Below are 72,089 nucleotides of genomic sequence, written 5' to 3' on the forward strand. Positions count from 1 at the left end.
GACAGGCCCTTCTCTTTCCAGGAGGTGAGCCGCATGGGGATTCCGGGTCGAAATTTGGGGGCCGCCACCCAGTTGGTGTTGCGCGGCTCGTTGATGTAGAACCACCCCGATTGCCACCCCTTTATGGTCTCCACATAGGAGCCTTCGAGCCAGGTGACGTTAGGCATTTTTCCCACCATGGCGCCTCCGCACTTCGCTTGCTGACCGACCACCACCTTCCGTTTAACATTGAAGGTCTTCAGTCACAGGCCGAAGTGGGGCTTGATGCTGAGGAAAGCCTCGCACACGACGATAAACGCCGATATGTTGAGGATGAAATTGGGGGCCAGATCGTGAAAATCCAGCCCGTAGTAGAACATGAGCCCGCAGACAAACGGGTGAAGGGGAAATCCCAGTCCGCGAACGAAGTGGGTGGGGAAAACCACCCTCTCATGGGGTTCTGGAGTAGGGACGATCTGCCCCGCATCTGGCAGCCGGTGTACGATATCCGCGGCCTGGTATCCTGCTCCCCGTAGCTTTGCAATGTGCTCCTCCGTAATGGAGGAGACCATCCACTTGCCTCCCGCTCCGGACATGCTTGGAGTGGTTTGAGGAGGAAATGTGAACTTGGGTGCTGGAGCTCGAGTGCGCAAGAATGGATGAGCAAGGAGGAACATGGCGTGGGTAAAAAGAGGAATCCATGTCCTTTATAAGGGTGGAGGAAACTATATGCCTCCCCACCTGCCTGGTAAACTCGCTTATTCCCCAAGCGCCGTAATTGATGGCGCGGTTGGGTTACCCACACCCGTATTGATGAGAATCCCGTGATAAGGGGACACGATCTCTGCTTCGATAAGACGTGCCAAGAAAACTGCCTCGCAATGTGTGCAGTAGCTGGTTGAGAAAAACGGTTCGAATAATGACCGGGCTGTGGTATGATGTCATGCTGCCGAATGTGTCAGCGGATTAGATTTGTGGAAATATTATTCTTTCTATGATGGTATGTGGAATTTGTTTTGCAGAGCCGGACACTATCCTTGTGTTCAAAATCTTCTATGGAGTATTCGGAGGAGGAACCCGCCTTGCAATGCCGAAGACAATCTGCGCGCCAGACTCATCGTCATTGAAGCCTGGTTCAGGGGCTACTGAGGGAGTCCTGGATTAGGGGGTCCTCGGACAGCCGGACTATATCCTTTGGCCGGAATGTTGGACTATAAAGATACAAGATTGAAGACTTCGTCCCGTGTCCGGATGGAACTCTCCTTGGCGTGGAAGGCAAGCTTGGCAATATAGATATGTAGATCTCCTCCCTTGTAACCGACTCTGTGTAACCCTAGCCCCCTCCGGTGTCTATATAAACCGGAGGGTTTAGTCTGTAGGACAACAACGATCATACCATAGGCTAGCTTCTAGGGTTTAGCCTCTATGATCTCGTGGTAGATCAACTCTTGTAATACTCATATCATCAAGATCAATCAAGCAGGAAGCAGGGTATTACCTCCATCGAGAGGGCCCGAACCTGGGTAAACATCGTGTCCCCCGCCTCCTGTTACCATCCGCCTTAGACGCACAGTTCGGGACCCCCTACCCGAGATCCGCCGGTTTTGACACCGACAGCTAGGGTTACACATAGTCGGTTACAAGGGAGGAGATCTACATATCCGTATTGCCAAGCTTGCCTTCCACGCCAAGGAGAGTCCCATCCGGACACGGGACGAAGTCTTCAATCTTGTATCTTCATAGTACAACAGTCCGGCTGTCCGAGGACCCCCTAATCCAGGACTCCCTCAGTCGTTGAAAGCGTCGTTGGGTGTGTCTATCATACACACGTCGTACCATGAAGTGGCAATCCCGCGTCTAGCGGGTAGTGAGTTCTGGCCTTGCCCCTCATCGTCGTCCATACCGTCGATGTCTTCGAGGCCGAGGTCAAGCATGTTTGTTGGGTCTTCGAAAGTGGTGATGAAGTGGGTGGCGGGTGGGAAGCAAAATTCTCCATCATCCGCCGCAAGTTCGAACCAAACATAGTTCGGTGGCGAGTCGCCTGCCAGAGATAGGTTTTTTAGTGAGTTTTGTACATCGCCCATGGGCGAGTGTTGGAAGACGTCTGCGGCGCTGAACTTGAAGATCGATAACCGATCGAGTTCGATATCAGCGGGCTCGCAGGGTTCGGAACCTGTCGCCGGGGACGAGTCTGGGGTTCCGCTGATGCGGGTTCCATCTACAGTGGAATCTGTGTGTGGCTCCAACCCCGCGGAATCGTTAGTCCCTCTGATGGGGTTGAGCTTCCCATCTTGGGATGACTTGGACTGCTCAGGATCTAAGGCCAGAGTTGCTGCAGGAGCTATCTCCTGGATGCGGCCCGATGACAGGTTTAAGCCATGTCCATCGGGGCGATGGGGAGCGATTGCCGCGGTCTCGAATCCATCGAAGATCAAGTCTCCACGGATGTCCGCAATGTAGTTCAAGCTTCCGAATCTGACCTGATGGCCAGGGGCATAGCTATCGATCTGCTCCAGATGGCCAAGCGAGTTGGCCCGCAGTATGAAGCCGCCGAACACGAAGATCTGTCCGGGGAGAAAGGTTTCTCCCTGGACAACGTCATCATCGATGATTGAAGGGGCCATCGAACCTTTTGTCGACGGCATAGTGGAACTCTCAATGAAAGCACCAATGTCGGTGTCAAAACCGGTGGATCTCGGGTAGGGGGTCCCGAACTGTGCGTCTAGGATCGATGGTAATAGGAGACGGGGGACACGATGTTTACCCGGGTTCAGGCCCTCTCTATGGAGGTAATACCCTACTTCTTGCTTGATTGATCTTGATGACTATGAGTATTACAAGAGTTGATCTACCACGAGATCGTAATGGCTAAACCCTAGAAGTCTAGCCTATATGAATATGGTAATGAATATATGTCCCCTATCCGGACTATGCTCTCTGGTTTATATAGACACCAGAGAGATCTAGGGTTACATGGGGTCGGTTACATCAGAGGGAATCTTCACAGCTGGTCGCCTAGCTTGCCTTCCACGTCAAGGAAAGTCCAATCCAGACACGGGTAGAGTCTTCGGCCTTCGTATCTTCACAGCCCATCAGTCCGGCCCAATGAATAACAGGCTGGACACCCGAGGACCCCTTAGTCCAGGACTCCCTCAGCGGAAAGTAAAACATTGCATATGAAGGTAAAGGGAAGGGTTTGGAGAGTGCAAATGCAATGGAGACACGGAGATTTTTGGCGTGGTTCCGATAGGTGGTGCTATTGTATGTTCACGTTGATGGAGACTTCAACCCGCGAAGGGTAACGGTTGCGCGAGTCCACGGGGGGCTCCACCCACGAAGGGTCCACAAAGAAGCAACCTTGTCTATCCCACCATGGCCATCGTCCACGAAGGACTTTCCTCACTCGGGTAGATCTTCACAAAGTAGACGATCTCCTTGCCCTTACAAACTTCTTAGTTCAACTCCACAATCTTGTCAGAGGCTCCCAAGCAACACCTAACCAATCTAGGAGACACCACTCTCCAAAAGGTAATATATGTTGTGTTGATGATGAACTCCTTGCTCTTGTGCTTCAAATGATAGTCTCCCCAACACTCAACTCTCTCAATACATGAGTAGGTTGTTATCTCTCAGAATATGTATGCTGGAAGTGTAGGCACATTCTGATGGCTCTCACATATGGAGAAGGGGGTGGAGGGGTATATACAGCCTCCACACAAAATCAAACCGTTACACACATTTGACCCAACTCGGTCAGACCGGATAGAAGAACTCGGTGAGACCGATTTAGTTCAAAATGTGAACGTTAGGAATCTCGGTGGGACCGACTGGAACAACTCGGTGGGACCGATGTGCTAGGGCTTAGGGCAAACATTAACTCGGTGGCACCGATTGCATCAACTCGGTTAGACCGAAGTGAAGCAATAAGGCAACAGAGCAAATGTCAAGCAAACTCGGTGGGACCGATTGCATGATTCGGTGAGACCAAAATAGTGCAACAAGTCACAGAGCATTTGCAAGGCCATCTCGGTGAGACCGAGATCCATATCGGTATGACCGAACTGTCTAGGGTTTCTGGAAGTGGCTATGTCATATGAACTCGGTGGCATCGGATAGAAAGATTCGGTGGGGCCAAGTTTGACTTTGGGTTTTGGACATATTTGGAATGAGAAAGTGGTTGAGGGCTTTGGAGCAATATCACTAAGCATTTTGAGCAAGCAAGCCATTAAGCAACACCTCATCCCCTTTTAATAGTATTGGCTTTCCTATGGACTCAATATGATCTTGGATCACTAAAATATAAATGAAGAGTTTTGAGCTTTTGCCAATATGTGCCCTTAGCATTTTTAGGGGTCCACATCTCTTGTCCATGCCATGCCATTCATTGAACTTTCTGAAATATTAAGCTTGAATGGATATTAGTTCAATGAGCTATATGTTGTTATAAATTACCAAAACCACCCAGGGATTAGTTGCACTTTCAATTTATGTTTTGCAGTCTCAGAAATGGCTAGCGAGATATCATGTTATCATATTATATCATGATTGTTTTGACAAACTGTTGTCATTTGGGATATGTTATTATTACTTGATAGTTGATTATGCCATTGATATGAGTGAATATAATTTCTAACTGTTATCATTTACATGGTTAGTTCATGATCTTTGCTGAAAACTTGGGTACTATTTAAGCTTATATACGGATACAAGAACAAAAGAGTTCATAAATGTTTTTTCTTTACCACTTTCAGTTTGTCAACTGAATTGCTTGAGGACAAGCAATGAGTTAAGCATGGGGGAGTTGATACGTCTCCGTCGTATCTACTTTTCCAAACACTTCTGCTCTTTTTTTGAACTCTAATTTGCATGATTTGAAATTTTGAATGAAACTAACCTGGACTGGCGTTGTTTTCAGCAGAACTACCATGTTGTTGTTTTTGTGTAGAAATAAAAGTTTTCAGAATTGGACGAAACTTTTTGGAGATTTTTTATTGAAAATATAAAACATACTGGAGCGAAGAGAGGGGGCCGACCTATTGCCCACAAGGCACCAGGGCGAGGCCACCCCTGGGTGTGCCCTGTGATGCTTCCATTTTGCATCATGTTTTCCTACTGTTATTTATGATGTTTTTATGCATAATAATTCTTTTTGGAGTAATTCTAATGCCTTTTCTCTCATAATATGCAAGGTACACACAAAGGGAGAATTCTGGCAGTTGGAAATCTGGACCTGGAAAAACTATGTCATGCTACCTATTCTGCACAACTCCAAACAAGCTGAAACTTTACTGAGAATTTTTATGGAATAAATGAGGAATATTGGAGAAAATAAGTGCCGGAGGGGGCCAACCTGGTGAGCACAAGACACCAGGGCACGCCTGGGCCCCAGGCACGCCCTGGTGGGTTGTGCTCGCCCACCTCCGGTGCCCTTCTTCTGGTATATAAGTCATTTTGACCTAGAAAAAATAATGAGAGGACTTTCGGGACGGAGCGCTGCCGTCTCGAGGCGGAACTTGGGCAGGAGCACTTTTGCCCTCCGGCGGAGCGATTCCGCCGGGGGAACTTCCCTCCCGAAGGGGGAAATCATCGTCATCATTATCACCAACAACTCTCCCATCTTGGGGAGGGCAATCTTCATCAACATCTTCAACAGCACCATCTCATCTGAAACCCTAGTTCATCTCTTGTGTTCCATCTTTGTACTGGAACTATAGATTGGTGCTTGTGGGTGACTAGTAGTGTTGATTACATCTTGTAGTTGATTACTATATGGTTTATTTGGCGGAAGATTATATGTTCAGATCCATTATGCTATTTAATACCCCTCTAATATTGAGCATGTTTATCATTTGTGAGTAGTTACTTTTGTTCTTGAGGTCACAGGAGAAATCATGTTGCAAGTAATCATGTGAATTTGATATGTGTTCGATAGTTTGATAGTATGTATGTTGTGATTCCCTTAGTGGTGTCATGTGAACATCGACTACATGACACTTCACCATATTTGGGCCTAAGGGAATGCATTGTGGAGTAGTTATTAGATGATGGTTTGCGAGAGTGATAGAAGCTTAAACCCTAGTTTATGCGCTATTCCGTAAGGGACCGATTGGATCCCAAAGTTTAATGCTAGGGTTAGAATTTATTCTTAATAATTTTCTCGTAGTTGTGGATGCTTGCGAGGGGGTTAATCATAAGTAGGAGGTTTGTTCAAGTAAGAACTTCACCTAACCACCGGTCCACCTACATATCAAATTATCAAAGTAGCGAACACAAATCGAACCAACATGATGAAAGTGACCAGATGAAATTCCCGTGTACCCTCAAGAACGCTTTGCTTATTATAAGAGACCGTTTTGGCCTGTCCTTTGCCTCAAAAGGATTGGGCTACCTTGCTGCACTTTTGTTACTACTATCATTACTTGCTCGTTACAAATTATCTCGCTATCAAACTATCCTGTTACACACAATTTCAGCACTTGCAGACATTACCTTGCTGAAAACCACTTGTCATTTACTTCTGCTCCTCGTTGGGTTCGACACTCTTACTTATCGAAAAGAGCTACAATTGATCCCCTATACTTGTGGGTCATCACCCTGGTACCTTGTGGGGCCCACGAGGCTCTGCTGACCCTAATCTCAAGAATATAAATTCCTTTTCCCCGAGAAAAAATTGAAGAAGTTCCATCGCGTTTTATGATACAGAGCTGCTGCCACCTCATGTTCTTCATCGGGAGGGCTGATTTGGAGTCAGTTCGGGGCTCCGGGGAGGGGGATTCATTGCCATCATCATCACCAACCCTTCTTCATTGAAGTAATTCCTTGTAGGCTTGCTAGACGGTGATGGGATTGGACGAGATTTATCATGTAATCGAGTCAATTTGTTAGGGCTTGATCCCTAGTATCCACTATGTTCCGAGATTGATGTTGTTATGACCTGGCTATGCTTAATGCTTGTCACTAGGGCCCGAGTGCCATGATTTCAGATCTGAACCCTCTATGATTTCATGAATATATTTGAGTTCTTGATCCTACCTGCTAGTCATATGAACTTGTTATTATTCTGATCCGTAGACCCCATCGTGACAATGGTGTGGGATACTCTCCGGGGATGAGTGTAATTCGAGGAGTTCATCTATTCACCATGTGTTAATGCTTTGTTCTGGTTCACTATTAAAAGGAGGCCTTAATATCCCTTAGTTTCCTTATGGACCCCGTTGCCATGGGAGGGTAGGACAAAATATGTCATGCAAGTTCTTATTATAAGCACATATGACTATATACGGAATACATGCCTACACTATATTGATGAATTGGAGCTATGTGTATCGCTCTAGGTTTTGACTGTTACATGATGAATGTCATCCGACATAATTATCCATCACTAATCCAATGCGTATGCTTTTCGCATATTGATCTTTGCTAAGTTACTACTGCTGCTGCTGCTATTACAATCACTATAAAACCACTATTGTTACTGTTACCGTTACTATTGCTACTATTACCAGTGCTATCAAACTATCATACTATTGTGCTACTGATTACTCTACTGTAGATATTTAGTTCTTCAGGTGTGGTTGAATTGACAACTCAACTGCTAATACTTGCATATATTCTTTGGCTCCCCTTGTGTCAAATCAGTAAATTTGGTTTGAATACTCTACCCTCGAAAACTGTTGCAATCCCCTATATATACTTGTGGGTTATCACAAGGCCACGTGACGATGCTCTTGGCCACGCAGGTGGTAGCAAGGTCTCCATCGGTCTCATTCCCCTCCCTCTCCTCCATTGTCGGAGTAAATGACCACGGGTAGCCTAACCGACTCACCTGGCTCTTCAAAAATTATCGGGCCGATCGAGCCTTCAAGCACCCAAAGCACAGGGCCGCCTTCCCCTGGCCGGCTATCTCACAGGCTGACTACTGGAAGGCGGCCCGACCCTGAGACCCTCCCGAAGAAAGCCACAAGAAGGCCGACTCCAAGAAGCCGGTCACAAGAAGACCGACTCCACGATGCCGGCCACAAGAGGGCCGGCTCCCGGCAAGCGGCCAAGATTGCACCCTCAAGGACTACACCCACATAACGGTGACGATACGGGGCATGGCTACAGTAAAGCCTGCCACCCCCGAATCCCGGAGCACGCATGGCCACAATGCGCCGTACGGTCGGCCATCCCCCGTCCGGCGCGACACTGTTGCCATGTTGACCATGACGCCACCCACGACAGGATGTCAGTACGGCCCGTGGGCGGCGGGCCCCTTCAGCCAGAGAGACGCTCGAAGGCGGCCAAGCCCCCCAGTCGGCCTGGGGTGTAGCCGGCTCCCAATAGCCGGCTACCTCACTCCCTCGAAGTATGTGCATCATTAAGGAGATAAGACGAGGTAAGACTACAGTGAGAGCCCGCCAGACGGCGGCACTGTAGCCATGCTTACCTCGGCAAAGCCCTCGTCATCAGGGGCGAGGCTACAGTAACCAGCCGCCGGCAATACCCCCAGGCGGTGGGGCCGGCCTGTCGGCCAAGAGGCCGGCAGCCGACGGGACCCACCAATCGGCGGGCCCCAGCGGCCGGCGGAGAAGCCGGCGGGTACAGACACTGACGGCCTGGACCCGCATCCAGCCGGATTACCATTGTACCCCTGGGGGTAGGCCTATATAAACCCCCCAGGGCACCCATGCAAAGGGTTGATCTCTTAGAGTTTTAGACACCACATAGAGAGAAGAGGAGAGCTAGCCTTGCCCTTCTTCTTCCTCTAGCCGAACAGCTCAAGGAGCCACTTGTAGCCACTTGTGTTGATCTAGTGATCATGCGGAGACCCCGCAGAGCAGGACTAGGGGTGTTATCTCCACGGAGAGCCCCGAACCTGGGTAAGAGTCGCCGGCATGCATGTCTTCGCCTTATCCCGTTTCCAGGCACCGGCGATGTCTTACTGGCTCCCACAATGATAAGCCACCCGTTGGCATATGTCGCACCTACCACCCGACATCCATTATGGCAGACTATGCTCGGTGCCCATGACCATTTCGGCGGTGGAGGTGGTATTGGTGATGGCGACATGGTTTTCATCTCAAATCTGAATCTACAACCACAACCACACGATAGTGTCAGATATGCCCAGATGCTTAGAAAATTTACCGTTTGGGGTTTAGGATTTTTATAGTTTAAATTTATATTCGAATTTGCGGGTTTCCACATACGAATTCCCGGATGAGCATGCCGCCTACATCGTCTTTACAAGCCAAACTGAAGACAGACGCAGTCGGCGCCGACAACAGCAAGAAGTCAACGCGGTCGCCTCTAACAACCCAGAGTTTATGCATTGGTCTGAGAAGCCTATCAGCTGGAGCCGGGCCGATCACCCAGAGGTGATGCCGTCTCCCGGCTCTTATGCATTGGTGTTGGACGCCACCCTCGCGACAGAATGCCCATTTCTCCCGAGTACTGATTGACGGTGGGAGCAGCATCAACATACTGTACCGTGACACCATGGAGAAGCTGAACATCAAGATGAAGCAACTCATGCCAAGCCGGACTGTGTTCCATGGCATCGTACCCGGCCTGTCCTGCTCACCAATCGGCAAGATCAAGATAGATGTTCTCTTCGGAGACAAGGATCACTTCCGCCGAGAAGCAGTCTGGTTTGAAGTGGTGGATCTAGAGAGCCCTTACCATGCGTTGCTTGGCCGACCTGCCCTGGCCAAGTTCATGGCTATGCCCCACTACGCCTACCTCAAGATGAAGATGCCTAGTTCAAAGGGGATCATCACCATAGCCGGAGACTACAAGAAATCCTCTGAGTGTGCTACAGCCAGCAGTCGGCTGGCCAAGTCCCTCGTGATTGCCGAAGAAAAAAAGATGCTGGACCGAGTCGTGGCCATGGCCGGCAAGCAGCCGGCCCTGTCCCCTGACCCCAAGGAATATGATGCTCAAGGCTCCTTCCAACCGGCCAAGGAAACAAAGAAGATACCTCTGGACCCAGAGAACCCGGAGAGGTTTGCCGTCATTGGAGCAAACCTGGACAGCAAATAGGAAGGTGAGCTCGTCGATTTCCTCCGTGAGAATCGGGACATCTTTGCATGGTCCCCAAAGGACATGCCGGGTGTTCCGAAGGATTTCGCCGAGCACAAGCTACACGTCCGAGCAGATGCAAAACCAGTCAAACAACCTCTCCGCCGACTGTCGGAGGAGAAGAGAAGGATTGTAGGAGAAGAGATAGCCCAGCTTCTGGCAGCCGGCTTCATTATGGAGGTGTTTTTTCCAGAATGGCTTGCCAACCCGGTCCTTGTATTGAAGAAAAACAATAAATGGCGCATGTGTATAGATTATACCAGCCTCAACAAAGCCTGCCCCAAAGATCTGTTTGCCTTACCTCGAATCGATCAAGTGATAGACTCCACAGCCGGATGCGAGCTGTTGAGTTTCTTGGATGCTTACTCAGGCTACCATCAGATCAAGTTGGATCCAGCCGATCGCCCGAAGACCGCCTTCATCACACCATTCGGAGCTTTCCACTACCTGACTATGACATTCGGCTTGAGAAATGCCGGTGCCAATTTTCAGCGTTGCATGCAGAAGTGCCTCCTCAAGCAACTCGGCAGAAATGCCCACGTCTATGTAGACGATATTGTGGTAAAGACGGAGAAGCGCGGCACCCTGCTGGAAGACCTCAGAGAAACATTCGACAACTTGCGCCGGTTTCAGATCAAGCTCAACCCTGAGAAATGCGTGTTCGGAGTACCAGCCGACCAGCTTCTAGGCTTCTTGGTCACCGAACGCGGCATCGAGTGCAACCCAGTGAAGATCAAGGCCATAGAGAGAATGGAGATTCCTACCAAGCTGCGAGACGTCCAAAAGTTCACCGGGTGCCTGGCCTCCCTGAACCGCTTCATCAGCCGGCTAGGAGAGAAGGCTCTCCCCCTGTACCGACTCATGAAAAAGTCCACCCACTTCGAGTGGAACGACCAAGCAGATCAAGCTTTTCACGAGTTGAAGAAGATGCTGACCACGCCACCTGTCTTGGCGGCGCCAACTGAGAAAGAGCCCATGCTCCTTTACATTGCCACGACTAGCCGAGTGGTCAGCACAGTTATTGTGGTCCAACGCCCAGAAGATGGTCGGGCTCAGTTAGTCCAGAGGCCGGTGTATTATTTGAGCGAAGTACTGTCCACCTCGAAGCAAAACTACCCGCACTACCAGAAGATGTGCTATGGAGTATACTTCGCCGCCAAGAAGATGAAGCCCTACTTTCAAGAGCACCCCATCACGGTCGTATGTACTGCCTCGCTTGCCGAGATCATAGGCAGCCGGGATGCATCCGGCCAGGTGGCCAAGTGGGCCATTGCGCTGGCTCCTTACACGATCTTCTACCAGCCTCGCACCGCCATCAAGTCCCAAGCATTCGCCGACTTCCTTGTCGACTGGGCCGAGACCCAGTACCTACCGCCGGCTCCCGACTCCACTCATTGGCGGATGCACTTCGATGGATCCAAGATGCGCACCGGCTTGGGAGCAGGCATCGTCCTCACCTCTCCCAAGGGCGACAAACTCAGATACACATTGCAAATTCATTTGCCGCCTCCAACAACATGGCCGAGTACGAGGCGCTCATACATGGGCTCCAGCTATCCAAAGAGTTCGGCATCCGCCGGATCCTGTGCTATGGCGACTCGGATTTGGTAGTCCAACAATCATCTGGCGACTAGGACACCAAGGACGCAAACATGGCGAGCTACCGATTCCTCGTTCAGCAAATCAGCGGATACTTTGAAGGATGCGAGTTCCTCCACGTGCCATGGGCCGACAACGAGCAAGCAGATGCCCTGGCACGAATCGGTTCCACCCGACAAGCTATCCCAACCGGCGTCTCTCTCCAACGCCTCCTCAAACAGTCTGTCAAGCCGTCTCCAGAATCAGACTCCATCTTTGTACCGCCTGACCCTGATGCAGTCGGATCCGACTTGGGGAACCCAGCAGGTGGCTCGGGGACTTCGACAGGCAGCTCGGGGACTGCCATAGTCGCACCCGGCTCGGGGACTTCAGAACCCGGCCCGGGGACTGCAACGACACAACAGGCGGTGGCCGACTCCAACTCTTTACCACCCAACCCACCCACCCTTGTTGCAGTAGCCGTATTGGCAATAGAAGAAGTCACAGCTCCATCATGGACCCAACCCATCCTCAACTTCCTGGTAAACAGAGAGCTGCCGACTAACGCGATCTCGGCAAGACAAGTTCAACGCCGAGCCGGAGCATACACAATAGTAAACAAAGAACTCGTTAGGCGCAGCGTCACTGGAGTCTTCCAGCGCTGCGTCGAGCCAGAGAAGGGCATAGCAATCCTCAAGGACATCCACCAAGGCGAATGCGGCCACCACGCGGCCTCAAGATCACTTGTTGCCAAAGCTTTCCGCCATGGGTTCTTCTGGCCGACTGCTTTGGAAGACGCCAAGGAATTAGTCAAATCCTGCAAAGGGTGCCAAGTCTTCAGCTCCAAGCAACACCTGCCGGCTTCTGCACTCAAGACCATCCCCCTCACCTGGCCCTTTGCCGTCTGGGGACTGGACATGGTGGGCCCATTCAAGACGACGCGCGCCGGCATGACACATCTGCTTGTCGCCGTGGACAAATTCACCAAGTGGATTGAATCGAAGCCAATCAAGAAGCTGAATGGGCCGACTGCCGTGACATTCATCGCAGATATCACCACCCGGTATGGCGTACCACACAGCATCATCACCGACAATGGCACGAATTTTGCCAAAGGAGCACTGGCACGTTTCTGTGCGACACAGAGCATCCGACTAGACTTAGCGTCCGTAGCCCACCCGCAGTCAAACGGCCAAGTCGAGCGAGCAAACGGCCTCATCCTCTCCGGCATCAAGCCCCGACTGGTCGTACCATTGGAGTGTTCGGCCGGCTGCTGGCTCGACGAGCTGCCCGCCGTCCTCTGGAGTCTGCGTACTACCCCGAACAAGTCAACCGGCTTCACCCCTTTCTTCCTTGTATATGGTGCCGAGGCTGTCATCCCAACTGACATTGAGTTCGACCCACCTCGGGTCACCATGTACACGGAGGCGGAGGCCAAGGAAGCACGAGAAGACGGCATTGACCTGCTAGAAGAGGGCCGGCTGTTAGCACTCAGCCGGTCCGCCATCTACCAGTAGGGTTTGCGTCATTACCACAACCGGAAGGTCAAGCCAAGATCCTTCCAAGAAGGCGATCTTGTGCTCCGGCTGATCCAGCGAACAGCCGGCCAACACAAGCTCTCGGCCCCTTGGGAAGGCCCCTTCGTCATTAGCAAGGCCTTAGGCAACGACTCCTACTACCTGATCGACGCACAGAAGCCGAAGGCACGCAAGAGAGATGATTCTGGCAAGGACTCGGAACGACCATGGAACGCCAATCTCCTCCGAAGAATTTACAGCTAAATGCAGTATGTACCACGCTACCTTTTGTATTAAGTACAAGACAACGGGCCCCCCGAGGAGCACTCGGGGACTACCCTCTTTTATCTATGTATGATGAGTGTCATACCTATGAATGTATTACTACATTTGTTTTCATGTCCGGCACCGGGTTCGATTAGTCGGCCTGGGGACTTGCCGCCTTGAGTTATATTAAAGTTCTACCTGCAGTCAGACAAGTAGTGTGCCGGCACCCAAGCCCTCTCTTGTTGAAAGTCGCAGCTCAAAGAATCGACTATCCGACTGGCAAGAGTCAAAGGCAGGAAAGGATGCCCACACGAAAAATGGCTAAGGACTAACGAACTTATATAACACAAGCCGGCCTCCCACCCCGCCAACCGGCTGTCAGAACAGCCGGCTGGCCGGCTTCCGATTCACCTTGCTACAATCTAAAAAAGCTAGAGTACTTGCCCTCCCAAACGGCCAAGCCCTTCCCCAGCCACAGACTGCAGAGCAGCTGTCCGGCTGGGAAGGCGGCGACCAAGGGAGGGCGGCAAAGGAAACAGCCAAAAGGATGAAAAGCAAATACAATCAGAAGCCAAGCACATGCATGATTATATTTACACAAAAGGCCTTCGAAAGGCCGGCATTCAACATAGTTTGAATACACCCCCAGTGGGTGGAACTGCGCAAACCTAACAAATATTGTTCAAAGAGTAATAAACAGGAAAGCAAAGGTGGCGGATCAGGCCAAAGGTGCAACAGGCGAGCCAGAAAGGTCAGGGGAGACGGCAGTGCTGGCTGGAGGAGTGGCCGGCTGGTGAGTCTCGGCTTGATCATCACCGGCTGCAGGCGGCGCGCTCGCACACGCCTCGTTGCTGGAGGCACGATCAAGCTAAGGCTGGCCGGTTGCTCCACCGTCTGGCACGGCGTCTTCACCATCCTCTCCCTCCTCCTCTTCGCCCTCGTCACTAGAGCGATCTCCTTCGCCGAGTCTTCACCATCCGCTGGGTTCAGCCCAAACCACTCCTCCGGCTGAGCAACGCCATCATCATTCACCTCAGGGGCAAAGGCACTGGTGTCGGTATAGTCGGCGATCGTCGAGGCGTGCTGGATGATAGCCGGCCGCACCGCCTCCAGCTCCTCGTTGGCCTCCTGCCACTAGGTGGTCAGCTGGGCCAAATCCAGCCCAGGATACCAAGCTCGGACGAACTCCAGCGCCCGCCTGGCGCCTGACCGAGCTACAGAAGCCTTCCAGGCCTCGAAGCGGCCAACCGCTACCTCCAGCCAATCGGCAGTCCGACTGGGGGTATGGGGAACCACCTCGCCAGGCCAGAGGGCGGCCAGCACTTGCGCCCCAACGCGCTGAAGACGGCGGAGCATGCAGTGAGCCGGCTGGAGGCGGGCTCGGATCGCCAGAAGCTGCTCCTCAAGCGACCGGCGAGCATCCGGCGCGATCTCAGCCCCAGCCTGCCTTTGCGCGTCGCGGCGGGCCTCGATGACTTGGTTGGCGGCAATGGAGTAACCAGGGAAGTACTCTGCGCAAGTAAAAAAACAACAAAACAAGGTCAGAAAATGGACCAAATGGCAGGCGGCAAGCAAAGGGACGAAGAAGAAGGCGGCCTACCGTCAACCAAATCTTTGATCTGGCCATAGCCGTCGCTCAGCGCTTGCCTTGCCTCAGCCCAGCTCGCCGCCTCGGTCTCGTATTCGGCTTGGAGGGCAGCCTCGCTGTCCTGCGCCGCCTTCAGGGCCACCTTATGGCTCTCCTCCTGGTCGGCCAGCTTCTTGACCAAGCGGTCACGCTCCTGAGCCAAGGCGTTGCACTCGGCTTCCTTGGCGCGAAGGGCGGTCAGGGCCCCACCCAACTGGTCCCTCAGGTCAACATTGTCCTCCGCAGATATGGTAAAGAAAAAAAGGCAATAAGAAAGAAGTCGCCAGGAAAGATCCGGCCCGACTGCTCAGCAGTCGGCCTGAATCTCGGGGACTACACCCAGTGGGTGCGCTGACGCGCCCCCACGTGAGATAAAAGATGAAGCACTTACTCCGGCTCTCGGTCAGATCAATGGTCTTCTGGTTCAGCTCCCGGGCCTGGGAGTTGAAGGTAGCCGCGCGGAGGTTGTGATAGTCCTGCAAATAGGACAGAGGAGCAAATAAGAACAAGATAGCAATCGAAGTCTACTAATAAGTTCCAAGCCGCCTGCTCAGCAGCCGACTCGGAACTCGGGGACTACACCCAGTGGGTGCGCTGACGCGCCCCCACGGAAGAAATCAAGAACAAGAAACAAAAAAAGCGGGAAGACTCACCCGAATGGCCGTCCGCGTCGCGAGGAACTCTTGAGTACACTGCTTCAGCATGGTGGCTTGGGATTGAAGCCGGTTCTGGACTTCTTGCGCCGCCACGTTCAACACGGCCGTTCCACCACCCGGCGTCCACCCCGGCGAGCTGGCGCTGGCCGTCTCCAGATCCTGGGCCGACGAGCTAGAGCTCGCGGCCTTCTACGGGTCCGGCGCCGAAGTCGCCTTCCCTGCGCGCTGGCGCGATGGCGACCGGACCACAAGGTCTGCCCTCGCAGCCGGCTCGCCTCCAGCCGGTTGCACAGGAGGCGCGCTAGGCCGACTGCCTTGGTCCGCCCCAGTCGGCGATGGCGGTGCCGCCACCCTCTCCGGGACGACGACGTCACCCTCCTTCCTCTCCACCGCCAGCTGGTCGCCATCGGCTTCCTCCGATGGGAGCACCGGGATCTCAGGCGCCACAGCGCGAAGGGGGACGACAAGCTGCGGAGGCCGGTTACGCAGGGCCTCCGCCGCCCTCACTGCGGCTGCAGCCTCTGCCTGAGCCTTGGCCGCTGCGTTGGCTTGTGCCTCCGCCAACCTCTCCGTCGTCTCCTGCGCCGCCGTGGCAGCGGCCGCCCTCAGCTCCTCCGCCTCCCGCTCCTCCCATGCCTCCCACGCATTCCGCTCCGTCGCCGCTTGAAGCTCGGCACGGGGGTCCACGCGGCGGGCGCTTCCAGATCCTCCCGCCGCTCCAACCACGGAGGCGGCAGCGGTCCGCTCAAGAGAAAGCGGAGCCCTGTTTTTTTTAAGTCAAGACAAGGACTCAGAAGAATATCAACAAAAAAGAAGAAGGAATACGTGAGAGAATTGACACTTACGCCGATACCATTTGTGGCTGCTTCACCACCTTGCGGAAGCGGGCAGCCTTCGCGGCCGCCTCGTCCCGCTTGGTCGACGCCGCCGTGCTCTTGGGCTTCTTCGACCGACTGCCGAATAGGCTCGGCGCGGCCCGGCGCTTCTGTGCGCCGCCTCGGACAGCCGGCGCGGCAGATGAACCCGAGCCATGATGATCGGATGCCGGCTGGCGGCACGGGACGACCTCCGCCTCGTCATCATCCGGCCAGTCGTCGAAGCTGGCTCCAAGCCCGGAGCCGCCTGCCTCGCCGCCTCCCCCCACGATGTCGTCGTCCAGAGCGGCCGCCCCCAAGTCGGGGTCGTCCAAGTCGTGCGTCGTCCGGTCGGGGAGATATTGGCGCTCCACCCCCGCTGCCCCGGCTGCCGGTCGAAGGAGGGGGCTCTGTCAAGATAAACCGACTGGTCAGAGTCGGCCAAGAGAAACTTGGTGACAAAAGTAAAGAAGAGAAGAAAAAGAAAGCTTACCATAGGCGGGGGATTGGCACGGGATCAGTACGGCTCCTTTCCAAACTGTCACTCGTCGGCGAGCTTGCAGTTCGCAAGGTAGTTCACTATGTGAGCTACCTCTGCATGAAGCATCTCCTTGGTACACAGCCGACTCGGATCGAGTTGGCCGCTCATTTGACAAATCATATGAGGGCGGCCTTGGAGCGGGAGCACCCGGCGCGCCACGAAGGCGGCCAGCAAGTCGGGCCCGGTCAGGCCCTCCGACTGGACCAATACCCGGAGTCGCGCGACGGCGGCGGCTCCAGCAGGCGACAGTGTTCTGGCCCGATAGGACCATTGGGGCCGCCTTCCAGCTGGCGGGCTGGCTACATAAGCCGGCAAGTTGACGAAGTCGCCTTGCGGAGCGACGTTCTTCACATAGAAGTAGGATTGCTGCCAGAGCTTCACCGACTAGATCAGTGTGATGGGAGGAAAAGGGTTGTCGGCTACCGGCCTCCGCATCGCGATGAAGGCACCGCTCTGAGCCGGCACGCCCCTCATGGCGGTACCGAGCTTGGACTGGAAGAATCCCCCCCAGAGCTCGAGGGTGGGAAGGACGCCGAGGAAGCCCTCGCACAAAGTGACGAAGGTGGACAGCAGTACCACCGTGTTTGGAGTGAGGTGGTGCGGCTGGAGCTGGTAGAACTCGAGGAAGGAACGGAAGAAGCCGCTCGCAGGCAGGCCGAGGCCGCGCAGGCAGTGCGAGCGGAAGATTACCCGCTCGCCCTCCTCCGGCGCCGGCGAGATCTCCCTCTCCGGCGCAAGATGGACCCGCACATGATCCTTGCCGGGAAACCGCCACGTCTTGCGAAGGAAGTCGATGTGGTCCTCGTGGACGTTGGAGCCGTCCCAGTCTCCGCCACGTGACATGAGGGCAAGAAGCCGATGAAAAAGGCGCGGCGACGGCGAAAGCACGGCCCCGCGGCGGCGAAGCTGCGGGGTAGTGCGATGACTGGAGGGACGGTGCGGCAGCGAGGGGCTAAAGCGATGGAGAGGAAGAAGAAGAAGAAGATGGCGGAGCGAGGGCGAGCGTGCGAGCGTCTGCCGCTCCTCCGCCTCCCCCTATTTATAGCCTCGTGCGGTGAAGCCGAGGAGGCGAGGCGTAGGGGGGCGTGGGATTAACTGCGCCCACTCCCCCACGTCCCGCGATTATTGCGCCCTAACGGCATGCGGAAACTGCCGTTGGAAGGCGAATGGCCCGTTTTGGGCCACAGGAGATCCACACCTAGGCCGAGGCATGGAAGTGGCGGGCCCCGGCCTGCGGCGGCGTCCCATCACGCGCGTGGGCTGGCAGGCTCTCCCAGCCGGAGGGCGCCACATGGCGTGCAGGCGGCAAGCGGCCGGCCCGCAACCTGGCGTGCGCGCCAGCTGGTTCCCGCCTTCAGATTTCAAAGCCTCACCAAGACGGCGCACCAGATCAAAGCCGGCTCCTAGCTGCTGGCTCCTCAAGATAGGAAGCTGATTAAGCTTCTCGTCCTCCTTTTAGCCGCGAAGCCCAACCAGCTTCGGGGACTACTGTCGGAGTAAATGACCACGGGTAGCCTAACCGACTCCCCATGGCTCTTCAAAAATTATCGGGCCGATCGGGCCTTCAAGCACCCAAAGCACAGGGCCACCTTCCCCTGGCCGGCTATCTCACAGGCCGACTACTGGAAGGCGGCCCGACCCTGAAACAATCCCGAAGAAAGCCACAAGAAGGCCGACTCCAAGAAGCCGGCCACAAGAAGACCGACTCCACGATGTCGGCCACAAGAGGGCCGGCTCCCGGCAAGCGGCCAAGATTGCACCCTCAAGGACTGCACCCACATAACGGTGACGAGACGGGGCATGGCTACAGTAAAGCCTGCCACCCCCGAATCCCGGAGCACGCATGGCCACAGTGCGCCGTACGGATCGGCCATCCCCCGTCCGGCGCGGCACTGTTGCCATGTTGACCATGACGCCACCCACGACAGGCTGTCAGTACGGCCCGCGGGCGGCGGGCCCCTTCAGCCAGAGAGACGCTCAAAGGTGGCCAAGCCCCCCCAGTCGGCCTGGGGTGTAGCCGGCTACCTCACTCCCTCGAAGTATGTGCATCATTAAGGAGATAAGACGAGGTAAGACTACAGTCAGAGCCCGCCAGACGGCGGCACTGTAGCCATGCTTACCTCGGCAAAGCCCTCGTCATTAGGGGCGAGGCTACAGTAACCAGCTGCCGGCAATACCCTCAGGCGGTGGGGTCGGCCTATCGGCCAAGAGGCCGGCAGCCGGCGGGACCCACCAGTCGGCGGGCCCCAGCGGCCGGCGGAGAAGCCGGCGGGTACAGATACTGACGGCCTGGACCCGCATCCAGCCGGATTACCATTGTACCCCTGGGGGGTAGGCCTATATAAACCCCCCAGGGCACCCATGCAAAGGGTTGATCTCTTAGAGTTTTAGACACCACATAGAGAGAAGAGGAGAGCTAGCCTTGCCCTTCTTCTTCCTCTAGCCGAACAGCTCAAGGAGCCACTTGTAGCCACTTGTGTTGATCTAGTGATCATGCGGAGACCCCGCAGAGCAGGACTAGGGGTGTTATCTCCACGGAGAGCCCCGAACCTGGGTAAGATTCGCCGGCGTGCATGTCTTCGCCTTATCCCGTTTCCAGGCACCGGCGATGTCTTACTGGCTCCCACAATGATAAGCCACCCGTTGGCATATGTCGCACCTACCACCCGACATCCATTATGGCAGACTTTGCTCGGTGCCCATGACCATTTCGGCAGTGGAGGTGGTATTGGTGATGGCGACATGGTTTTCATCTCATATCTGAATCTACAACCACAACCACACGGTAGTGTCAGATATGCCCAGATGCTTAGAAAATTTACCGTTTGGGGTTTAGGATTTTTATAGTTTAAATTTATATTCGAATTTGCGGGTTTCCACATACGGATGTACTTGAAATTATACTAATAGAGCGATGCATCTACAATTATATTACATTGAACTAATAATCTTGCAATCTACACTACTCATATAACCTTAATTTTAGTGTGTCGATTGCTACCTCTTGAGCACTGCGTTGGTTTTCCTTTGAAGAGGAAAGGGTGATGCAGCAAAGTAGCATAAGTATTTCCCTCAGTTTTTGAGAACCAAGGTATCAATCCAGTAGGAGGCTACGCGCGAGTCCCTCGTACCTACACAAAACAAATAAATCCTCGCAACCAACGCGATAAGGGGTTGTCAATCCCTTCACGGTCACTTACGAGAGTGAGATCTGATAGATATGATAGGATAATATTTTTGGTATTTTTATGATAAGATGCAAAGTAAAATAAAAGCAAAGTAAAAAAGCAAAGGAAATAACTAAGTGTTGGAAGATTAATATGATGAAGACAGACCCGGGGGCCATAGATTTCACTAGTGGCTTCTCTCAAGAGCATAAGTATTTTAAGGTGGGTGAACGAATTACTGTTGAGCAATTGACAGAATTGAGCATAGTTATGAGAATATCTAGGTATGATCATGTATATAGGCATCACGTCCGAGACAAGTAGACCGACTCCTGCCTGCATCTACTAATATTACTCCACTCATCGACCGCTATCCAGCATGCATCTAGAGTATTAAGTTCATGAAAACAGAGTAACGCCTTAAGCAAGATGACATGATGTAGAGGGATAAATTCATGCAATATGATAAAAAAACATCTTGTTATCCTCGATGGCAACAATACAATACGTGCCTTGCTGCCCCTACTGTCACTGGGAAAGGACACCGCAAGATTGAACCCAAAGCTAAGCACTTCTCCCATTGCAAGAAAGATCAATCTAGTAGGCCAAACCAAACTGATAATTCGAAGAGACTTGCAAAGATAACCAATCATACATAAAAGAATTAAGAGAAGATTCAAATATTGTTCATAGATAATCTTGATCATAAACCCACAATTCATCGGTCTCAACAAACACACCGCAAAAAGAAGATTACATCGAATAGATCTCCATGAGAGAGGGGGAGAACATTGTATTGAGATCCAAAAAGAGAGAAGAAGCCATCTAGCTACTAACTATGGACCCGAAGGTCTGAAGTAAACTACTCACACTTCATCGGAGAGGCTATGGTGTTGATGTAGAAGCCCTCCGTGATGGATGCCCTCTCCGGCGGAGCTCCGGAACAGGCCCCAAGATGGGATCTCGTGGGTACAGAAGGTTGCGGCGGTGGAATTAGGTTTTTGGCTCCGTATCTGATTGTTTGGGGGTACGTAGGTATATATAGGAGGAAGGAGTATGTCGGTGGAGCAACAGGGGGCCCACGAGGGTGGAGGGCGCGCCCTGGGGGTAGGCGCGCCCCCCTACCTCGTGGCCTCCTCTTTTGTTTCTTGACGTAGGGTCAAAGTCTCCCGGATCATAATCTTCCTAAAAATCACGTTCCCGAAGGTTTCATTCCGTTTGGACTCCGTTTGATATTCCTTTTCTGTGAAACTCTGAAATAGGCAAAAACAGCAATTCTGGGACTGGACCTCCGGTTAATAGGTTAGTCCCAAAAATAATATAAAAGTGAATAATAAAGCCCAATAATGTCCAAAATAGTAGATAATATAGCATGGAGCAATCAAAAATTATAGATACGTTGGAGACGTATCATCGATGCAAGTATAGTTTGGCACCAATCCACACATATGATTTAATTTTTAACCTCTACTTCTATTTTATGAACAACCCGATAGTATATTACCTTTCCTTAGCATGATCTTAATATGGTTCCTCGTAATTTTTGTTTTAAATATAACATTCATTTTTAATTTAATTATTTATTCAAACCTTATACATACAAAATAACCGCAAGCTTTTGTGCTAACACAATGTACATTTTCCAAGTTAACAAAGTTGAGCACATTACATAACCAGTTCAAATAAGTAACAAATTACTTGAAATGTCTAATAGTTAACATATGACCACAATTTATAATTTACTTCCTATATAACTCGCATGCCCTACACATCTACCTCCAGCATTAGGAAGTACATGATCAACTTATTATTCTCTTTCACCACATTCACTTCAATGATAGATCTAATTGAAATTGGAAATCTTGGAAGAAACTCCTTCCAGCCATATGTCAAACCAAGACAACCATCATCAGCAGAAATGGAGTATGCACCTTGCACTTTAACATCACCTCTGCGATTGATAAGTGTAACTTCACCTTCTCTTGGCAAGCATAGTTCTTCAGTAATAGACCTGTAAGTGTCTGCAAATGCAAATTTCAGAATGATACATGGTGCATAGTTGGGGACACGTTATATGAACTAGTTACGTACTTAGTTAATATACTTGGTACTGTTCCAGAAGAACGTCACTTACAAGCATGCAATTGATGTCAGTGCTACTCATCTCCATTTTGAAAGAACGGACAAGCCCTTTCATGTAAGTTGGTTGAACTTCATTTGTAGCTACAAATTGCAACAAAAACTCATTAAATAAAGAACAACTAGTAGTACACATGCATAATTGATACAAGCTAAAAATCTTACCAAGAACCTTCTTTCCATCATGCCATACAAGCTTATCTCGGTAAACAAATGCAATCATAGTCACCAAGTCTTCTTTGAAGTGGAAACAAACTCGATCACCATCATCAATATCATGAGTAATCACAAATTCTTGCCACCCACTTCCACACACAAACGTCATTGCAGAAGCTTTTACAAGTTTAACTTTGTAATTACTTTGATACATATCTTCAATATTTATCGTATCTTCACCCATCTCGTTAACCTTTTCATGAAGATTGCAAGGTATTGTCTAGGACACATTTGTAAAAAATAATTTAGAAAAATAAACATATGTCGCATTCAAGATACACGGAAGTGTTGTTATCTATCTTACATACCAAAAATTCTCTATGTAAAGATACCATTGGAAGGCTGAAAAATTGTTTGTCTCTCTTCATTGGCATGCAGGGACCTCGTGGTTTCCCACAAGCATAACACGCATCAGAAAGAAAGTACCCCATTTGATGGGCGGTAACATGGTACTGCTTTCCAAACAAAAGTTAATGAGATTAAATATTTTATAAATTAAAACCTAAAGCAAATAAGAAAGTATACAACCTCGTATTTTGGCGTCACATTTTTGAATCTCGGTGGATAGTTTAAAGGAGGAACATCTGTATTGTCCTTCTTCATGCATTATGAACACAAAATGACATTGTAATTGATAGGATACTTTTACATGTAAATTGCATTCAAAAATATCGATTGAGAATATTGGTTAGATTTTGTAGTACTAGTTGTCTTCTATTACAAAGCACACAACTTACCTGACTTCCAAAATTTAGCGTTGCTTCCGTCCTCTTCTTATTTTTGTGCCCACGAGTTATATTATACTACAAAATGTCGATTTTTTAGGTTATGTGTCACCAATTTGCCAATCAAAGGTACTAATAGGAATAAAACTTCCATCATGCATGTCCATGCTATCTGAATGTCATATCCAACAATCAGGAAACCTAATTTAAATTGATTACAATTATTGAACCATATCATATGTAAAATATGTAAATTATTGAACCATATCATATGTAATCTACATTCATATCATATGTAAAATACTTAGAGCCTAAGTAACATATTGAACCATTATTTCTTATAATATGCAAATTCTTCATATAATTGGGCACAATATTCCCAAAGCTCAATTCAATTGCAATCACTTGAGAAGAAAAATAAATATAATAAATTCATCTCCTTATCTTAAATATGTTACTTAACTTTGTGAAATTATTTTGAATGTTAACATATAGTACACAAAAAAATATTTTATGTACACAACTTATATATAATGCTTCCAAATAGAAGTATACCTTGCACTTGGTAATCCATTTTTCTTGAATGGAACTACTTTGGATGGTTGGACTCCTCACTACATTGTTTCTGTTCATGCGCTCATTGTTCCTTCCATCATGTCGATTCAGCTGACACAAAAAATTTACGACTATCCACAAAATGAACATGACAAATAAAATATACAACTAAACTTGTAATTGGCGAACACATATCTAGCACAATATAAAAAATATTAAATATAATATCGTTTTTGTATGTAATAAGCACATAATAAGTAATGAAGAACTTTAGATTTAAAATTGAACATTCTTATATATAAATTTGAAGGTTGGATTTCAAGATATTCACTAGATTAAAACCTAGAAAAACACTTCACAAATATTATTTCTAAGTTTTCTAATTACATGTGAACTATGAGTTGATCTTTGTTTCTTTATCTTCATATCTCCCGTGACTTCGGTTGAATCTCATGTGTAGTGATGAACCAAGCATTGTGGGGCAAAAAATCACCCTATTAGCATTTTCATTAAACATGTTTGGAAAAAGATACTAGTAAACGAGTCACGTTACAGCATAGCAACAACTTACTATAGCTAGCAATAATTCCTTTGGCGATAGCTATAAGTGCCAATTTTATTAGAATCTTTGGGGTAATAGATTAGACAAGACATGAATTCTTCTAAATTTTAATATTACTCAATTGCCAATATTTATCACAAATACTAGTGTACATAACAGGGAAGATTATATAGATAGATATTTTGCAAGTTATAAATAGAAATAAACAATTGTTTCATATTCAAAACCAAGCAATATACATAAAAAGTTCTTACAATTATACATGTACCTTTCTTTTGCTCGAACTACTAGGTACATCAGAAGTACTCTTAAATCTTGCACTCCTCAAGTCATACCTCCTATGAACATTCTCATCTCTCACTCTATCAATATGATCAACCGCCTAAATAATTGGACACGCAATAACATATATTAAGAAACACAATCCAGAGGACTTAATCGATTTCATCATTAGTATAGAAAAAAAACAGTAGCACAATACATCATAGGACAATGTGTTGCATTGTACAATATATATGCAACTGATACTCATACATTAATAATATTTCCTTGTTTTGTACATGTAATAAGGCAATGGATACACAACACAACTAATATTCAGACGTTTACCTTCATATTGTCAGAGTTGGTCACTACATCACAACCATTTTTCAGATTTGAAGATCTCACGTCATGTTGTCCATCCATGTGCTGCAAGTATAAATATTAAATACGCAAGAAAAAAATTACAACAAAATTAACAAGATTATATACAAATTAGATTTTGTATAGAAATGAAAGCCATTAATAGAACAGATAGTTCCACACAACTTCCTTCGTACAGGCAAACAATTTCGTGAACATTAATTCTAAATGCAAATACCAGTGAAACTAATGACCATTATTACTTATGGCTCATCAGTATATTGTACATAGTAGACCAAAGTCAACTTCACACACTAACCATATAGCTTAATTTCCAAAAGTTATCAGAAATGGTACCATATCTTAGAAAAGATTCAATATAAGAATGAATTTGGATTGGTCAAATTTAATAAAGGTGGGGTTCATGTTCAGAACGTAGTAACAAATTTGTAGAGCTTTGAACTAGATAGGTACCTCACTTATGCTAGAACTGCTTCGCAAATAACCACGGATCTTGACGCTTGAACTCCTCAAGTCATAGCGTCGATTCAACTTCTCATTATTACTTGCATCCTTGCAATCCACCTCCTAGAAATATCATCACCCAAGAACAAATATTTAGAACGAAAATGTAGCACCTTCAATCGGATATGCTATTTGTAGAGAAAACCAGAAAAGACAATAAAACAGATAGTTAAACATTCTATGTAGCATAAGAACTAAGCAAATCCAGTGCCTAGATGAATATATGAAAAAGAAATTTCAACATTTCAATATTTACCGTCCGTAATTTGAAAAATCAAATACAAATCCAAGATTTGGGAGGAAGAAAACCAGGCAGCAAGACGAAGGAAGAAGAAGTGGTGGTTGAGTGAGAGGTAGTGGGTATGCTCACATAAGCGACACCATCCTCTCGGGTCCCATAAAACTGTTGTTGTAAAAAACCCTTCCCCAATCGTCCCATTTTTCTTCTCATGTTGCCACCACATCATCATCTAGAAATGAGCAGTATCTACACTTTTCATCCACTACCTACCACTGAAGGTTGCATATTCGCGCGCACAATGCAAAACTACTTCCAAGATCAAGAGGAGCGACAACGATTCATCTATAGTTTAAGAATTCAGTTGTTTTCACCACTTGATGACACCAGTTAAGTTTTCTATCTTTGATTAGTATCTTATTCTATACTTACGCCTTTTCACATTTCACAGTTTCAGCTTCATCCATGATGAAGTATAGATCCATTTGCTACTATGGTCATAACCTACTGAAAATCCTCATGTTCTACATATTCAACTACCACATATATAGATCCATTATAGAGAAATTAATACTTGATACTCAAATTGTTGTGCATGTTACTTTGTGCTATAGTCAGCCCTTACCTTTATCACAGATTTTTAATTAACATTACAATCTTCAAATACAGACATTTATCACAATTTTTATTTATACAAGCTAATTAAATAGCAGGAGTGAGAATTTATCAATTTGAATAGACGTTCTCAAGTTTTTAGCTACATTTGATGGTTTTCAAATAAACAATATTTGCAAAGTTTATATATTAAGTATCTATAAAATACAAAATATAACTCCTCTGTTGATCACTTACAAACGATTCTGACAATTTCAAATCCATTCTAATTTAGTAGAAACATGTCAACGTCATGTCATGAAAGTATTAGTAGCTTGAATGAAGACCATATACTTATGAAAGCCATAACGAGGAAACTAAAGAAGACAATGTGTCCGACCTAAAGCAAGACATTGAAGATAGCAGATTCAAATACACAAGGTGGTTAAAATCGATTTAAGAAATTACATTTTGAATTCAAATAGTTGTACTGATATGCACAAACTAATATTGTTGCATAGTTGAACATGTATGACATGTGTTCTTTCTGATGAGAGGCGCAACAAAAAACTTCAATCAACTAAGCACACACCAAAATAATTAATGTTAGGTCTTGTTGACAAAACAAATAGGTTTGGTGTAATAAAACAACTACCAAGGAGATTTTCATTGGTAATGTTATTAAATTGTAAACATATCTTCAATTTTATGCGATTTCACCTCATCAGAAACCTGACATGGTTATGTATACATGTCATAGGCCTTGATTATGATGCTTCAAAGTTCAATCTTGTGTTATGAAAGGAACTTTGGCAATAGCATAATACTAATTAAGTTTTATATTACTCATGGATATGGTCTTGCTGAGGATATCATATAAGAAGTCTAAGTTGTCCTATCTATGGAATTAGAGGAGGTTGTGTATAAAAGTATTATGAGGGCATATCTTGTTGCCTGTCAGCTCCTTGGGAAATACCACACCCAAAAGGTCAAAACTATGTTGTTAAGATGCATCATGTTGAGGCATGCTACACAACAGCATTGCTTGTTAAACATCCTCATTTAACTTTGTTGGACAATGTATCAAAACTCAACGTATGAAGAACATTTGAGTGCAGGTGTGAAATCATTCCATCCTGAGTGGGTTACCAGTGAGGTAGTGACTTGGGAAGCCCACATCACTAGTAGGTTGGTTACCAGTGGTGTGCCACGGCCACACCACTAGTAACCACTTACTAGTCGCATGATACTAGTGGTGTGCTGCTTACATCCCACTAGTGACAATTTTGGCACGCTACTAGTAGGCTTTGCTGTACTAGTGGTTGTGTTGCAAGAATAATCATATTTATGCATGGGTCCATGTGACCTTTTTCTATAATTAGAAAGAAAATCTTGTTTCGGCATTTAAATGTGCGAAACCATGGAAAATGGAAGCATGCCAACATGAATTTTGCTATATAAATAGGATTTTCTAACAGTTGTAAAAATCAGAAGATGAAATATGCAAGATAAGTTACATAATATGTAATGTATCTTATTTTTGGTAATTTAACCACATCTAAAAAATCTTTGTATTACCAATTTCACATGAACAAGTTTCTACCCATTATATTCTTGTTTTTAATCATTTTGTAAGTTGTAAATGTGATCATTAATTACCATGTACAAACTAAGAAATTGTATGAACCTAAGTTCACATAATAAAAGGAAAGAACATGGAAGATCAACTCTCAAAATAGAGAAATAAGCTAATGAACAAAGAGTATCACTTACATCCTTCACTAGTCAAGGCGAGACAAGGAAAATGTTTAGTGAAACAAAATTGCATTGATTAGTATAATGCACATGTGCATTATGACGATGACAAAAGAAGATCAGAGTTTTGAACATGTGTGATAGCTTCTCTACCATTCAGGTATTTGGAAAATCGCTTCCATCACAGGAAACTCCTTAATAAAGAATGGAAGAGGATGGAGGATCGCTTCAAAAAGAAACTTAACAATTGGAAAGGAAAGCTTTTGTTCCATGGGGACATGATAATCCTTGTCAATGTGATACTCACTATCCTACCGATGTGTATGATTTTATTATTTGAGATACCAAAAGAGGTACGAAAAACAATGGAATATTACAGATCCATATTTTTCTGGAAATGTGATTAATAGAAAAGAAAGTATCAGTTGGTCATGTGGACTGTTATATGCAAGTAAAAAATACCAAGGTGGACTAGTCATCGAGGATCCCATTATAATGCTTACCTCCTCACATGTGGTTGTACAAATTACTTAACAAGGACAATGTTTGGCAGGAATTCCTATGGAATAAGTACCTCCACTCAAAACCACTACACGCGTGACATCAAAGCACTAGGATTCTCCTTGTTGGAAAGGTATAATGGGAGTCGCTATTTTCCACAAGAATTCTTTTGGACATTCAATCTGTCTTTGAAGATCAAGATCTTCAACTGGTAATTGCATCTAGGGGGGATCTTAACTAAGGATAATCTAGCCAAAATACGACGAAAGGGAAACAAGAAACATTACCTTTGTATTGGCGACAAATTAAACTGTGTCCTAATATGTGTCCGGTGCTGCTTGTGCCACGCAGCCGTGCGACCAAAGACGTGGGCGGTGTGAGAGAGAAAGAGAGGGGGAGTAGGTGGTGGTGGTGAGGTTAGGGGCGGCCGGGAGAAGAGAAGGGGCGAGCGGAGGAAGGCGAGAGATTGGGAGAGGGAAAGCAGATCTGGAGAGGGGAATGGTGGCGGCTGAGGTTGGGAGATGTTCGGGGAGAGAAAAAATTTAGTTTAGGGTTAGGTTAGGTCGTGTGGTTTTTTTTGGCTCATTTCAATCCCCCCCTAATTTGCGCCCACTCTCATCTTTACCCCTAAAAACAAATCATGTGCTCAACTTTGCACCTCTTTCGTCAACTTCGCTTATGGAAATACCCCTCTGAGCCGTTTCTGTCCGGTCAATGGCCTTTGACCATCTAAGGGATGTTTCCTCGGCATTTTTGCCCCTCTGTGGATATGTCCCTTATGGGTGGGACCCACTGAGGGAGTCCTGGACTAAGGGGTCCTCGGGCGTCCGACCTATAATCCATGGGCCGGACTGACGGGCTGTGAAGACACGAAGACCGAAGACTATACATGTGTCCGGATTGGACTCTACTTGGTGTGGAAGGCAAGCTAGGCGGCCGATTATGAAGATTCCCTCTTATGTAACCGACCTCATGTAACCCTAGATCTCTCCGGTGTCTATATAAACCGGAGAGCATAGTCCGGATAGGACAGGTTCATTACCATATACTCATAGGCTAGACTTCTAGGGTTTAGCCATTACGATCTCGTGGTAGATCAACTCTTGTAATACTCATATTCATCGAGATCAATCAAGCAGGAAGTAGGGTATTACCTCCATAGAGAGGGCCCGAACCTGGGTAAACATCGTGTCCCCCGTCTCCTATTACCATCGATCCTAGACGCACAGTTCGGGACTCCCTACCCGAGATCCGCCGGTTTTGACACTGACATTGGTGCTTTCATTGAGAGTTCCACTGTGCCGTCGACGAAAGGTTTCATGTCCCCTTCAATCGTCAGTAATGGCGTGGTCCAGGGAGAAACCTTTCTCCCTGGACAGATATTTGTATTCGGCGGCTTCGTACTGCGGGCCAACTCGCTCGGCCATCTGGAGCAGATCGATAGCTACGCCCCTGGACATCAGGTCAGATTCGGAAGCCTGAACTACGTCGTGGACATCCGTGGAGACTTGATCATCGACGGATTCGAGACCGGAGCAACCGCTCCCCTTCGCCCCGATGAACATGGCTCAAGCCTGTCATCGGGCCACATCCAGGAGATAGCTCCTGTAACAACTCTGGCCCTAGATCCGGAGCAGATCAAGTCGTCCGAAGATGGGAAACTCAACCCCATCAAGGGGGCTACCAATTTGGCGGCGTTGGAGCCGCATGCAGATCCCAGTTCATACGATACTTGCATCAACGGAACCCCGGACTTGTCTCCGGCATGGAGTTCCGAACCCTGCGAACCCGCGGATACCGAACTTGATCGGCTATCGATCTTCAAGTTCAGCGCCGTGGATATCTTCCAACACTCGCCCATGGGCAACCTGCTAAACTCACTAGACAACCTATCCCTGGCAGACGGCTCGTTGCCGAACTATGTTCGGTTCGACCTTACAGCGGATGATGGAGAATTTTGCTTCCCACCCGCCACCCACTTCATAGCTAACGTCGAGGACCCAATCAACACGCCCGACCAGTGCTCCGAAGACATCGCCGGTCTGGACGACGATGGGGGGCAAAGCCAAAGCTTACTATCCGCTAGACACGGGGCAACCACTTCCTGGTATGACGTGTGTATGGTAGACACACCCAACGACGATCTCGACGAGGACAAGGCGGATCTAGTCGAGGATAGACCTCCTGGTACATAGTCCGCCGGAGGTGCTTCACAGTGTGGCCCAACATAGAGGAGCCGCACACCCTCTCTGCTTCACCAACTAGGTAATGGAGCATGAATTTCCAGACGGGTTTAAACCCATCAACATTGAATCATATGATGGAACAACAGATCCCACAGTATGGATTGAGGACTTCCGCCTCCATATCCACTTGGCTCGTGGAGACGACCTTCATGCCATTAAATACCTGCCTCTCAAGCTTAAAGGGCCAGCACGGTACTGGCTAAACAGTTTGCCAGAAAATTCTATTGGCGGCTAGGAAGATCTGGAAGACGCCTTTCGTTACAACTTCCAAGGAGCATATGTCCGGCCACCAGATGCCGATGACTTCAGTCATATTGTCTAGCAGCCCGGCGAGTCAGCCAGGGAGCTCTGGACTAGGTTCCTAGTCAAAAAGAATCAAATCATCGACTGTCCGGACGCGGAAGCCCTCGCGGCCTTCAAACATAGCGTCCGGGATGAATGGCTAGCACGTCACCTCGGCCAGGAAGGACCTAAATCCATGACAGCCCTTACCGCTCTAATGACTCGCTTTTGTGCGGGAGAAGACAACTGGCTCGCTCGCAAAAGCAACAATGCCAGCGACCCGGGCACTTCCGAAATCCGAGACGGCAACGGCAAGCCACGACTTAATAAGCATAACAGTCGCAGCAACAACGAAAGATTGCAGGACATAGCGGTCAACGCCGGATTTCACAATCCGAAACCTGGTCAACGGAAGAAGCCATTTAAGGCCAAACAGGACGGACCATCCGCCCTTGACAGGATATTAGACCGACCCTGTCAGATTCACGGCCACCCTGATAAGCCAGCCAATCATACCAACAGAAATTGTTGGGTCTTCAAGCAGCCAGGCAAGCTTAATGCCGAATACAAAGGGAGAAGGCCACCAAGCGATAAAGACGACGGCAAGGCGCACCAGCCGAACACCGGGGGCCGGAAGCAGTTTCCCTCTGACGTTCGATCAATACCGGAGCGGAAATAGCAGTTCGGCTTCCGCCACCCACCCACTATGATGGCAGGATTTACACCACGCGTACATCACTACGCGCTCAAGATACCATGGGCATCGGCGGAAGCACAATATGGACAACCCCGCAAGCATTCCCGTAACATTTTTCTTGTCCATTTTCTTTATTTTTCTTTATTATAAACAGGTGACCGACAGGACTGGATATACAACGGACTCTGTCGGAGTTCGGATCTGCACACTCACCTAAGGGGTTACTTCATGTTAAGGAATCCCCTCCCAGAGGACGGGCGGCGCAGACGTGCGACAAGAGGTCCAAAATAGCTTTTTGTAGACCGCACTCTTTATTCTGAGCCTGTACTATGCCTTTTTCCTCCGTACCCGATCCCGAGCATGTCAAATAGCCGGGTTGTGGTTTTTCTCTTCTTTATATATATATGAATTTATCATTGGCTTATTGCTCCACTCCCAATGAAACTCATCCGAACTAACCTTCTATACTCATTTTTACAATGAGTACGGCCGTAACGGCGGTGTTACAAGACGCACCTCGGCATAATATGCCAGGGGCTCGGTATGGGAACAAATGAGTCGCCAATAAAAGTCCGAACAACTCTCTAGCGTACTTCGGCGTCGCAAGTTTGGCCTTATATGCATCAGCTCCGAATCATTGTCTTTGGTCAATAGTTGGGTTGCCCGGCTTCTATGCTTGCTACCCTACGTTCCGTTCTATCGGCTAGGGTAGTAAAGGGAGCACTACTGCGATTGTGCCCTGGCTTTGACCGGATGAGCACCTCAGTAGAGAAAGCCGAAAACTGACTGTCATGATGCGGCGAGAGCTAGTCAACCACTTGACGACTTATTCGAATCTTTAGCGATTCTCCATGTCACACGAAGGGTCTTTTTCAGATCAAAACATGTAAGGCACAATATTACGATACGCCGCATACATACCAGGGGCTATGTCGTAGCCCCACCATAAAACTCCTATGGCTAAGTGAAAGTGTTAACGCCCTATAGTCTGATTGCTTGGTTCACCGCATTATCACCTCCTTTATGGACCAAGACGTTGGATAAAGAGTGATTCAATGCTTTTCCGAACGCCCCCGTATTTCCTATGAGGGGGCTGAAGCCGACGACTGGAAAACTTTCAAATTACATTAAAACGGCCGCACAGGAGGAATACAAGCTTTCGAGCACAAAAATAGGTTAACTATAAAGTTGTCTGTTACAACCCTTGTACACATCACTCGAATAGTATGTCTTTCGAGCACTGACCCTCTATCAAGCGGGCGGCCTCTAGGACGTCTCCAAAATAATGCTCCGGTTCCGGACGGCCTTGCCTTCGGGTGGACTCTTCGTCGCAATATTGATGGCCTTCATCTTCCCCCAGAATGTCTTGACTCGGGCGAAGGCCATCCGTGCACCTTCAATGCACGCCGGCCGCTTCACAACGTCGATACGTGGCACCGCGTCAGCAAGCCGCTGCACCAGGCCGAAGTAACTACTCGGAACAGGTTCAGTCGGCCACAAATGGACTACGACGTTCTTCATGGCAGCGTTGGATATCCTATGCAGCTCGGTCCACTGGGACATCTGTTCATTGAGCAACAGCGGGCGCCTCGACGCGCCAAATTGCGACCAGAAAAGCTTGCGCCTGATAAAACTGTGCCGCATCAGAAGAACTCTTCGGCAAGTCTAAAAAATTGTCCGGAGAACTCCATACTTGGTTAAGCTGAGCATAGTTCGGATCGCGGAACTTAGCCTGTAGCAGAAAGGGCTTGCCAGCCATAATCTCCCCAGCTTGCCAGATCTCCTCACGGGCAGCTCTGGATTCAGACCGCGCTTCTCTCGCCTCTCGTAAGGCCTTGTCAAGTTCAGCCGTTTTTGCTTCATTTTCCTTCTCAAGAAGTTTACAGTGGCTAGCCGCACTTTCTAACTCGCACGCCATGGTGGACATGGCCTCCTTGTCCTGGCGCCGCACGGCTTGTTCGGCCTTCAAGTCAGTCAATGCCTTTTCGGCAGCCGCATTACTCAACCGGGCCTGCTCCTTGGCCTAGGCTAGCTTCGCCCGAAGGACTTCCACGGCGGCAGCACCATCTGCATTGATGCACATTTTATGTCAAACTCTCTTCAGAGTCAAGCTTACATTATGAGCACATTGGTGTAAGGAATGCTCGAAATATATACCTTGCGAGTCGTCAAGACGCCTGTTGATCAAAGCAATGTCATCCTCTGCAATATCCAGCTTTAGCTGCAGTTCGATTACCCCCGAATTTCGGGCAGCGGCAGGAGGGGAGACAGCCTGCATTCCAAATTCAACCAAGGTTAGTACTTGAAAATATCTTTTTCGATCCTCCGATCACTACCTTTGGAAGGCGATCCGAGTCTCAGGGGCTACTGCATACACAACAGGTGCATTCTGTCAATTGGCAACATTACATCACAAACCTCAAAACCTCTCAGAAGGCTCATAAATGCCTCGTTCAACCCGCTCTTCGCAGATACAACCTTTTCGACAACCATATCCATTAAGGCACGGTGCTCCTCTGAAACGGACGCTTGTCACAGCATGTCCGTCAGCATCTCCGGCACTTCTGGGTCTTCGGACACCGCTGCCGGAGCACGACATTCCTTTGAAGGAATCCGCTTACCTGCCTCCAGCATTGTCTCCGGCTGTAAACTAGACAGTTCGGGGTCGTCATCCTTGACCCTCGAACCACGAGTGACAGAGGCACCACCTTCGGGTAGCTCCTTCCTCGTTTCCCGCGCTACTCGCCGGTCGGGAGGAGCCCTCCGGGACGACACCTCAAGATCATCCGCCCTATTGGGCGAGGAGACCGGAGAAGGCGTGTCACTCTCCATCATCTCTGGAAGAAGGTCCGCCGAGGAGGAGGACGATTGAGAAACACCAGGCGTTAACCTGCGAGGATGCACATATGCCGGAGGGTTCTTTCAGTAATAAGAAAGGAATGAGGTGAAAGCACAAGTGCTCCCTGGGTGGTTTTGGTAATTAATGTCAACATATCTCTTGTTGGACTAATGCTTCTATCTAGTATGTTTCAGATGAGTTCAAAAATGGAGTGGCATGCACTAGAGGATGTGGAACCCCTTCAAGATGCTGAGGACGAAGGATTGGCTCAAGCTCAAAGCTCAGGACCCTACATTTCTATTTTAGTGGTCCAAGATCACATTGAGTCCATAGGAAAGCCAATACTATTAAGAGGGGATGAGATGTTGCTTAATGGCTTGCTTGCTCAAAGTGCTTAGTGATATACTCCAAAGCCCTCAACCACTTTCTCATATCCATATATGTCCCAAACCTAAAAGTCAAACTCGGACCCACCGATTCTTTCTATCCGGCGCCACCGAGTTATCTTGACATAGCCACTGCCAGAAACCCTAATCAGTTCGGTCTCACCGATGGGATCTCGGTCTCACCGAGATGGGCATGCAAACTCTCTGTTGTCTGTCGCAATAATTTCGGTCCCACCGAGAATTGCAACCGGCCCCACCGAGTTTGCTTGGCCAACATTCTGTTTCACTTAGTACCCAAATCGGTCCCACCGAGTTTGTGTAATCGGTCAAACCGAGTTTTGGATTTACCCTAACCCTAGCACATCGATCCCACCGAGTTGATCCAGTCGGTCCCACCGAAACACCTAACGGTCACATTATGAACCAAATCGGTCTGACCGAGTTCTTTGAATCGGTCCCACCGAGTTTGGTGATTTGTGTGTAACGGTTAGATTTTGTGTGGAGGCTATATATACCACTCCACCCACTCTTCATTCCTGGAGAGAGCCATCAGAACATGCCTACACTTCCAATACATATTTTCTGAGAGAGAACCACCTACACTTGTGTTGAGGTAAAGATATTCCATTCCAACCACATAAATCTTGATCTCTAGCCTTCCCCAAGTTGCTTTCCACTCAAATCTTCTTTCTACCAAATCCAATCCTATGAGAGAGAGTTGAGTGTTGGGGAGACTATCATTTGAAGCACAAGAGCAATGAGTTCATCATCAACACACCATTTGTTACTTCTTAGAGAGTGGTGTCTCCTAGATTGGCTAGGTGTCACTTGGGAGCCTCCGACAAGATTGTGGAGTTGAACCAAGGAGTTTGTAAGGGCAAGGAGATCGCCTACTTCGTGAAGATCTACCCTAGTGAGGCAAGTCCTTCGTGGGCGACGGCCATGGTGGGATAGACAAGGTTGCTTCTTCATGGACCCTTCATGGGTGGAGCCCTCCGTGGACTCGTGCAACCGTTACCCTTCGTGGGTTGAAGTCTCCATCAACGTGGATGTACGATAGCACCACCTATCGGAACCACGGATAAAAAATCTCCATGTCTCCAAATTGCGTTTGCACACTCCAATCCCTTCTCTTTACATTCTTGCAACTTGCATGCTTTACTTTCCGCTGCTCATATACTCTTGTATGCTTGCATGCTTGCTTGATATGTATTGTGAATATTTAAACTTGTGCCAAAACTCCACCTCAACTTAAGAGAAATTAAAAACTGCAACTTTTCTTGATTAGAGTCTATTCACCCCCCCCCCCCCTCTAGACACCTCTTCTCGATCCTTTCATGAGGTATGGTTGAAGTACCCCGCTTCACTTACGGCCTGGCCAGAGGTTCGTCCTCATCATCAAGCTCTACATCAACATCGCTTGCCCGGTCCAAACTGACCGACGATGGCATTTTTCCTTTCTTGGAAGGTTTCCCCTCCTGGCCTCCAGAAGCAGCCCGCTTTTTGCCGTGGCAGACATCTCCTTTGGGCTCCCCGCTCTCGCCTCCCTGTGTAGACAACGGGTATGGAGTTGGGATCAACATCCACGTCAGTAGGGAAGATGCAGGGTCTTCGGGAAGGGGTGCCGGACACTAGATTAACACCGCTTTCTTTATCCAGTCCTGTATAAGGGCAGGTTGTTTAGTGTCTTGTCAAGAGATGCTTGAATGAAGGGTATGCGGGGATCGAATACTTACCGGAGTATCCGGATGATTGCAGTCGAGGCCGACGTCTTCGGTGGTGTCCGGCCATTGCTCTCGCTCCCCGAAATATAACTTCCACATTCCTTCGTGTGTAGTACCGAAGAAGTGCTGAAGAGTCCGCCGCCCTTCTGGACTGAACTTCCACATGCGGAGAGGCCGCCGTTGACACGGCAGGATTCGGCGGACCAGCATTACCTGAATGACGTTCACAAGATCGATGCCCTTCTCGGTAAGGCTTCAGAGGCGACCTTGCAGAGTCTGTACCTCATTAGCGGATTCCTAGTCCAACCCCTTGTTAATCCATGAAGCAAGCTGGGTCGGAGGGCCGGGTCGAAACGCAGGCGTAGCCGCCCACTTGGAGCCCCGTGGCTCGTTGACATAAAACCACCTCTGCTGCCATAGTTCGGAAGACTCGACGAAGGATCCTTCAAACCAAACCGCGCTGGCCAGCTTGTTTATTACAACGCTATCGCACTCTGCCTGCTCCCCCTCTATCACCCGCGGCCTCACATCGAAAGTCTTGAGCCACAAAGCAAAGTGCGGAGGAGTCCGGAGGAAGGCCTCACACGTGACGATAAATGTCGAGATGATGAGAACGGAGTCTGGGGCCAGATCGTGGAAATCTAGCCCACAGTAGAACATGAGCCCCCGGACGAAGGGGTTAAGCGCGAACCCTAACCCATGGAGGAAGTGGGACACAAATACTACCCTCTCGCCGGATTTGGGGATGGGAATAATATGCCCCTCGGCAGGAAGCCGATGAAGGATTTATGGGGTCAGGTACCTCGCTATGCGGAGCTTCGCAATATCCTCCTCCGTGACGGAAGAGGCCACCCACCGGCCTGAACGGCTGGACCCGGACATGATTGGGGCTGGTGTAAATTAGGGCTCGAGGGCTAGAACTTGAGGTGGCTGGGGTTGAGGAAGAAGCAAGCGCGGAGGAAAAGGACAAGTCCAGGTCCCTATATAAAGGCCCAGAATGTCGACCGTCCCCTCCTGGGTCGTTAAACTAACCTATCCTCAAAAGAGTTCTACCAGGGGACGGTTGGGATACCCATACCAATATTATTGAAAGTCCCGTGAACGAGGGGACACGATCTCTGCTTTGACAAGACGTGCCAGTAAAACCGCTTCCCGAGACGTGGGGCGATGGGTTAGCCGACAATTGGAAATAATAACCGGGCAGGCGTGATACAGTGTCATAAACAATTGTCTGCAGATTGGACTCATGGAGTATTATATTTTCTGCAATTATATACGCAGGTCCGGATACAATCATCATCTCCGAAGACTATATTGGAGTTCGGAAGAAGGGGAACCCACCTTGCAATGCCGAAGACAATCTACACGTCGCACTCCTTGTCATTGAAGCCAGGTTAAGGGGCTACTGAGGGGGTCCTGGACTAAGGGGTCCTCGGGCATCCGGCCTATAATCCATGGGCCGGACTGATGGGCTGTGAAGACACGAAGACCGAAGACTATACCCGTGTCCGGATTGGACTCTACTTGGCGTGGAAGGCAAGCTAGGCGGCCGATTATGAAGATTCCCTCTTATGTAACCGACCTCATGTAACCCTAGATCTCTCCGGTGTCTATATAAACCAGAGAGCATAGTCCGGATAGGACAGATTCATTACCATATACTCATAGGCTAGACTTCTAGGGTTTAGCCATTACGATCTCGTGGTAGATCAACTCTTGTAATACTCATATTCATCAAGATCAATCAAGCAGAAAGTAGGGTATTACCTCCATAGAGAGGGCCCGAACCTGGGTAAACATCGTGTCCCCCATCTCGTGTTACCATCGATCCTAGACGCACAGTTCGGGACCCCCTACCCGAGATCCACCGGTTTTGACACCGACACCCACCTTCATGAAAAATCTCTTTCTTTCACTTACATGTGGGCCTAACAATAAAAAAGAAATAAAGAAATAGAAGGAAAAACTCTCTCTCTCCCTACCACACAACACTAGTTCAACTTCGGCGAACCTGACGCCCCAACCCTGCGCTGCTGCCACCGCGAGCTCCACACACATCTCCGCACTCTCCTTCTCCTCCCCTCTCCATCTCTCTCTATATCACCCTCATTATCTCTCTCACCCTCTCCCGCAAGAACACCCAAGAGCGTCCGGTCGCCGTCGTCAGGCAGGCACACGTCCAGCGGTAACCCCAACTGCCACAACCTTGCTAGGAAGCTTTGCGGAGATGTTGACAACCTCTGAGCCGGAAAATTTAAGCAGAGAAAGCCATGACAGGGTGTCACAATGTCATCTTCCCCACCTTCACCCTCGGACTGCCGCTGTTAATTTTGATGTCGTTGAAGCACACCAGCTAATACCCGCCGCGCTTTGAGGATCCTGAGGTGCCACATTGATATCGTCCACTACAAGACCATAAACTAGGGTCGTCTTCCTTGTGAGCTCCAAGCCCTTCCATGTCCGTCGCCATCGATTTCCTCACTCCGGTATTTCCAGAGGCCCAACGGTGTGCCATCGTGCTCCAGTTGAGCTCCTTAAGCTATCGCACCATTTTACCCCTCTTCATCTCGCACGATAGCCGGCTCTCCGACTTCGCCGCCCACAGCCGGCATGGGATTGGTCGCTGCCATTCACGCCAGCGACCATTTAGTCCAAAGCCACCATCGCTGGATGCGGGACAACCAAGGCTATTGCATGATGCCATCGGTCGGCCTCCCTGCGGCTTCCCGGCGTGCCTTCGCCAAAGGATTTGGTCGCCGTCGGCAAAATTCGGCCCAAACCCTTCGTTTCGTTTTCCCCTTTTTTCTTTTTTAGTTGGCCTCACATGTAAGTGAAACAAAAGAGAGACGAGAGAGAGTTTTTGTAAAAAAAATCCATAGGTATGAAATGGTCCCATATGTGAGTGACATACGCAGCTAGGGTAAAACTGTCCAGAGAACGTCCCGTAGATGGTCAAAGGCCTTTGACCGAACGGAAATGGCACAGACGGGTATTTCCATAAGCGCACTTGATGGAAGAGGGGCAAAGTTGAGCACATGATTTTTTAGGGGTAAAGATGAGAGTGGGTCCAAGTTAGGGAAAAATGGAATTGTCCCTTTCCTTTTTTGTTCCTTTCTTTTCTACTATTTAGTAAACCTTATCATTTTTGGAAATACCAAAATAATCATCTGAAATTATCCATGATTGTTCTACATGGAAGATAACACAGTCCTGTTGGGTTTCACTCCTAGGTCAAAAGGTCCCCAACTCCTTAGCTGATAACCAATAACGAGCTTCTTCGTAGAAAGACCGGAGCCGGCGATCATTCGACTTGCTAAGCTTATGGCTTTGTTTGCTAGGGGAACAATTCGTGGTAGTATGGAGTTAATGATAGATCGAACCAATATTTTTACACTATGTGGGAAACCAACTTCTCCTTCTCAACTCCGCGTAGTTAGGCCGTTTGGCCCAATTCTGACCGTGGAGTTGGAAGAGCTAGTAGCTAAAGAGATACCAAAATGGCCTACATTACATAATAATATGCCTTCATTTTACTTATGTTTATGTAATAATTTGGATCTCATACTTTTGAAATGGCACATTAAGAAATCATGTGAAGCAGGTCCAAAGATTACTGACCCAGAAGGATCCAAAAAATTCCACATTCAACACACACCAGTACATCTTCCATGTCAAAATATGGCATTTTTCAGTGTTCATGTGCTATTTTAAGGCACTACATTGATTTATCGACATTCGATATATTTCAAATTGAACTACAAGTCTATGAAAAAAGGCCACTAATTGGTTGAAAATAAATGTTTAGGTTATTGGGTATATTTGTAGGTCTTATACAAATAAAATATTTTTTTGAACATTTTGGGTGGGATAATTCAACAATAACTTAGAGTTTATTCGTATTAAAAAATTTAAATGTAAACAAGTTCTGGCGAATATGAAATTTGGCAGGATACCATGATGTGAGCTCAATGGGATGTGGTTAAAAATTGAGAAATTTGGACAAATTTTTGTGAAGTGTACATTGCTTACAAACTCAAGCATATCACGGAAATAGATCATAGTTTTGAAAGGATTTTTTTATATTCAACATACATGATTACATCTTTCGTGTTACTATTAGCATTTTTCAAAGTTCATTTACTACTTTAACGCGTGTAATGATTTTTTTGGCTATTTAATAGATGCAATTCAAATTTGAACTACAGGTACATGAAAAAAGGCACGCTAAGTGGTTAAAAGATAATATTAAGTTATTAAGTATACTTTTGGATCTTGTCCTAAGAAATATTTGGAAAAAGCAATCATTTGGGTGGGAAAACTCAAACAATAACTTGGATGTTAATTGTTTCTGTTTTTTAAAATGTAACCGAGGTCTAAAAAATATGAAACTCGGCATGTTGGCTTGATATAATCTCAAAAGTTGGTGGGTAAAATTTGACAAAGTTTCACAAAATTTGTGACATACATTCCTTAGAAATTCAAGCATCTCCAATGAAGAATGAAAAGGGAACGTGTTAGGTTTGAAGGAGAATTGACAGTTGCTTCACTATTTGAACTTAAATATTTTTTGTACATTCAACATACACCATTACATCTTCCATGTGCAAATTTGCATTTTTCTTAATCAATTTTCTATTATCTAGCCACTAAATGAATTTCGAGCTATTTAGTGGGTACAATTCAAATTTGAACTACATGTATATAGAAAAAGGCCTCTAAATTTAGAAAATTCAGGATGTTTTTTTTAGAATCAAAACTGAGGATTTTTTAAAAGAAAAATAAATATGAGGATGTAAAGACTAAACAGGAGGCCTGAATTGGGCCTTCCCTTGAACCAATCTCGTCTTGGCTTTTTTGGTCAACCCACACAACACTGTCCCAATGGCGTCACCTTCAGGCTGGCTTTCTCTCGTCGTCTCCCCGGCACATCGGCGCGATCACGGCGGCGGCAGCGGCGACGGTGACAAGGTATCTCTCCTAGGTAGGTCTCTCTGGCTCGAAGCTAGACTATTATCACGAGGGGCTGATGGATTAGAGTCTTAGTTTGTCTTAGTTCTCTTTGTCTGCTCCCCCCGCCCCCGCCATAAACTGTCAGCTCCCGACCCAGCGAAATCGATTGATTGGTAGTTTCTACCCGGAGATCCCGTGCTTGGGGGTTGTTGCGTCGTGCTTAATTTTGACGGTATTAGGGTAATGGATGCTCAACACATTTGGGGGTAATTCTGGAGACGTAACCCTAGCGGCGATGAACAGTGTGATGCCAGCTCAATCAGTTTGATTCTTTTTGGTCAGAAATTATCCCTAGTGCTGTTGAACAATGTGGGGTGTGTTTTCACCTTGTACTAGCTTCATGAATCGCCCGCGGTCGCATCTTTTATCGTGCTTCTACCAAGATAACCATAGCTCTATTGGATATTTTCAAGTCTTCCTTAATATTATGCTGGATGATGGTTTAAAGTTTAAACTGAACTTGCAGTCCACGGCGGTGCGGGGAAACTCGCAACCGCTGCGGATGTGGAGGGCTCCGCCTCATCGCTGCAGAAGGTGACGACGTCGAGCGACGCAGTCCATCCCGATACCCCCGATGCGCCGCGTACCGTGGAGCAGCAGGTATTTGCACTTGCTTAGCTTGTAGAGTTAGTTGCTCCCTAGTTGCATTGGTTAGATTGTGATTCATACGGTAGTTCAGATGGTTAGAGTAGTTGGTTTGACGGATGGGCCGGGGTTTTTGTATGGGTTGGGGGGATGGGGGTTTTCGGACTAGGGTTTGTTGGATAAATTCGTTGCAAAAATGCTAGATGTTGTGAACTGATTTTAGGTGCTGCAATGATTGGGGTTTATAGATTTGTTTTTAGATTTGGATAAATTCGTTGCAAAAATGCTAGATATTGTGAATAGATGCATGCTTATTAGATTTGTTTTTAGTGCTCACAGATTGGGGTTTTTAATGCTACTCAGATTCGTTGCCTTAGATTGGGTCCCTATTAGATTTATTTTTGAATACTACTCAGATTGGGGTTTTGAATGTCATATGCCCAAATGGAATCCATTGATTAAGAAGTTAGTTATGTTTAGAATCACAATCCTACCATATGAATCACAATATAAATTTGAATGTCATAACCAAAAGTAACCCTTGATTCATTAATATATAAATTTGTCCACAATATGTAGTTATATTAGCTCTGTTGTTCAATTTGTGTGCACGACAATGGAAAATGCAAAACAATGATCATAGTATATTGGGAGTATATTAGCCCTATGATCAATGTGTCATGTGTGCATATCTAAATTTTCAATTGGCTTCCGTATTTACTAGTGATGGATGTAATTGTATGTTCAGGAGGAGGATGGTTGGGGGGTAGAAAGAGGAAGCTGGCCCAGTACGACCCGTATGATCCAGAGGAAAGTGATGATGAAGAATATGAGGTAAGCCTACTTGAAATTTAGATTGTTCATTTAGTTCCCTTGACATAGTGTATCCATTAATCTATAATGTATTATGTAACTCATTCATGTGTGCAGTATGATTCTGGAGAAGAAGTGTACAAGGGCAACGTCGCATCCTTCACAGCCAAGGAGGTGGTGAAGATCAAGGCCAAGGGAGTTGCTTCCTTCTACAGCCGCAAGACCAAGAAGTGGCACTGCCCCTACTGCACCACCAAGCCAAAGCCAAGGGATGGACGCTTCAATCACCTTCTGTCTCATGCGGAGGATGTAGCGATTCGCGGGAAGGACTACATGATCAGGGGGCAGCATGCCGCCCTCGCGAAGGCCCTGACTCAGGCGTGATGTGATCAGTGATGTGATGCTGTGAACTGAATCTTTAAGTTTATCTGTTGGGTTACTTTTGGTTTGTTGAACTGAATCTCGTTGGTTATGGTTTGTTGAACCGAATTTAGTTTTCATGAATTTGGTTATGGTTGGCTATATTGATGCTAGTAATCTGGTTGCTATCTATATTTGTTTGTCCTTAAATTTGCCTGTGGTATATTTGTCTGTCCTGAATCTATGGTTAGTTATGTTTAGATGTTGTGAACTATGATTTTAGGTGCTGCAATGATCACACATGTTGTGTAGGAAATCAAATGCATGCTCCACATGAGATCATGTAAACCTTGGCAAACCTGGACAATATAAATTCAAGAAAATGCAAAAAACAAGTAAAACCTTGGCAAACTATCTATGTTTGTGTAGGAGATAATGTGTGCAAAATTTGAAGTGATTTAGAGGAGGTCAAATAAATTTGAATTTGAGAAATGTGCTCCAAATGAGCTCCCAGGCTAGGGTAAACAGCCCATTTGTAATCAAGTTTTTTTGGACCAACTCTAAATGAGCCAATTTTTTTATTAACACATATTCACTTTCCATAGTGTAGATTCGAAGTCTCAATATTTTTTGAATTAATCTTCATATTTTTACATTTTCTTTTGAAAACATATGCTTTAATATAAAAACTATTAAAAACATGTTTGAAATATGAAAATGGAAAACTAACTTCAGATCCTTCTTATTCACTTTGAAATAAAGCTTTGGTGATTTTTTAATTTTTTTATTTTTCAAAAACAGAAGGTAACCCTACCTTCTCTCCTTGAACTCTATGAAATCATGTACATGATAGCTCATATGTGTGAAGGTTTTCTCATGAAAATGACCATAGACCAAGTTTATGATTTTTGGTTGGTAACATGTCACATAAGACAACATTGTGCGCAGGTTTTATATTTTTTGATTTTTTTTAAATTAATGGTGCTCATTTGACCTCGATCGTGCCAGCTAGGGTTTTTTCATGAAAATGACCATAGACCAAGTTTAGTATTTTTCCCTCGTTAGTTTGTCTTATAAAACGACGAACGGCGAAGGTTTCATATTTTTTCGATCTTTTTTAAATTAGTTATGCTCAGTCAAAGCCTTCGAAACCCCATTGACCAGCTCAAAATCCCTCTAAACCCTGCGGGGTTTCGTCTAACCCTAGCTCCCAACGTTAGCCGTCCGATCATACCCTCGCGCCAAGCGACAGCCCTCAGATCTGGTCTTTTAGAAGGAATTAGGTGGGCTGGCTGCGTTATTGGGCCCAAAAGGAAACCAAGCTCTGGTTGGGCCGTCGAATTGCGTCGTTTTTTTGCATCGTTTGCTCTGTTTTTTGTGAACATGCTGGCTCTGTATTTTTGCATCGTTTGCTCTGTTTTTTGTGAATGCGCTGGCTCTTTTCTTTTTGTTCTATACAAATGCAAAATGACCAAAATTTTAAGGGCCAAATTTATTTTTATCATGCAAAATGGCCACAAACTATTCAAAAATTGTCTCTTTTCGTTCATATAATATATATGACCACGGATTCCCACGCGTGCAATTAGCTTCTTTTCTTCTTCTTTTTCAAACCATCGTTTCCCACGTGTGTACACTCCCGATGCTGCGGTGGGTTTGAACACATTTGACCCCGTTATTGCCACGGCCAAATAACACGTAGCACTACGGATATTTAAGCCACCATCTGCCTTTGCCATCCCTCATCCATCTCCCATCCTCTCTGCCATCTGCCCTTCTTGCTCTTCGACCACTTCTCCTTCTTCTAGCACATCCTCAGCCATGCAGTACACCGGACCAACCTACCACTTCCCACCCACTGTGCCGGAGAGGCTCTACCCTCCTGGCGTGTACGTTGAGCGCACACTACATGTGTGGGCGATATCAAGGTGGAGGACCGCAAGGAACTTCACCGAGTTCTTCCTCGCGTCCGGCTACCACCACCTCCCGCGGGGATCTCCAAGGATGTTCCGTGTCGAGGAGGTCATCCAAAACGGGGTGGTGGTTGCTCTCCTTGCCCACTTCACGAACACATTCGACGCCTTCTACCTCCTCGGCCGGGTGTTTTGGTGTGGTTGCGAGTTCATCACTTTCACCACCCACAACATGTTCACGGAGTACACCAACATCTTCCCCACCGCGTCGCACATGCACACTCTTCCGTACCCCATCGACAACGCCCCGGAGGAGCAGTGAAGGGCGCCCAGAGGAGGAGCGAGGTGGAGAAGGCGGCGTCTAGGGTTCTAAACCCTCTATCTATTTTTCTTTTTTTAGTCTATGTTTTGTCAAGTTGTAATTGAACTATGTTGGAGATGCTATAGGCTTGTTGGCCCTTTTATCAAGTTCTATTATTAAGTTTTCTATCTATTCTATTATGAAGTTCTTCCTAGTTTCAACTATGTGATCATGCTATGGGCTTGTTGGCCCTATCTACATATTTGTTGATTGTTTTCTTAGACAGCTCGCTTTGTTAGTAACCACCTAGTGCATGCAGCCACAACGAACCCTTCTTTTTTTACACAAGCCACAAATATGTAGCCACCTAGCTAGTGCATGCAGCCACAACATATTTGTTCAATTCATTTGTCGTAGCAAAACGGGTGCAGATGCGAGTGGATCGAAAAGGCTGGAACTGATCGTAAAAAATGCTCTAAATCGAGGAGACAAGCGTGCGAGAAGAGAGGAACCAGCGGCAGCGACTGTCGCTGCATCCGTGGCGGCTAGCGTGCACGAAAGCGGCTCGATCTGTGCATCGTGGCGGCACGCATCAGTGCATGCAAGCTCGGTCGGCGCATCGTGGCGGCGCGCATCGACGCATGCAGGCAGGCTTGTTGGGTGCATGCATAGCAGGCTTCTGTCGTGGCAGCGCGCGCAGGCGTTTAATGCAAGGGACGGCCCAACGAAACCACGGACCAACGAAACCACGGCCCAACGGTCGAACAGCTACACCGCCCAACGCGACCCCACTCATCAGAGTTAACGGTCAAAGCACTGACCCGACGACGACGTCCGTTCTGACCTCTTCTGAGGATTTCGGGCAAGGGAGTGGGGAAAACTGAGCAAAAGTTAAGAGCGTGGGGATGAATGAGTAGAGCTAAGGAACCAGGTGCACAGATGTAAAAACCCTAGTAGTAACCACCCTAGTCAACAGGGGCAGTGGGCTCCGGGGCTCCGTCGTCTGGTTATGCCAAGCGGGTAGGGAGAAAAGGGAAGCAAAGCAACCGTGAGTACTCATCCAAAGTACTCAGCAAGACTTACATCAGATCTATTCTAAGTATGCAACATTATCAAAGGAAGGTTGTATCAGTGGACTAGACTGTAGAAATGCTAGAATAGAGAGAAGGCCTAGTCCTATCGAAGACTAGCATCTTCATCGGTCTTGCAACATTAGAAGAGTGCAGATTAGTATAATATAAAGCAGTAGTAGTGTTATCAACCTCGGCCAGATATCCTTCCTCGACTCCTTGCGAGAAAGTGATCCCAGAGCCTTATTCTCATATCTCATCACAAGTAACCAATTCTAGTTGTATCGACCTAGATACAACTCCGAGCGTCCGTTACCGAGGATCCGGCTATCGATAGATATTTTCTTCCCTGTAGGGGTGCACCAACTTACCCACCACGGTCGCTTAACTCCGGCCGGACACTCTTTCTGGGTCCTGCCCGGCCTCGGCTAAACAACACGCCGCAGCCCAACCTAAACTCAATAGAGAGGTCAGCACGCTGGACTAACCTATGCACCCAGGGGTCTTGGGCCTTTGCCCCGGGAACTACTGCACGTTGCGAACGTGGCCGCGAGCAGACCTAACCCCCTTAATACAAGCGCGGGTGTGCCCAGTCCAACAGGGCGCGCGCCGCTCAGTCGCTGACGTCTAGAAAGATAGGCGGATACCACGACGCAGAGTACCCATATTTATTCCCACGTGATGGTTAGTGCTATCGGGCCAGAGGCCCACTCGGATCAAATATCCAAATCGTTAGTGAATTGGGAGCACGCGGTAACGAGCAGAGACTCACGATCGATGTGACCCCGTCGCCCCGTCTCGAGGACTTGCGGCAAGGGCTAAGATTGCCCGGCCACGCCTCGTATTTATCTCGCGGGTACCCTCCAGGTCAACCCGACTCCACATCTCTCGCATCTTATGCTCGCGCGGGTACCCCTCAGGGCCGACCTGACTTTATCCAATTTAATCAGTATTAACAGTAATGTACAAGGCATCCGTGTGTTTACCACATCAAGGAGGAATCCGAGGCATCACCCTCGATGGATTCCCGCTCGATAATCCCATTTATGTGAGACCGGAGGAATCACCCTCGGCGGCGTTCACACTTGCGGGGGCACAACAGAAGCTTTGTCGGAGGTGGGAAAGAGGAATCGCCCTCGGTAACCCACGACTGACTAGCTATTTTACAGAGACAACATCGGAAGTGAGTTCGGAGGTATCACCCTCATCACTCGATATTAACTCTGTGGAGTCGAGCAAGTTAGGGGGGTGTGAGGTGATGTGCAGAATCCAATTTATCGATCATATTGATCGGGACACAGACACTAAGCGGGGCAACTACAACAATGAAGGGGTCACAGATGTTTTCCATCCAGCCTATACTAAGCAGTTTGGAATACAGGTAGGTATCAATAACAGTTACAAAAATAGGCTATGCATCAGAATAGGATAAACAGTAGCAGCAGCATATTCTAATGCAAGCATGAGGGAGAAAGAATAGGCGATATAGGCATGCGTCAAGGGGGGGGTTGCTTGCCTGGAAGCTCTGCGGCAAAGGTCTGGTCGTTAGTAGTGTAGCCAATCACCCGGAGCTGCGTCGGTACCGGGCTCTACCGAGAGAGAAGAGGGGGAGGAAACAGACAAATACTCAGCAGACATATGCAACACAGAGCATGCTATGCTAAGATGCAGTGCAGGGTTGCCTAAAAGCATGTCTAAGTCATATTAGTTATTTTAGGATTTAAGTTGGAATTATTAACCGGTATGTATGCACTATTCATCTACCGGAAACAGGCTAAAAGTTGTGTGTTCACCTCCGTCGAGGGTCCGGACACGGAAACCAATGGCACAATTGGGTTCATCTCGTTTTTCCGATCAACTTTCATATAGAAAGTTTTTCGATCCGAGCTACGGTTTAAAAGATATGAATTTCTAAAGATTTAAACTATTTTATGAAATTCTGGATTTATTTAAATTACAGAAAAAGATATATTGTGTCAGCATGGCGTCAACCGTCGGCTGACCAGCTGACTGGGTCAAACTGACAGGTGGGGCCCACCTGTCAGCCTCTCTGAGCATAATAGAGGGTTAAACTAATCTAACAGAACTAATTAGGGGTGTGGGCCCCAGTTGTTACCGTCTGTTTAGTGATTAGTTTATTTTTAAAAACCTAATTAACCTAATTAAGCGCCAGGGCCCACATGTCAGTGGCTTAGAGAGGGCCCCACGCCCTACCACATAGGCGGCCGGCCGGAAACGCTCCGGCGAGCTCGTCCTGCGGTGGAGCACGCCAGCGAGCTGCGGAATTCCGCTAGAGTGCACCAAAACGGCTGTTTTCGGGCGTGTTCGAATGAGCAGCGAGTGCCGCATCCAATTGAAGTGATTGCGAGGCCGGAGGTGGATGGTGGTGACTGCGGTGACCGATTCTGCGGCGGCTGGAGCTCGACCGTGATCGAATTCGGGGCTATAGCTCGTGCGGAAGCAAAAGAACTAGCTAGTGAAGATCTACGTAACACGGGGAAGCTTATGGACACGCTCGCTCGACCGCTGGCTCACTGGAGCCACGCCGGCGACGAGCTCGCACGGCGGCGGTTTGGCCATGAAGAAGAACGACGTCTACGAGCGCGGGGAGAGAGGGGAAAGAGAGGGGTTTGACGCAGCTGCTTATGGTGCGGCTCACGGTGGACCTTGGAGGTTTAGGAGTGCAGCGGGTTCGCCGGAGACGACGCCGGTCGCCGGTGGCAGTAGCAGAAGGGGGCGGCCCGATTCGCCACTAGCGGGGCTCCCCACCCGCAGCTGCTTGCCGTAGGTGACGTGGACAAGCGCGACGGAGGCGACGGACACCGTGGTGCAGCGCGGGGACGACGATGGACGCGAGGGCGACGACAAGTGGAGGCGAGAGCTCTCGGGACAGAGAGAGAGAAGCGAGCGAATTCGCTGGAGAGGGAGGAGCGAAGGGAGGAGTGCGGCGAGGAGGACTAGGGGAGAGGGAGGGAGCGTGCTTATCCCCTCAGCTCACCTGCCCCGTCGCGGTGGCGAGCTGCGGGCGGCGCGGCGCGGCTCTGTCCACGGCGGCGTCGACACGGGGGGAGGGGAGCAGGTAGGAGAACAGAGGTTGGGCCGGCTGGGCTCGGCCCAAAACAGTTAAGTGGCCTCTGGCCTTTTCTATTTTCTATGTTTTTCTTTTATTATGATAGCAGAGGGAGAGATGGAATTAAATGGGTACCCAAATAGTGTACGAAAAATATGGGACTAGGCCCAATAAATCCAACACAAGTTTAGACAGTGGCACAATTATTTTAGGAGCAAGTTGAATTGATTTGCATTTTCCAAAATTAAAATAGCACCCAAAAATGCTGAAATGACACTGATTAAATTGCTACTGCTCATCTTTGCAAAAGAGTGATGTTGTTTCCCATAACATTAATTTGTTGTGGAATTTTTGACAGATGGTGAACATTTTTCTAGCAGGTTTTGAGCAACTTAAAATTTCACTTGTGGTTTGAATTTGAATTCAAAGAAGAATTTGAAAGGAGAGATTTATCCAATATGATTAGCATTGCAAAAACAAACTAGCTTAGCATCATCATGTTGGATTACCGTGGCACCATTACATAGGGGTGTTACACCTCCCTCATCAAAAAACTTGGCCCCCTCCCTCGTCAAAAACTTGGCCCCCTCCCACGCGTCGCGGTCATCCCCGCTGTCCGTTTCCCGCGCAAACCAGCTCCCCGCTGTCCGTTTCCCCTCCCGCTATATAGACCCTCCCTCGCTTCATCCCCACCGCGCTTCCACCCCCCGTCCGTACATCACCGCAACTCCTCTCCTCGCCACCACTCCTCTTCTCCGGCGAGGCCAGGAAGAGAAGGGAGGGCCAGAGGAGAGGAGGGATCCCGAGCCAAGAGATCCGGAGGTCGCGCGGGACTCTTCGGCGGTCGTCTCCAGGCTCGGGAGGGAGAGGGCCTCGCTGTGCATGGCCGCCAAGCCGGGGGCGCAATGCTGTGCGCGGAGGGGACTGGTGCTCCGTTGCCAGAGCGGGGCGGCCACGGCGGCGGCCACTCTCAGGAAGGGCGCGAAGGCAGATGGGGCCGCGGCCGCGGTGTTGGAAATATGCCCTAGAGGCAATAATAAATGGTTATTATTATATTTCTTTGTTCATGGTAATTGTCTATTGTTCATGCTATAATTGTGTTATCCGGAAATCGTAATACATGTGTGAATACATAGACCACAACGTGTCCCTAGTAAGCCTCTAGTTGACTAGCTCGTTGATCAACAGATAGTCATGGTTTCCTGACTATGGACATTGGATGTCATTGATAACGGGATCACATCATTAGGAGAATGATGTGATGGACAAGACCCAATCCTAAGCATAGCATAAAAGATCGTGTAGTTTCGTTTGCTAGAGCTTTTCCAATGTCAAGTATCTTTTCCTTAGACCATGAGATCGTGCAACTCCCGGGTGCCGTAGGAGTGCTTTGGGTGTGCCAAACATCACAACGTAACTGGGTGACTATAAAGGTACACTACGGGTATCTCTGAAGGTGTCTGTTGGGTTGGCACGGATCGAGACTGGGATTTGTCACTCCGTATGACGGAGAGGTATCTCTGGGCCCACTCGGTAATGCATCATCATAATGAGCTCAATGTGACTAAGGAGTTAGTCACGGGATCATGCATTGCGGTACGAGTAAAGAGACTTGCCGGTAACGAGATTGAACAAGGTATTGGGATACCGACGATCGAATCTCGGGCAAGTAACATACCGATTGACAAAGGGAATTGCATACGGGATTGATTGAATCCTCGACATCGTGGTTCATCCGATGAGATCATCGTGGAACATGTGGGAGCCAACATGGGTATCCAGATCCCGCTGTTGGTTATTGACCGGAGAGGCATCTCGGTCATGTCTGCATGTCTCCCGAACCCGTAGGGTCTACACACTTAAGGTTCGGTGACGCTAGGGTTGTAGAGATATGAGTATGCGGAAACCCGAAAGTTGTTCGGAGTCCCGGATGAGATCCCGAACGTCACGAGGAGTTCCGGAATGGTCCCGAGGTGAAGAATTATATATAGGAAGTCCAGTTTTGGCCACCGGGAAAGTTTCGGGGGTTATCGGTATTGTACCGGGACCACAGGAAGGGTCCCGGGGGTCCACCGGGTGGGGCCATCTATCCCGGAGGGCCCCATGGGCTGAAGTGGGAAGGGAACCAGCCCTTAGTGGGCTGGGGCGCCCCCCATGGGCCTCCCCCCTGCGCCTAGGGTTGGAAACCCTAGGGTGGGGGGGCGCCCCACTTGACTTGGGGGGTAAGTTACCCCCCTTGGCCGCCGCCCCCCCCCCTCTAGATGGGTCTTGGCCGGCAACCCCCCCCCCCCTCCCAGGGGTCCTATATAAAGGGGGGAGGGAGGGCAGCAATATTACAGCCTTGGGCGCCTCCCTCCTCCCCTGCTACACCTCTCCCTCTCACAGAAGCTCGGCGAAGCCCTGCCGAGATCCCGCTACATCCACCACCACGCCGTCGTGCTGCTGGATCTCCATCAACCTCTCCTTCCCCCTTGCTGGATCAAGAAGGAGGAGACGTCGCTGCACCGTACGTGTGTTGAACGCGGAGGTGCCGTCCGTTCGGCACTCGGTCATCGATGATTTGAATCACGGCGAGTACGACTCCATCAACCACGTTCATTGGAACGCTTCCGCTCGCAATCTACAAGGGTATGTAGATGCACTCCTTTTCCCTCGTTGCTAGTATACTCCATAGATGGATCTTGGTGAGCATAGGAAAATTTTAAAATTTTGCTACGATCCCCAACACGCGGCGGGGTTCACCGTCGTGATGAAGTTCGGCGGGTCGTCCATGTCGTCCGCCGCGCGGACGCAGAAGGTGGCCGACCTCATCCTCAGCTTCCCTGAGGAGATGCCCGTCGTCGTCCTCTCCTCCATGGGCAAGACCACCAACAACCTCCTCCTGGTACTACTGCTCTACCATTTCCCGCTCCGGCGACAATTCGGTAGCTTCTTTCCGTGCTGAAATCCCTTGGTTGGTGGACCGTGTAGGCCGGTGAGAAGGCGGTGAGCTGCAGCGCCCCCAAGGCGTCCGAAATCAACGAGCTCGCCGTCATCAAGGAGCTCCACCTTAGGTGCGTCTTAATTTTTTAATCTTGCGACCCCCTGTTGCTTCAAGTCTGGTTTGGAGTGTGCATATCCTGAATGTTCGTTGGTTTTCTCTTCTCAGGACCTTTGATGAGCTTGGACACAACAGAGTGAACCCCCAACACCACCTGCTGCCGCAACGGTGACATTGCATGATGACCTGCCACAACCTCAAAGCTCGAGGATGCTACAAAACCTGGTTCGTGTGTCTAAGAAAGGGTGACCAATTGAAAGAGAGAAGAGAAAGAAGATGCTATGTAAAATGAGTTTCACCCCAACATATTAGATTTTCTATTTATATCAAACCATTTTACCAAATCATACTCAAATATATACTAATGTATGTTTTTTTATCACCACATTATTTGATAATATTACATAGACATCATTCTTTGGTATAACCAATATCATTAAAAAAATTAAATCCTCTTATATTAGATTACAAATTTGACCAAATAGTTCACCTACTTATCTTACAAATATATTTTAGTGCTAAATTGAATCACTATTGGGTTGTTAAAAAATAGTTTGTTACAATGAGCTTCAGTACAACTCCATTTCTTGGTGTCCTAGTAATGTGCTTTTATATGTGTAGTTTCTAGTGATGTCACTAAATATCAACGCAGGTAGAGTGCTTTTATAACACATGGATCTAGCAAAAACTATTTGACAAAGATATCTAGAATTCAACATTAAGAAGTTTATGTGCAACTAAAATAGATATTTTGTACAAGTGTATGAAATTTCAATCTATTGGCTATCCTCATCTCCCACCGTGTGAAGTGTCCATCCTAAAAGGTGAAACCCTACTTTCTCTCGCTATCGTTTGTTGATGGCGCTCGTCTCATCAATATTCTTCGTGATAAACATGTAGACATCGTTACGTGTTTGATAAGTGCCCCCTCCGTCCCATAAATATGAGACGTTTTTGCGAGCTGACAGAGGGAGTACTTTTTTACATCATAATTATGCGATTCATTTGAATTTGAATTTGAATTATAGTCCCTCCCAGAGAAAAAGCACCCAATTTCCAAAAACGCACCCCGGCTTTGCGAAGTAATTACCTGCGGCTGCCACCCCAAACCCCCGGCCGCCCGCAGCCGCAGGGTTCTCTTCCTCTCCTCATCACTCCGCGAAGCTTTGCGCCGCGGCTAGCCTCTCTCTCTCTCCCCCCCTCCCCCGTGCGCGACAAGCGGCTAGGGTTTCGCCCTCCCACCCCCGCCCCGCCGTCGCCTCCCACCCCCGCCGTCGGGGCCCTCGCCACCCGCCTCCCGCCTCCCATCCCCGCCGTCGTCCCCGACCGCGTCCTCCGCCGCCGGCCACTTCCACGGAGCTCACGCGCCAGCAGATCGACGCCGCCGGGCCCGTCCACCCCGTCTCGCCGCCGCGCAGCAGCTCGTCCCCGGACCGCCCGAACCGCGGCGTCCACGAGTTTCTGCGTCCGGCCCCGAGCCAAGAGATCCGGACATCTCCATGGCGACCGCGCTGCGTCTCGCGGCGGTCGCGCGGGACTCTCCGGCGGCCGTCTCCAAGCTCGGGAGGGAGAGGGCCTCGCTGTGCGCCATCGCTAGGCCGGGTGGGCAATGCTTTGCGCGGAGGGGGCTGGTGCTCCGCTGCCAGAGCGGGGCAGCCGCAGCGGCGGCCACTATCAATAAGGGCGGGGCGGCGGATGGAGCCGGGGCAGCGGCGGGGTTCACCGTCGTGATGAAGTTCGGCGGCTCGTCGCTGGCGTCGGCCGCGTGGATGCGGGAGGTGGCCGACCTCATCCTGAGCTTCCCTGAGGAGACGCCCATCGTCGTCCTCTCCGCCATGGGGAAGACCACCAACAACCTCCTCCTGGTACTGCCCGCTCCGTGAAAATTCTGGTCTTTCGGTAGCTCCATTCCGTGCTGAATTTGCTTGGGTGTTGGACCTGTGTAGGCCGGAGAGAAGGCGGTGAGCTGCGGCGCTACCAAGGCGTCAGAAATCAACGAGCTCGCCATCATCAAAAAGCTCCATCTTAGGTGCGTTTTAATTTTGTAATCTTGTGACCCCCTGTTGCTTCAATTCTGGTTTGGAGTGTGCATATCCTGAGTGTTCGTTGATTTTCTCTTCTCAGGACCATTGATGAGCTTGGACTAGATAGCTCGATTGTTTCAGGTATGTCACTGTTGCTTTCCCCTTTCCAGTTGTTGGTTCAAAGTCAATACTTGTTCTGCAAAACTAATATGGAATTCTCCGAGTCATGCCTTTTGCTTTCGTAGTTAAAGATCCACCCACCAAATGATAAGCAAGTAAACTCGCCTTTCGCCACCTGCGGTTCATAGATACACCCATTTTCCCTTTAAATTATGTACAATGGTGAGAAGCCTGGAGGTCATTGTCATCCACTCACATCCTTTTCAGCCTTTTTGTTCTATATTTAATAGGGACAGTTTTTGTATTCTATAGATTAGTGCTTAGACCATAGGTTGGCTTGACCCCCCCCCCTCCCTCTCAATGGAATGACATTATTTAACACATTGACCTCAACGTACAGCTGAACAAATTAGTGCTCTACTAATGATGTTCAATCAGTCTCAGAATACATTACATATTTCCCTGTAGAACAAGCTCTTGTTAATATAGATTTTTTATCTTCTACAATCTACATAAAACATTAAACTAATGTAAACACAGCAAGCGTGGTATGAAAATTTCAATTCACGCACATACCCCTTGACTAATGTGGAAGATATAGAGCAAGTAAAATGGTCAGTAATTCAAACCTGAAAGTCCCATAGTTGATGTGTTCCCCAACACATAAAAATTCAGACAATCTGAAGAGTTGTATGCTGGATCCTTATTTATAACACCAGCACAAGCTGTGGTCATTGATTCTTTAGCGTTTAGCCATTGTTTGTTGCCTTGCACCTTTTGGGCTAATTCAGCACTTAGCATTCATTTTGTCTTTCATGAAAGTGTCTTCTGTACTACTATACAAACAACACATTTTCACTCTTCAAACAAACAGGTTTCTTGGACGAATTGGAGCAACTACTTAAGGGTGTTGCTCTGATGAAAGAGCTGACTCTTAGGACACGAGATTACCTTGTTTCCTTTGGTGAATGCATGTCTACAAGAATATTTTCTGCATATTTGAATAAACTTGGGAAGAAGGCACGACAGGTACATACTTCTATTCTAGCAAGCAACAATTTAGTAGTTTGGTTACAACTTTGTTTTGCAGCATACATGTCTGGACCAGTTGGTGCAATTAGACAGAATATTTCAATCACCTTCTATCTCATGCGGAGGATGTAGCGATTCGCGGGAAGGACTACATGATCAGGGGGCAGCATGCCGCCCTCGCGAAGGCCCTGACTCCGGCGTGATGTGATCAGTGATGTGATGTTGTGAACTGAATCTTTAAGTTTATCTGTTGGGTTACTTTTGGTTTGTTGAACTGAATCTCATTGGTTATGGTTTGTTGAACTGAATTTAGTTTTCATGAATTTGGTTATGGTTGGCTATATTGATGCTAGTAATCTGGTTGCTATCTATATTTGTTTGTCCTTAAATTTGCCTGTGGTATATTTATCTGTCCTGAATCTATGGTTAGTTATGTTTAGATGTTGTGAACTATGATTTTAGGTGCTGCAATGATCACACATGTTGTGTAGGAAATCAAATGCATGCTCCACATGAGATCATGTAAACCTTGGCAAACCTGGACAATATAAATTCAAGAAAATGCAAAAAACAAGTAAAACCTTGGCAAACTATCTATGTTTGTGTAGGAGATCATGTGTGCAAAATTTGAAGTGATTTAGAGGAGGTCAAATAAATTTGAATTTGAGAAATGTGCTCCAAATGAGCTCCCAGGCTAGGGTAAACAGCCCATTTGTAATCAAGTTTTTTGGACCTACTCTAAATGAGCCAATTTTTTTATTAACACATATTCACTTTCCATAGTGTAGATTCGAAGTCTCAATATTTTTTGAATTAATCTTCATATTTTTACATTTTCTTTTGAAAACATATGCTTTAATATAAAAACTATTAAAAACATGTTTGAAATATGAAAATGGAAAACTAACTTCAGATCCTTCTTATTCACTTTGAAATAAAGCTTTGGTGATTTTTTAATTTTTTTATTTTTCAAAAACAGAAGGTAACCCTACCTTCTCTCCTTGAACTCTATGAAATCATGTACATGATAGCTCATATGTGTGAAGGTTTTCTCATGAAAATGACCATAGACCAAGTTTATGATTTTTGGTTGGTAACATGTCACATAAGACAACATTGTGCGCAGGTTTTATATTTTTTGATTTTTTAAAATTAATGGTGCTCATTTGACCTCGATCGTGCCAGCTAGGGTTTTTTCATGAAAATGACCATAGACCAAGTTTAGTATTTTTCCCTCGTTAGTTTGTCTTATAAAACGACGAACGGCGAAGGTTTCATATTTTTTCGATCTTTTTTAAATTAGTTATGCTCAGTCAAAGCCTTCGAAACCCCATTGACCAGCTCAAAATCCCTCTAAACCCTGCGGGGTTTCGTCTAACCCTAGCTCCCAACGTTAGCCGTCCGATCATACCCTCGCGCCAAGCGACAACCCTCAGATCTGGTCTTTTAGAAGGAATTAGGTGGGCTGGCTGCGTTATTGGGCCCAAAAGGAAACCAAGCTCTGGTTGGGCCGTCGAATTGCGTCGTTTTTTTGCATCGTTTGCTCTGTTTTTTGTGAACGTGCTGGCTCTGTATTTTTGCATCGTTTGCTCTGTTTTTTGTGAATGTGCTGGCTCTTTTCTTTTTGTTCTATACAAATGCAAAATGACCAAAATTTTAAGGGCCAAATTTATTTTTATCATGCAAAATGGCCACAAACTATTCAAAAATTGTCTCTTTTCGTTCATATAATATATATGACCACGGATTCCCACGCGTGCAATTAGCTTCTTTTCTTCTTCTTTTTCAAACCATCGTTTCCCACGTGTGTACACTCCCGATGCTGCGGTGGGTTTGAACACATTTGACCCCGTTATTGCCACGGCCAAATAACACGTAGCACTACGGATATTTAAGCCACCATCTGCCTCTGCCATCCCTCATCCATCTCCCATCCTCTCTGCCATCTGCCCTTCTTGCTCTTCGACCACTTCTCCTTCTTCTAGCACATCCTCAGCCATGCAGTACACCGGACCAACCTACCACTTCCCACCCACTGTGCCGGAGAGGCTCTACCCTCCTGGCGTGTACGTTGAGCGCACACTACATGTGTGGGCGATATCAAGGTGGAGGACCGCAAGGAACTTCACCGAGTTCTTCCTCGCGTACGGCTACCACCACCTCCCGCGGGGATCTCCAAGGATGTTCCGTGTCGAGGAGGTCATCCAAAACGGGGTGGTGGTTGCTCTCCTTGCCCACTTCACGAACACATTCGACGCCTTCTACCTCCTCGGCCGGGTGTTTTGGTGTGGTTGCGAGTTCATCACTTTCACCACCCACAACATGTTCACGGAGTACACCAACATCTTCCCCACCGCGTCGCACATGCACACTCTTCCGTACCCCATCGACAACGCCCCGGAGGAGCAGTGAAGGGCGCCCAGAGGAGGAGCGAGGTGGAGAAGGCGGCGTCTAGGGTTCTAAACCCTCTATCTATTTTTCTTTTTTTAGTCTATGTTTTGTCAAGTTGTAATTGAACTATGTTGGAGATGCTATAGGCTTGTTGGCCCTTTTATCAAGTTCTATTATTAAGTTTTCTATCTATTCTATTATGAAGTTCTTCCTAGTTTCAACTATGTGATCATGCTATGGGCTTGTTGGCCCTATCTACATATTTGTTGATTGTTTTCTTAGACAGCTCGCTTTGTTAGTAACCACCTAGTGCATGCAGCCACAACGAACCCTTCTTTTTTTACACAAGCCACAAATATGTAGCCACCTAGCTAGTGCATGCAGCCACAACATATTTGTTCAATTTATTTGTCGTAGCAAAACGGGTGCAGATGCGAGTGGATCGAAAAGGCTGGAACTGATCGTAAAAAATGCTCTAAATCGAGGAGACAAGCGTGCGAGAAGAGAGGAACCAGCGGCAGCGACTGTCGCTGCATATGTGGCGGCTAGCGTGCACGAAAGCGACTCGATCTGTGCATCGTGGCGGCACGCATCAGCGCATGCAAGCTCGGTCGGCGCATCGTGGCGGCGCGCATCGACGCATGCAGGCAGGCTTGTTGGGTGCATGCATAGCAGGCTTCTGTCGTGGCGGTGTGCGCAGGCGTTTAATGCAAGGGACGGCCCAACGAAACCACGGACCAAAGAAACCATGGCCCAACGGTCGAACAGCTACACCGCCCAACGCGACCCCACTCATCAGAGTTAACGGTCAAAGCACTGACCCGACGACGACGTCCGTTCTGACCTCTTCTGAGGGTTTCGGGCAAGGGAGTGGGGAAAACTGAGCAAAAGTTAAGAGTGTGGGGATGAATGAGTAGAGCTAAGGAACCAGGTGCACAGATGTAAAAACCCTAGTAGTAACCACCCTAGTCAACAGGGGCAGTGGGCTCTGGGGCTCCGTCGTCTGGTTATGCCAAGCGGGTAGGGAGAAAAGGGAAGCAAAGCAACCGTGAGTACTCATCCAAAGTACTCAGCAAGACTTACATCAGATCTATTCTAAGTATGCAACATTATCAAAGGAAGGTTGTATCAGTGGACTAGACTGTAGAAATGCTAGAATAGAGAGAAGGCCTAGTCCTATCGAAGACTAGCATCTTCATCGGTCTTGCAACATTAGAAGAGTGCAGATTAGTATAATATAAAGCAGTAGTAGTGTTATCAACCTCGGCCAGAGATCCTTCCTCGACTCCTTGCGAGAAAGCGATCCCAGAGCCTTATTCTCATATCTCATCACAAGTAACCAATTCTAGTTGTATCGACCTAGATACAACTCCGAGCGTCCGTTACCGAGGATCCGGCTATCGATAGATGTTTTCTTCCCTGTAGGGGTGCACCAACTTACCCACAACGGTCGCTTAACTCCGGCCGGACACACTTTCTGGGTCCTGCCGGGCCTCGGCTAAACAACACGCCGCAGCCCAACCTAAACTCAATAGAGAGGTCAGCACGCTGGACTAACCTATGCGCCCAGGGGTCTTGGGCCTTCGCCCCGGGAACTCCTGCACGTTGTGAACGTGGCCGCGAGCAGACCTAACCCCCTTAATACAAGCGCGGGTGTGCCCAGTCCAATAGGGCGCGCGCCGCTCAGTCGCTGACGTCTAGAAAGATAGGCGGATACCACGACACAGAGTACCCATATTTATTCCCACGTGATGGTTAGTGCTATCGGGCCAGAGGCCCACTCGGATCAAATATCCAAATCGTTAGTGAATTGGGAGCACGCGGTAACGAGCAGAGACTCACGATCGATGTGACCCCGTCGCCCCGTCTCGAGGACTTGCGGCAAGGGCTAAGATTGCCCGGCCACGCCTCGTATTTATCTCGCGGGTACCCTCCAGGTCAACCCGACTCCACATCTCTCGCATCTTATGCTCGCGCGGGTACCCCTCAGGGCCGACCTGACTTTATCCAGTTTAATCAGTATTAACAGTAATGTACAAGGCATCCGTGTGTTTACCACATCAAGGAGGAATCCGAGGCATCACCCTCGATGGATTCCCGCTCGATAATCCCATTTATGTGAGACCGGAGGAATCACCCTCGGCGGCGTTCACACTTGCGGGGGCACAACAGAAGCTTTGTCGGAGGTGGGAAAGAGGAATCGCCCTCGGTAACCCACGACTGACTAGCTATTTTACAGAGACAACATCGGAAGTGAGTTCGGAGGTATCACCCTCACCACTCGATATTAACTCTGTGGAGTCGAGCAAGTTAGGGGGGTGTGAGGTGATGTGCAGAATCCAATTTATCGATCATATTGATCGGGACACAGACACTAAGCGGGGCAACTACAACAATGAAGGGGTCACAGATGTTTTCCATCCAGCCTATACTAAGCAGTTTGGAATACAGGTAGGTATCAATAACAGTTACAAAAATAGGCTATGCATCATAATAGGATAAACAGTAGCAACAGCATATTCTAATGCAAGCATGAGGGAGAAAGAATAGGCGATATAGGCATGCGTCAAGGGGGGGTTGCTTGCCTGGAAGCTCTGCGGCAAAGGTCTGGTCGTCAGTAGTGTAGCCAATCACCCGGAGCTGCGTCGGTACCGGGCTCTACCGAGAGAGAAGAGGGGGAGGAAACAGACAAATACTCAGCAGACATATGCAACACAGAGCATGCTATGCTAAGATGCAGTGCAGGGTTGCCTAAAAGCATGTCTAAGTCATATTAGTTATTTTAGGATTTAAGTTGGAATTATTAACCGGTATGTATGCACTATTCATCTACCGGAAACAGGCTAAAAGTTGTGTGTTCACCTCCGTCGAGGGTCCGGACACGGAAACCAATGGCACAATTGGGTTCATCTCGTTTTTCCGATCAACTTTCATATAGAAAGTTTTTCGATCCGAGCTACGGTTTAAAAGATATGAATTTCTAAAGATTTAAACTATTTTATGAAATTCTGGATTTATTTAAATTACAGAAAAAGATATATTGTGTCAGCATGGCGTCAACCGTCGGCTGACCAGCTGACTGGGTCAAACTGACAGGTGGGGCCCACCTGTCAGCCTCTCTGAGCATAATAGAGGGTTAAACTAATCTAACAGAACTAATTAGGGGTGTGGGCCCCAGTTGTTACCGTCTGTTTAGTGATTAGTTTATTTTTAAAAACCTAATTAACCTAATTAAGCGCCAGGGCCCACATGTCAGTGGCTTAGAGAGGGCCCCACGCCCTACCACATAGGCGGCCGGCCGGAAACGCTCCGGCGAGCTCGTCCTGCGGTGGAGCACGCCAGCGAGCTGCGGAATTCCGCTAGAGTGCACCAAAACGGCTGTTTTCGGGCGTGTTCGAATGAGCAGCGAGTGCCGCATCCAATTGAAGTGATTGCGAGGCCGGAGGTGGATGGTGGTGACTGCGGTGACCGATTCTGCGGCGGCTGGAGCTCGACCGTGATCGAATTCGGGGCTATAGCTCGTGCGGAAGCAAAAGAACTAGCTAGTGAAGATCTACGTAACACGGGGAAGCTTATGGACACGCTCGCTCGACCGCTGGCTCACTGGAGCCACGCCGGCGACGAGCTCGCACGGCGGCGGTTTGGCCATGAAGAAGAACGACGTCTACGAGCGCGGGGAGAGAGGGGAAAGAGAGGGGTTTGACGCAGCTGCTTATGGTGCGGCTCACGGTGGCCCTTGGAGGTTTAGGAGTGCAGCGGGTTCGCCGGAGACGATGCCGGTCGCCGGTGGCAGTAGCAGAAGGGGGCGGCCCGATTCGCCACTAGCGGGGCTCCCCAGCCGCAGCTGCTTGCCGTAGGTGACGTGGACAAGCGCGACGGAGGCGACGGACACCGTGGTGCAGCGCGGGGACGACGATGGACGCGAGGGCGACGACAAGTGGAGGCGAGAGCTCTCGGGACAGAGAGAGAGAAGCGAGCGAATTCGCTGGAGAGGGAGGAGCGAAGGAAGGAGTGTGGCGAGGAGGACTAGGGGAGAGGGAGGGAGCGTGCTTATCCCCTCAGCTCACCTGCCCCGTCGCGGTGGCGAGCTGCGGGCGGCGCGGCGCGGCTCTGTCCACGGCGGCGTCGACACGGGGGGAGGGGAGCAGGTAGGAGAACAGAGGTTGGGCCGGCTGGGCTCGGCCCAAAACAGTTAAGTGGCCTCTGGCCTTTTCTATTTTCTATGTTTTTCTTTTATTATGATAGCAGAGAGAGAGATGGAATTAAATGGGTACCCAAATAGTGTACGAAAAATATGGGACTAGGCCCAATAAATCCAACACAAGTTTAGACAGTGGCACAATTATTTTAGGAGCAAGTTGAATTGATTTGCATTTTCCAAAATTAAAATAGCACCGAAAAATGCTGAAATGACACTGATTAAATTGCTACTGCTCATCTTTGCAAAAGAGTGATGTTGTTTCCCATAACATTAATTTGTTGTGGAATTTTTGACAGATGGTGAACATTTTTCTAGCAGGTTTTGAGCAACTTAAAATTTCACTTGTGGTTTGAATTTGAATTCAAAGAAGAATTTGAAAGGAGAGATTTATCCAATATGATTAGCATTGCAAAAACAAACTATCTTAGCATCATCATGTTGGATTACCGTGGCACCATTACATAGGGGTGTTACACCTCCCTCATCAAAAAACTTGGCCCCCACCCTCGTCAAAAACTTGGCCCCCTCCCACCCGTCGCGGTCATCCCCACTGTCCGTTTCCCGCGCAAACCAGCTCCCCGCTGTCCGTTTCCCCTCCCGCTATATAGACCCTCCCTCGCTTCATCCCCACCGCGCTTCCACCCCCCGTCCGTCCATCACCGCAACTCCTCTCCTCGCCGCCACTCCTCTTCTCCGGCGAGGCCAGGAAGAGAAGGGAGGGCCAGAGGAGAGGAGGGATCCCGAGCCAAGAGATCCGGAGGTCGCGCGGGACTCTTCGGCGGTTGTCTCCAGGCTCGGGAGGGAGAGGGCCTCGCTGTGCATGGCCGCCAGGCCGGGGGCGCAATGCTGTGCGCGGAGGGGACTGGTGCTCCGTTGCCAAAGCGGGGCGGCCACGGCGGCGGCCACTCTCAGGAAGGGCGCGAAGGCAGATGGGGCCGCGGCCGCGGTGTTGGAAATATGCCCTAGAGGCAATAATGAATGGTTATTATTATATTTCTTTGTTCATGGTAATTGTCTATTGTTCATGCTATAATTGTGTTATCCGGAAATCGTAATACATGTGTGAATACATAGACCACAACGTGTCCCTAGTAAGCCTCTAGTTGACTAGCTCGTTGATCAATAGATAGTCATGGTTTCCTGACTATGGACATTTGATGTCATTGATAACGGGATCACATCATTAGGAGAATGATGTGATGGACAAGACCCAATCCTAAGCATAGCATAAAAGATCGTGTAGTTTCGTTTGCTAGAGCTTTTCCAATGTCAAGTATCTTTTCCTTAGACCATGAGATCGTGCAACTCCCGGGTGCCGTAGGAGTGATTTGGGTGTGCCAAACGTCACAACGTAACTGGGTGACTATAAAGGTACACTACGGGTATCTCTGAAGGTGTCTGTTGGGTTGGCACGGATCGAGACTGGGATTTGTCACTCCGTATGACGGAGAGGTATCTCTGGGCCCACTCGGTAATGCATCATCATAATGAGCTCAATGTGACTAAGGAGTTAGTCACGGGATCATGCATTGCGGTACGAGTAAAGAGACTTGCCGGTAACGAGATTGAACAAGGTATTGGGATACCGACGATCGAATCTCGGGCAAGTAACATACCGATTGACAAAGGGAATTGCATACGGATTGATTGAATCCTCGACACCGTGGTTCATCCTATGAGATCATCGTGGAACATGTGGGAGCCAACATGGGTATCCAGATCCCGCTGTTGGTTATTGACCGGAGAGGCGTCTCGGTCATGTCTGCATGTCTCCCGAACCCGTAGGGTCTACACACTTAAGGTTCGGTGACGCTAGGGTTGTAGAGATATGAGTATGCGGAAACCCGAAAGTTGTTCGGAGTCCCGGATGAGATCCCGGACGTCACGAGGAGTTCCGGAATGGTCCGGAGGTGAAGAATTATATATATAGGAAGTCCAGTTTTGGCCACCAGGAAAGTTTCGGGGGTTATCGGTATTGTACCGGGACCACCGGAAGGGTCCCGGGGGTCCACCGGGTGGGGCCATCTATCCCGGAGGGCCCCATGGGCTGAAGTGGGAAGGGAACCAGCCCTTAGTGGGCTGGGGCGCCCCCCATGGGCCTCCCCCCTGCGCCTAGGGTTGGAAACCCTAGGGTGGGGGGGCGCCCCACTTGACTTGGGGGGTAAGTTACCCCCCTTGGCTGCCGCCCCCCCTCTAGATGGGTCTTGGCCGGCGCCCCCCCTCCCAGGGGGCCTATATAAAGGGGGGAGGGAGGGCAGCAATATTACAGCCTTGGGCGCCTCCCTCCTCCCCTGCTACACCTCTCCCTCTCGCAGAAGCTCGGCGAAGCCCTGCCGAGATCCCGCTACATCCACCACCACGCCGTCGTGCTGCTGGATCTCCATCAACCTCTCCTTCCCCCTTGCTGGATCAAGGAGGAGACGTCGCTGCACCGTATGTGTGTTGAACGCGGAGGTGCCGTCCGTTCGGCACTCGGTCATCGATGATTTGAATCACGGCGAGTACGACTCCATCAACCACGTTCATTGGAACGCTTCCGCTCGCAATCTACAAGGGTATGTAGATGCACTCCTTTTCCCTCGTTGCTAGTATATGTTGGGAATCGTAGCATAATTTTAAAATTTTCCTACGCTCACCAAGATGCATCTATGGAGTGTACTAGCAACGAGGGGAAGGGAGTGCATCTACATACCCTTGTAGATCGCGAGCGAAAGCGTTCCAATGAACGTGGATGACGGAGTCGTACTCGCCGTGATCCAAATCACCGATGATCGAGTGCCGAACGGACGGCACCTCCGTGTTCAACACACGTACGGTGCAGCGACGTCTCCTCCTTCTTGATCCAGCAAGGGGGAAGGAGAGGTTGATGGAGATCCAACAGCACGACGGCGTGGTGGTGGATGTAGCGGGTCTCCGGCAGGGCTTCGCCGAGCTTCTGCGAGAGAGAGAGAGGTGTTGCAGGGGAGGAGGGAGGCGCCCAAGGCTGTAGTTTGCTGCCCTCCCTCCCCCCACTATTTATAGGACCCCTGGGGGGCGCCAGCCCTTGGGAGATCAGATCTCCAAGGGGGGCGGCGGCCAAGTGGGGGGGAAGGGGTGCCTTGCCCCCCAAGGCAAGGGGGAAGCTCCCCCCCTAGGGTTCCCAACCCTAGGCGCATGGGGGGAGGCCCAAGGGGGGCGCCCCAGCCCACTAAGGGCTGGTTCCCTTCCACTTTCAGCCCACGGGGCCCTCTGGGATAGGTGGCCCCACCCGGTGGACCCCCGGGACCCTTCCGGTGGTCCCGGTACAATACCGGTAACCCCCGAAACTTTCCCGGTGGCCGAAACTTGACTTCCTATATATAATTCTTCACCTCCGGACCATTTCGGAACCTCTCGTGACGTCCGGGATCTCATCCGGGACTCCGAAGAACTTTCGGGTTTCCGCATACATATATCTCTACAACCCTAGCGTCACCGGACCTTAAGTGTGTAGACCCTACGGGTTCGGGAGACATGCAGACATGACCGAGACGCCTCTCCGGTCAATAACCAACAGCGGGATCTCGATACCCATGTTGGCTCCCACATGTTCCACGATGATCTCATCGGATGAACCACGGTGTCAGGGATTCAATCAATCCGTATGCAATTCCCTTTGTCAATCGGTATGTTACTTGCCCGAGATTCGATCGTCGGTATCCCAATACCTTGTTCAATCTCGTTACCGGCAAGTCTCTTTACTCGTACCGCAATGCATGATCCCATGACTAACGCCTTAGTCACATAGAGCTCATTATGATGATGCATTACCGAGTGGGCCCAGAGATACCGCTCCGTCACACGGAGTGACAAATCCCAGTCTCGATCCGTGCCAACCCAACAGACACTTTCGGAGATACCCGTAATGCACCTTTATAGTCACCCAGTTACGTTACGATGTTTGGCACACCCAAAGCACTCCTACGGTATCCGGGAGTTGCACGATCTCATGGTCTAAGGAAAAGATACTTGACATTGGAAAAGCTCTAGCAAACGAAACTACACGATCTTTTATGCTATGCTTAGGATTGGGTCTTGTCCATCACATCATTCTCCTAATGATGTGATCCCGTTATCAATGACATCCAATGTCCATAGTCAGGAAACCATGACTATCTGTTGATCAACGAGCTAGTCAACTAGAGGCTTACTAGGGACACTTTGGGGTCTATGTATTCACACATGTATTACGATTTCCGGACAATACAATTATAGCATGAACAATAGACAATTACCATGAACAAAGAAATATAATAATAACCATTTATTATTGCCTCTAGGGCATATTTCCAACAGTCTCCCACTTGCACTAGAGTCAATAATCTAGTTACATTGTGATGAATCGAACACCCATTGCGTCCTGGTGTTGATCATGTTTTGCCCTAGGGAGAGGTTTAGTCAACGGATTTGCTACATTTAGGTCTGTGTGTACTTTACAAATATCTATGTCTCCATTTTGAACACTTTCACGAATGGAGTTGAAGCGACGCTTGATATGCCTGGTCTTCCTGTGAAACCTGGGCTCCTTCGCAAGGGCAATAGCTCCAGTGTTGTCACAGAAGAGAGTCATTGGGCCCGACGCATTGGGAATCACCCCTAGGTCGGTAATGAACTCCTTCATCCAGACTGCTTCCTGTGCTGCCTCCGAGGCTGCCATGTACTCCGCTTCACATGTAGATCCCGCCACGACGCTTTGCTTGCAACTGCACCAGCTTACTGCTCCTCCATTCAAAATATACACGTATCCGGTCTGTGACTTCGAGTCATCCAGATCTGTGTCGAAGCTAGCGTCGACGTAACCCTTTACGACGAGCTCTTCGTCACCTCCATAAACGAGAAACATATCCTTAGTCCTCTGCAGGTACTTCAGGATATTCTTGACCGCTGTCCAGTGTTCCTTGCCGGGATTACTTTGGTAACTTCCTACCAAACTTACGGCAAGGTTTACATCAGGTCTGGTACACAGCATGGCATACATAATAGACCCTATGGCCGAGGCATAGGGGATGACACTCATCTCTTCTATATCTTCTGCCGTGGTCGGGCATTGAGCCGTGCTCAATTGCACACCTTGCAATACAGGCAAGAACCCCTTCTTGGACTGATCCATACTGAACTTCTTCAATATCTTGTCAAGGTATGTACTCTGTGAAAGACCAATGAGGCGTCTTGATCTATCTCTATAGATCTTGATGCCTAATATATAAGCAGCTTCTCCAAGGTCCTTCATTGAAAAACACTTATTCAAATAGGCCTTTATACTTTCCAAGAATTCTATATCATTTCCCATCAATAGTATGTCATCCACATATAATATGAGAAATGCTACAGAGCTCCCACTCACTTTCTTGTAAACACAGGCTTCTCCATAAGTCTGTGTAAACCCAAACGCTTTGATCATCTCATCAAAGCGAATGTTCCAACTCCGAGATGCTGGCACCAGCCCATAGATTGAGCGCTGGAGCTTGCACACTTTGTTAGCATTCTTAGGATCGACAAAACCTTCCGGCTGCATCATATACAACTCTTCCTTAAGGAAGCCATTAAGGAATGCCGTTTTGACGTCCATCTGCCATATCTCATAATCATAGTATGCGGCAATTGCTAACATGATTCGGACGGACTTCAGCTTCGCTACGGGTGAGAAAGTCTCATCGTAGTCAACCCCTTGAATTTGTCGATAACTCTTAGCGACAAGTCGAGCTTTGTAGATGGTCACATTACCATCCGCGTCCGTCTTCTTCTTAAAGATCCATTTGTTTTCTATGGCTCGCCGCTCACCGGGCAAGTCAGTCAAAGTCCATACTTTGTTTTCATACATGGATTCTATCTCGGATTTCATGGCTTCTAGCCATTTGTCGAAATCCGGGCCCGCCATCGCTTCTTCATAGTTCGAAGGTTCACCGTTGTCTAACAACATGATTTCCAGGACAGGGTTGCCGTACCACTCTGGTGCGGAACGTGTCCTTGTGGACCTACGAAGTTCAGTAACTTGATCTGAAGCTTCATGATCATCATCATTAACTTCCTCCCCAGTCGGTGTAGGCACCACAGGAACATTTTCCCGCGCTGCGCTATTTTCCGGTTCGGAAGGGGTGACTATCACCTCATCAAGTTCCACTTTCCTCCCACTCAATTCTTTCGAGAGAAACTCCTTCTCTAGAAAGGACCCGTTCTTGGCAACGAAGATCTTGCCTTCGGATCTGAGGTAGAAGGTATACCCAATGGTTTCCTTAGGGTATCCTATGAAGACGCATTTTTCCGATTTGGGTTCGAGCTTTTCAGGTTGAAGTTTCTTGACATAAGCATCGCATCCCCAAACTTTTAGAAACGACAGCTTAGGTTTCTTCCCAAACCATAATTCATACGGTGTCGTCTCAACGGATTTCGACGGAGCCCTATTTAAAGTGAATGCGGCAGTCTCTAAAGCATAACCCCAAAATGAGAGCGGTAAATCGGTAAGAGACATCATACATCGCACCATATCCAATAGAGTGCGATTACGATGTTCGGACACACCATTTCTCTGAGGTGTTCCAGGCGGCGTGAGTTGTGAAACTATTCCACATTTCCTTAAGTGTGCACCAAACTCGTGACTTAAATATTCTCCACCACGATCTGATCGTAGGAATTTTATTGTCCTGTCACGTTGATTCTCAACCTCACTCTGAAATTCCTTGAACTTTTCAAAGGTTTCAGACTTGTGTTTCATCAGGTAGACATACCCATATCTACTTAAATCATCAGTGAGAGTGAGAACATAATGATATCCTCCGCGAGCCTCAACACTCATTGGACCACACACATCGGTATGTATGATTTCCAATAAGTTGGTTGCTCGCTCCATTGTTCCGGAGAACGGAGTCTTGGTCATCTTACCCACGAGGCATGGTTCGCACGTGTCAAATGATTCGTAATCAAGAGACTCCAAAAGTCCATCTGCATGGAGCTTCTTCATGCGCTTGACACCAATGTGACCAAGGCGGCAGTGCCACAAGTATGTGGGACTATCGTTATCAACTTTACATCTTTTGGTATTCACACTATGAACATGTGTAACATCACGTTCGAGATTCATCAAAAATAAACCATTGACCAGCGGGGCATGACCGTAAAACATATCTCTCAAATAAATAGAACAACCATTATTCTCGGATTTAAATGAGTAGCCATCTCGAATTAAACGAGATCCAGACACAATGTTCATGCTCAAAGCTGGCAGTAAATAACAATTATTGAGGTTTAAAACTAATCCCGTGGGTAGATGCAGAGGTAGCGTGCCGACGGCGATCACATCGACCTTGGAACCATTCCCGACGCGCATCGTCACCTCGTCCTTTTCCAGTCTCCGTTTATTCCGTAGTTCCTGTTTTGAGTTACAAATATGAGCAACCGCACCGGTATCAAATACCCAGGAGCTACTACGAGTACTGGTAAGGTACACATCAATTACTTGTATATCACATATACCTTGGGTGTTGCCGGCCTTCTTCTTGTCCGCTAAATATTTGGGGCAGTTCCGCTTCCAGTGACCACTTCCCTTGCAATAAAAGCACTCAGTCCCGGGTTTGGGTCCATTCTTTGACTTCTTCCCAGTAACTGGTTTACCGGGCGCGGCAACTCCCTTGCCGTCCTTCTTGAAGTTCTTCTTACCCTTGCCCTTCTTGAACTTGGTGGTTTTATTCACCATCAACACTTGATGTTCTTTTCTAATCTCCCCTTCCGCTGATTTCAGCATTGAATATACCTCAGGAATGGTCTTTTCCATCCCCTGCATATTGTAGTTCATCACAAAGCTCTTGTAGCTTGGTGGAAGCGACTGGAGGATTCTGTCAATGACCGCGTCATCCGGGAGATTAACTCCCAGCTGAGACAAGCGGTTGTGCAACCCAGACATTCTGAGTATGTGCTCACTAACAGAACTGTTCTCCTCCATTTTACAGCTGAAGAACTTGTCGGAGACATCATATCTCTCGACCCGGGCATGAGCTTGAAAAACCAGTTTCAGCTCCTCGAACATCTCATATGCTCCATGTTTCTCAAAACGCTTTTGGAGACCCGGCTCTAAGCTGTAAAGCATGCCGCACTGAACGAGGGAGTAATCATCAGCACGTGATTGCCAAGCGTTCATAACGTCTTGGTTCTGTGGGATTGGTGCATCACCTAGCGGTGCTTCTAAGACATAATCTTTCTTGGCTACTATAAGGATGAGCCTCAGGTTCCGGACCCAGTCCGTATAGTTGCTGCCATCATCTTTCAGCTTGGTTTTCTCTAGGAACGCGTTGAAATTGAGGACAACATTGGCCATTTGATCTACAATACATAGTGTAAAGATTTTAGACTAAGTTCATGATAATTGAGTTCATCTAATCAAATTATTTAATGAACTCCCACTCAGATAGACATCCCTCTCGTCATCTAAGTGAAACATGATCCGAGTTTAACTAGGCCGTGTCCGATCATCACGTGAGACGGACTAGTTAAGATCGGTGAACATCTCCATGTTGATCGTATCTTCTATACGACTCATGCTCGACCTTTCGGTCTTCCGTGTTCCGAGGCCATGTCTGTACATGCTAGGCTCGTCAAGTCAACCTAAGTGTATTGCGTGTGTTCCGAGGCCATGTCTGTACATGCTAGGCTCGTCAACACCCGTTGTATTCGAACGTTAGAATCTATCACACCCGATCATCACGTGGTGCTTCGAAACAACGAACCTTCGCAACGGTGCACAGTTAGGGTGAACACTTTCTTGAAATTATTATAAGGGATCATCCTACTGGCTACCGTCGTTCTAAGCAAATAAGATGCAAAAACATGATAAACATCACATGCAATCAAATAGTGACATGATATGGCCAATATCATCATGCTCCTTTGATCTCCATCTTCGGGGCACCATGATCATCTTTGTCACCGGCATGACACCATGATCTCCATCATCATGATCTCCATCATTGTGTCTTCATGAAGTCGTCGCGCCAACGATTACTTCTATTTCTATGGCTAACGCGTTTAGCAATAAAGTAAACTAATTTACATGGCGTTATTCAATGACACGCAGGTCATACAAAATAATAAAGACAACTCCTATGGCTCCTGCCGGTTGTCATACTCATCGACATGCAAGTTGTGATTCCTATTACAAGAATATGATCAATCTCATACATCACATATATCATTCATCACATCTTCTGGCCATATCACATCACATAGCACTTGCTGCAAAAACAAGTTAGACGTCCTCCAATTGTTGTTGCAAGTTTTTACGTGGTTTGTAGGTTT

At 48.3% G+C, this 72,089-nt stretch overlaps 3 protein-coding genes across 3 annotated transcripts; 2 read left to right on the plus strand and 1 right to left on the minus strand.

The window, feature by feature from the left end:
• Positions 1-21,812: 21,812 nt before the first annotated feature.
• LOC120964159 (uncharacterized) lies at positions 21,813-29,208 on the minus strand. The gene is made up of 11 exons (XM_040388583.3): positions 28,970-29,208; positions 25,544-25,657; positions 25,055-25,135; positions 24,714-24,827; positions 23,884-23,994; positions 23,341-23,406; positions 23,132-23,200; positions 22,912-23,055; positions 22,553-22,823; positions 22,383-22,471; positions 21,813-22,269 (listed from the first exon to the last, which is right to left on the minus strand). Exons 3-11 carry the CDS (start codon positions 25,130-25,132, stop codon positions 22,138-22,140), a joined length of 1,074 nt encoding a protein of 357 aa, XP_040244517.1. The 5' UTR covers positions 25,133-25,135; positions 25,544-25,657; positions 28,970-29,208; the 3' UTR covers positions 21,813-22,137.
• A 13,454-nt stretch (positions 29,209-42,662) lies between these two features.
• LOC120964160 (uncharacterized) lies at positions 42,663-43,820 on the plus strand. The gene is made up of 2 exons (XM_040388584.2): positions 42,663-43,285; positions 43,382-43,820. The coding sequence occupies exons 1-2, from the start codon at positions 43,178-43,180 to the stop codon at positions 43,646-43,648; spliced, it is 375 nt and encodes a 124-aa protein (XP_040244518.1). The 5' UTR covers positions 42,663-43,177; the 3' UTR covers positions 43,649-43,820.
• A 10,517-nt stretch (positions 43,821-54,337) lies between these two features.
• Positions 54,338-56,326, plus strand: LOC109777696 (aspartokinase 1, chloroplastic-like). The gene is made up of 4 exons (XM_045228787.2): positions 54,338-54,883; positions 54,965-55,047; positions 55,143-55,183; positions 56,037-56,326. Exons 1-4 carry the CDS (start codon positions 54,518-54,520, stop codon positions 56,324-56,326), a joined length of 780 nt encoding a protein of 259 aa, XP_045084722.1. The 5' UTR covers positions 54,338-54,517.
• Positions 56,327-72,089: the final 15,763 nt, after the last annotated feature.

The sequence above is a fragment of the Aegilops tauschii genome, chromosome 5 (assembly GCF_002575655.3).
Source record: "Aegilops tauschii subsp. strangulata cultivar AL8/78 chromosome 5, Aet v6.0, whole genome shotgun sequence".
Lineage (NCBI taxonomy): Eukaryota > Viridiplantae > Streptophyta > Magnoliopsida > Poales > Poaceae > Aegilops > Aegilops tauschii.

Coding starts and splice junctions, on each gene's coding strand:
- LOC120964160 (XM_040388584.2), top strand. CDS start 43,178: ATGGATGTAATTGTATGTTCAGGAGGAGGATGGTTGGGGGGTAGAAAG. Junction 43,286..43,381: donor GTGATGATGAAGAATATGAG/GTAAGCCTACTT, acceptor TCATGTGTGCAG/TATGATTCTGGAGAAGAAGT.
- LOC109777696 (XM_045228787.2), top strand. CDS start 54,518: ATGGCGACCGCGCTGCGTCTCGCGGCGGTCGCGCGGGACTCTCCGGCG. Junction 54,884..54,964: donor CCACCAACAACCTCCTCCTG/GTACTGCCCGCT, acceptor GGACCTGTGTAG/GCCGGAGAGAAGGCGGTGAG. Junction 55,048..55,142: donor ATCAAAAAGCTCCATCTTAG/GTGCGTTTTAAT, acceptor TTCTCTTCTCAG/GACCATTGATGAGCTTGGAC.
- LOC120964159 (XM_040388583.3), bottom strand. CDS start 25,132: ATGGATGGACAACATGACGTGAGATCTTCAAATCTGAAAAATGGTTGT. Junction 23,201..23,340: donor CGCTAAATTTTGGAAGTCAG/GTAAGTTGTGTG, acceptor TAATGCATGAAG/AAGGACAATACAGATGTTCC. Junction 22,270..22,382: donor CTGACATCAATTGCATGCTT/GTAAGTGACGTT, acceptor TTGCATTTGCAG/ACACTTACAGGTCTATTACT.